Source organism: Dipteris shenzhenensis, chromosome 20, assembly GCF_047967505.1.
Source record: "Dipteris shenzhenensis isolate YYH24624 ecotype China chromosome 20, Dip_SZ_1.0, whole genome shotgun sequence".
NCBI classification, from domain to species: domain Eukaryota; kingdom Viridiplantae; phylum Streptophyta; class Polypodiopsida; order Gleicheniales; family Dipteridaceae; genus Dipteris; species Dipteris shenzhenensis.
Genome location: NC_141615.1, coordinates 8443918 through 8516006, shown reverse-complemented (window position 1 = coordinate 8516006; position 72089 = coordinate 8443918). Strand labels below are relative to the sequence as shown.

General features: G+C 40.5%; 2 protein-coding genes across 4 annotated transcripts; both read right to left on the bottom strand.

The window, feature by feature from the left end:
* Positions 1 to 528: 528 nt before the first annotated feature.
* On the bottom strand, positions 529 to 1728 carry LOC147889227 (uncharacterized). The gene is made up of 2 exons (XM_087391917.1): positions 1339 to 1728; positions 529 to 1264 (listed from the first exon to the last, which is right to left on the bottom strand). Exons 1-2 carry the CDS (start codon positions 1649 to 1651, stop codon positions 1086 to 1088), a joined length of 492 nt encoding a protein of 163 aa, XP_087248043.1. The 5' UTR covers positions 1652 to 1728; the 3' UTR covers positions 529 to 1085.
* Positions 1729 to 41935: 40207 nt separating this feature from the next.
* On the bottom strand, positions 41936 to 57532 carry LOC147889226 (uncharacterized). 3 transcript variants are annotated; one of them, XM_087391745.1, is made up of 6 exons: positions 57254 to 57532; positions 56730 to 56927; positions 56462 to 56593; positions 56115 to 56282; positions 55753 to 55917; positions 41936 to 42404 (listed from the first exon to the last, which is right to left on the bottom strand). In XM_087391745.1, exons 1-6 carry the CDS (start codon positions 57296 to 57298, stop codon positions 42183 to 42185), a joined length of 930 nt encoding a protein of 309 aa, XP_087247871.1. In that variant the 5' UTR covers positions 57299 to 57532; the 3' UTR covers positions 41936 to 42182. The 3 variants fall into 3 exon arrangements, with proteins under 3 accessions (XP_087247871.1, XP_087247872.1, XP_087247870.1); XM_087391746.1 differs by having other exon boundaries at positions 56115 to 56207; XM_087391744.1 differs by having other exon boundaries at positions 41938 to 42404; positions 56115 to 56285.
* Positions 57533 to 72089: the final 14557 nt, after the last annotated feature.

Below are 72089 nucleotides of genomic sequence, written 5' to 3'. Positions count from 1 at the left end.
CTATGATACCTAAACTCACTCGTGCAGACTCGTGCATTGCTATGTACAGACATATGTAGATGCTTCCTAAGCACGAGGCCAAGAAGATCATTACTTTGACTGGAAGCTCCACAGTTTATAAATCACAATTCTCCTCTTTTTTTGTACTGCAAAGAGATAAATTTTTAGTTTTGAAGGGACTCACATGGGAGTAGCTCAAACTAAAGGGAATCCAAATGACAAGATGCACTTTCCCCTTGGAGACCTCCCTAAGTTCATGATAGAATATGGAGACTAAGTGGGGAAAGGCTCTAGGGTGAGAGGCAAGAACAGAGATAATGACCAACAAGTTTTTCACTATATTGCAGGAACATAAGAATATGGGATCTCCTCTTGTTTTCAATAGTAATGCACTTGGAGTCTTAGCAAATATCAAATTATAAGTTATTGGTGGAGAGGGAATTTTGGACACACATAATAGATGCTAGTGGATGTATGAGGTCGAAACTCTCCAAACAATCGAAAGCCCTTTCCACTACAAATAATATATGTGAACGAAATTGTTAGCAATCAAAGGATGCAAACTGATTTTGCAAAGCCCTACCCATTGGGCACATAGGTAGTAATGAGAACGACACCTTTTTCATTTGGTTCCCTAACGCCATTGCACAACTTTTGCACTTGTATTCAGGCAGGCACCTTCATGACTCGACCCATGTGTCGTCTCCAATATGGCAGCTGCGCCGCTGCTGCATCTTTCCTCACAGTAATGTTTCCAAGAGAACCTCTCGACCCTAAAACATTCTATGCTTCTAATCCCATTGCGGAAGTAGTTCGCTGGGTACGATTTCCTTACTGGTACAAGCCCACAAATGCTATTGTGATCGCTTCTTGTTGGATGAACTAGCCTGTTGTTCGTCAACTTGACGTTTTACCCAATAACATTGTGTAATTGCCTCTCTAATAAGAGGAGCTTAGGACATCGAACAACGGTTTTTGAAGGCAAAGATTACAGACTACGCCTTCGAGTCGCTAATCTCCAGAGACATGTCCTCCGGCCTTACTTCGCTATGAGAGTCCAGGATCAAGCTTTCACAAATGAACACTCACTGATGGTCTCCAGCTTTGGCACCCATGACCTGGACCTCACTAACATCATGTGTAGCGACGTGCCGGCATTCTGCACTTGTGGGATGTGATCTCTGACTTGCCAAGAGTAACTTCTGGTGATACGGGGTAACGTTTCGTATGTTTCGTCGGCATCTGCTTCTTTGTCGTCGATTCCCTGTACATTTGAACGCAAAGGTGTTACCTTCCTCCTACCATGCTTTTGGGCCTTACCATTCCCACTAGACTTACACAGAACCGCGGTAATGAAAGCGAATTCTTCCGCTGAGAGACGCCTGTGCAGTTTGTGGATAGGTAGAAGAACGTAGGAATGGGAGAGCCTCGTTTCATCATCGGCGGACATTGGGAAAATGCGTTTCCCACTGAGTAGGGAGCTGGACTCGACAACAAAATGACTGGGGAACTCAAGCATGAGCTCTGCCGCTTTCATTGGGTGGTCAAACTCCGAGACCCGACCGTCCACAGCGTGCACGACTTTGATCACGGTAGAGAGACGACGGTTGTTGGAAATGAAGGGATAGCTGTAGGACAGGCGGTTGCCCATACTACGATGTGGGTTGGATGCTTGAGAAGCTATGACAAACGCAACACTGAGACAGAGAGATGGGAAGGTAAAGGAGAGTGAGGAAGCCAAGTGCGGATGAGGGAAGCTGCGAAGGTGGGAGAAGGTTTTTAGAGAAGGATGAGCTATGATTGGAGGTGGGTTTGGGGGGATGCGGAGTGTGGAAGTTGCGGAGTTTGCACGCTCGAAGGGAGGAGTGTCAATATCCGATAGTTCAGTCCACGAAGAAACAGCTGCAGCTGACTATGCCATTTCACCTGTCTCGTCGTCGGCTGTGTCTCTCCAAGGTGGTTTGGCCGTATGCTCCATAAATTTGAGAGAGAGAAAGAGATAGAAAGAAAGACATGGTTTAGAGACTCAGTGCACACGAAGCAGAATATGCACGGCTGGGGAGCACCAGCTTTGCACTCACTCGACCCTTGGAATGGCTACCTTTTGTTCCCGCCTGCGGTGCATGATGCCATGAAAATATCACACGGCTCCTTTTGGCCCCACCTTAGAGTAAATCTTGAAAGACTATCGACAACAACTCGTTCGAAGGAAGTGGTGCACCTATGCTTGAATCTACACCTTGCAAATAGGAGATGCATAAATGCCCTCTTTCAATTAATGTGTGAATAATGATGAATAACAATGCAGCACCTCCAGTCGCGAATACTTAGCTGCGTGTGCCGTGAGCCTTAGACCAAGCAGCTATAATGTGTAGGTATGTATGTGCTGGTCCTAACCTGGAGCCAACAAAGATAGAGAACTTGCCAACAAAGTTTAGGCTAAGCGGCTATAACATGTGGGTATATATGTGCCGATCTTAACTTCAAGCCCCAAGGGCACGCTCACGACTTTATCTTGATCACTCCATGTGGGGGCGCTATTGGCACTTTCAATATTAGTACAATGCAAAAAAAAAAAAGGATAGATAGATAGAGATAGGGAATTGATCCACATCCTATTGGCACTTTCATTTTCAATACAATGCAAATTTTAAAAAAAAGTAAGGAAACTCCACATCGTAATATGGACTTATAAATTCATCTCCGAAAGTCTTTTTGGTAGCTTTGGTTGAGTGTGAACCCCTTCTCTTCAGGAAAGAATTCCTCCCCAAATTTTGGATTGGTTAAGAAAGTCACTCTATCTTTTAAAACAAGGTAGCAAAACCATTATGGCCTTTGCTTGTTTAAACACAGTGGCAACATGACTATGGACTTCTTTAATAAAAGAAGAGTACTTGAGGTAGTAAAGAAAGACAACCTTTAATGTCCATTAACCAGAACAAAGTTATACATCAACCTGCTTTCTAACATGTTAAGCTTGACTAGAAATAAAGGAAAACAAACATTGGCCTAGATTAGGGAAAGTAATCCCCAACTTTCCATGGACTCTTAGCAGGGCCAAAAAGAAGGCTCAAGTAAAAAGCTAAGCATAAAGTGTGCAGAAGGGCATGCATTGAAGAAACCAATAAGAAAAAACCTTAAGGAAGACCTTAAGGTGAAGTCAAAATATTTTCTTTTCCAATGGAGGTCCAATGCCTCCATGAAAATAGCTAATAAGGAAAAGTGCTAAGGGAGACTTTTTCATATTGCAAGTCCCCTTTCCTTCTGAAAATACTTACTTATCAATTTTCATGTACATCAATGGTAGAGGTAGCAACTACCCACTAACTAATCATAGAGTTCCAAGTATGATGGGGAAAAGCAATTCAATTTCTACATGTTTGTGCCATTGAAAGTTGAACGTATCAACATGGGACCCAATGACTTTTACAATCACAAAGACAACTCATAAGATTAGTTCTTTATAGTTACAATAACACATCAACACAAGACCCGATGACCTTGAAGCCCTCGATGTTTACAATTGGCAAGTGTTTAGGTGAGTACTACTTGCATAAAAATTTGCACTTCTGTTAAAATGAGAATGAATGTTTCTTGAAAGCATCGAGGTCATCTTGCCCCGCTAGTAACAAAGGCCAAATTCTCATTCCTCTCGACTAGTACTAGTGGGACTTGCTATTGCAAGAATGGTAAGTAAGATATCCTTTCCTCACACAACCATGGGACGCCCTTGAAAGCATCAATAAAAATGGAAAAGGTGAATTGAGGAATGCTAGTGTTTAGGAGTTTAATCAATGGATAAAAGCTTAAAAACCTCTATCCAGGTTAAATCTCAAAGAAGGATATCCTTTCATAAGTTTGCGTTATCTCATTTGAAGCATTTACAAGATCATGATGATGCTAGCACCACAAGGTATTTGTCGGTTTTTGACAGAAATTACACTTTTTTTTTGTGAGCACAAAGCATCAGTAAATGTGGCAATATCAGTGTTGGCTGCAAACATCCAATAGCATCAGTATATACAGACACTCATAAAGGGTTGGCATCTAATGATATTGGTAAACTGTTGATCTATACCAACACAATCCAAGAGCTAAAAAGAATTTTTGTGGGGAAGAATAGGGCTTGTTTCTGACCCATTCTTTCCCACTATTATATGTGCTTTATTAGAATGTAAGAATTACAACATGCCATCCGAGATAGGAACGTGTGAGATTGCCTAAAACTCTGAATCACATCTTATTACAAAATTTTCCTTATGAAGCAGGTAGTACAAAATTTGGATATGAGATACAAAATGACAAAATTCATGAAGCTATGCTAAATACAAGGTAAACTACTACGTATCCTACCCCGAACTACTTTACCCATCCTTTGAATGATGTGACTCATCACTGCCTCTTCTCGATTCCTTGGCCTCTCCGCCTCTGCCTGATCCCTCACCCTCCTTGTTTTCCCCCATGTCCCCTCCTGCAAGCTCCTCCTCTTCTCTGTCGCCTAGGGTTTTGGTGGGGTTCAATTGACCACCCTAAGAATGAAACAATTAAAAAAATGAGATAGTATGATCTCGTTATGATCAAACATGTTTGAGAACAACGATGATTAGAGAAGACTTATATGACGAGCAACCACTGCAAACCAATCGATGTTGTGTCCCTGACTCTGCATCTCTTTGAAAAATACTCTCGCTACTACTTTTCATACATATCCAATCACATATTTCTATGGATCCAAATTAAGAGAGTTAGATGAAGTGCCATATATCGGTAATTAAACAAATAAAACAATAAATTATAAGAGGAATAGACTTATCACCCATGCCTCTTCCCTTCTACCACTCTCAAAGTGCACAGCACCTACAGTGTCGAGACGTCTTCTCACCTCCCTCTTTTGATTCATCTTTTTTTTTTGGCATTTCTTTGAGCTCTTTCATACATAAGGGGTACTTTAATCATCTCAAAATTTACTAGAAGGGGTATATGTAGTTATGAAAATCCGTAGGTAGGGGTTTTGATGACACATGCTATATGGGGTTTTTACATAGTGCCCCCCCCCCTCGGGCCCCCCCCGTGAGTCTCCTGCATTTGATTGACCTAGCATGAAAGGTCCTTGGGTGCGAGAAAATCTCCTTGCCTAAAGCATGAGCCACTAGTGGGAGTGGCGGTAGAGCGAGGGGTGGTGGATCGACCTTGGGAGGAGCGACTTGTGGTAGAGCCTGGGGTGGTGGAGCGGGTGGGCATGGGCATAGTAGCAAGCTGTGTCTCATCATAGGTGGGGAGGCCGAAATGTGCACGTCCTCATCTACATCTGCACTCACACCTCCTCCACAACAAGAGCTCCTCCTAATCTTCCTACGGAGAGGGGTAGTGAAGCGAGGGGTGGTGGAGCAAGAGTGAAGGGAGATAAGGGTTTCCTACACCCATCACATTGCAAGCATGTAAGGTACTAGCAAATAGCCATTGCAACATAAAAATAAAAAAAGAAGAGATAAAACTAGAAGTTCCTTACCTAGAGCTAAAGAACGAGAGATGGCCAAGATTGCGGTTTTGACCAGCTCCCCTATAAAACAAAGCAAACACATCATCTTTATAAAAAAACGTCAAATGAAGCAAGAACTAGTGGGAGAAACAAAGCAAGGGAACGTAGCAACATTGCAAGGGAAATCCCTACTATAAGCAAGAAACTAGAGCAAAAGAGAAAGCAAACAACCAAAACAGAGGTATGGCTCTTTAGCACATCTTGGTATTCCTTATGGTTCTTCTATAGGAAAAAGAGAGGGAAACTAGAGAGAAAGTAGATAAGAACTTGAGGGAAAGTAGAGGGAAGACATAGCAAAATAATAATTTAGAAAGCATGAACTTAGAAATGAAATAAAGAGAAGAGAAACACGTACCTTAAAGGAAAATGAGGAATAAGTTTGCCGAAAGACCTGGAAGTGGAGAGGGAGATTGGTGGAGAGGATGGAGAAATGGGAGGTGGGGAGGGAGCTTTGTTTGTAGGGATTGCAAGGGGGATGGACAATGAAGGGAAACCTATTTGAATGGAGGGCAAAGTGACAGAAATTGAGTGAGGTGTCATAGGAATGAAAGTGTGTGATTTTTTTTTGCTTTTTTTGCCAAGGTTATGTCGGTAAATACCGATGGTTTTAAAAACACAAGGGTGGTATATGCTGACGCTTATCCATCATTAACACTTATTTCATTAATTTTGGACTTGTCAATGTACAAATTCATTTTTACATATACTTTTGGACTAGTTTTCAGATAAAATTTAAGAAAAACCCAATCTTCAAAGCACATATAAAAACATAAAAACAAGCATTTTTATATATTTTTTTAAAGGAGATGAAACTAAAATTATAAAATTTAACACAGCCTAGATAAGTTACATGAAAAAATAAGATTCAGCAGTTGTAAACTCTCTTAATATTTAATGGTGTTAATAGACACCTTCAAAAGTTACAGTATTAAGGAAACTCTCACCATATTTATAAAGGTGTTGACAAACACCAAAAGTTACAATAAGCGTGAGATAAGTTACACAAAAAAATAAGATTTAGCAATTGTAAATTCTCTTAATATTTATAATAGTGTTTAGGAAACACTTTCAAAAGTTAAAGTGGAAGTAGAAAACTCTCACAATATTTATAAAGGTGTTGAAAAACACCACAAGTTACAATGAGCCTCTCACTGGAAGGCAAATCTATCTTCTCTCTCTAGCCTAAATTCAACCCATTCAAGAGCTGAGCTCATCTCATCCTCATCGATGTAGTTAAAATTACAGAAGAGAAGTAAGGATTGATGAATTTTCTCCTACATAACACTTTGTTTATTCCAAATGGCTTGCGCTTCTTGGGGTGGAAATCTTCCATAACGAGCCACATGCGAAGATATCTCACTTTGAAAGTCTGTCAGCTCTCTCCTCTATAACTGTAATTTATCTATTTCACTAGTAGCCATACTTATTTTTCTTTTCTCCTTCTTCTCTAAGCCCTTCTGACAAGCAAATTCATCCTTCTCATACTGGGTTAACGGAGTTGGATTTCGCTTTCTCTCCTCTCTTTCCCTAGTTCTTGGTAATCCATAGTTTGGTGCTGCTAATGGCTTGCTCGACGGAATCGATGGAAGGTAACTAGAGGAGGTAAGGCAAGATGGAAGGAGTATGCTTGAGGAGAGGAGGTAAGGCTACGGGTAAGATGGAAGGAGTAAGCTTGAGGAGAGGAGTAAGGTAAGAAGAGCAAAGTGGAAGAAGTGTTTGGTTGCTGCGGGCGAGATATAGAAGTGTTTGGTTGCTGCGGGCGAGATATAGCAGACGAACAACTACTAAGGGATTTATAGAACTATGGACTCATAATGTGAGATGAAAGATTTAGAATAAAGAATTGGTAGAGGCTGAGATGACTAGATTGTCTGAAGTAACAAATGCAAGAATGTAATGCAAGATATGTGAGACATGTAAGATAGTGAGTACATTGAAATCTATAAAATAAAATGATGGGATGCAAGACCGTAATGCGAGACATGTGAGACATGTAAGACAGTGAGTACATTGAAATCTATAAAATAAAATGATGGAACACAAGAATGATATAATTATTAGAATCTCATCATGATATATTTTTTTAATATAATAAGTTAGACTTGCTGATGCAAGACCGTAATGCAAGACATGTGAGATGATAGATTTTGAGTACATTGATATAAAATAAAGTGATGGAACACAAGAATGATATAATTATTAGATTCTCATCATAAGATATTTATTGTATATAATATGTTAGACTTCAAAAAAAGTAAAACCGATTTAATAAATTTAGAGAGGTGAGTTGTCCATTGAGTGAAGTAAAAAATAAAACACTGTAAATCTGAGAGACACATGAGATGATCAATTTTGAATCAGTTTAAATCTATGAAATAAAGTTATTGAAGACAAGAATAATATAATTAGACTCCCTTCTTCATCCATCCTAGTCCTTCTTCAAGCACATTCTTCGTTTATCACTCTTAATTTATCATCTCTCCACCCATCATGGATGTCCTTGGCATCATCAGAGATGTGGAGTCTGGAATCGATAGTCTTAAACAATGGGTTGCTCACCAAGGAGCAAGGAGAGATGCAAGAATTCGACAAGGCTCTCCACTTACACGGATGGAGAGAGAGGAATTCGATGCATAGAGACAGACAAAGAGGGAGGAGACTCAGAAGATAGCAGAGAGTGAAAGACTTTTACAATGTATTATAAAAGCACTACAAGATCTCTTGGACTTCTTAAGCAACCTACGTTATCGAAGCACTCGGTATGGCTGATTTGATCGAGATGTTGAAAGAACAATAAAGGCCTCCCAAAGAGATTATAAAGAAACAATCTATGACTCCTTGAATTTCTTCCTTCATTGTAATTATGTTGAGGATACAGAAGTGGAGTCTGTGGAAGATTGGATGGTTGAGAAGATAAGAGATACTAATGATGAGCTCTTCTAGTGTGATCTTGGCCTCTATGGCCTATCCATCATGACTGCTTGAATTTCTTCCTTCATTGTAATTATGTTGAGGATATGGACGTGGAGTCTGTCGAAGATTGGATTGTTGAGAAGATAAGAGATACTAATGATGAGATCTTCTAGTGTGATCTTGGCCTCTGTGGCTTGTAATAGTTTTGTATTCTCTGCAACAAGCCTGGTAGGGCTGAGCAAATCATATTAGGTAAGTATCTAAGGGAGGACCATACATTTGAGGTGGAGGTGGTGGATACATCCCTGATGAGGCGTGGGGGTATGCCCCTGAGTTAGACCCCCAGGTTGTTGTTGTAGGAATTGAGGGGGTTGCGGAGGGACAATCGTCATCTTTGAAGCAGGGTCAGACTGAACTTTATCAAACTTTTGAGCAATCTCATGTGCTAGCACCATAGTTTCTGGATTCTCCCATTTAAGCTTGAGGCGGAATTCATCACTTGCTCTTGCTACAAGGTAGCCCAGCACATGCTGAGTCATTCCAACTCAAAATTCGACATTGTCCTCCTATGTGGCAATTAAATGGTCCAGGAGCACGGTGGCTTGATCCACATATCGACGTGCTGTCTCACCTTCTGACTGCTTCAAGTTTGCCAGCTGCAGGTACACATTCTCTGGCTCCTCTTCTTTGTCGAAATACTCAATCATCTTTGCTGTCAACCTTGGCCAGCTTTGGCGAACGTCTTTGGCCTGCTTCTCATACCATACTTGAGCCAAACCCTCTAGAAATGTGGGAAGAACTAACAGCCATTTGTCTTCAGTAAGAAAGTTGAGAGAAACACAACAACGCTTGAAGGCCACAAGATACTCTTTTGGATTTTCTTCCACCCATCCACAAAACACGGGAATGTCAGCCATGCTTGGAAGATGGAAAAGAGAGAGGTAAGATGAGGCTTATCTATGGACAAACAATCGAAAGAGGAAGCTTGAACTGAAAATCAGGTGAAGATACATCCACAAAGCACACATAGGCAGGGTAGAGTGTGACTGGTGTATTGTGAAATACTACACGAGAAGAATCTTCAGCATTGCACATAGACAATCTTAAAAGGACCAACCCTCATGATATCACATCCATCTTTACAAGCGAGGGTTAGAGACACGGCGCTGCATAAGGTTGTTCATCAAGGCAAACAAGAATGCCATGACAAATGTCAACAGTTAGAGAGCTTGCACATCACCTTCAGCTTCTTCCAGTTCTTGTAGTCGCCATGCTATTTCTTCAAGGGGTGTGTGGTCTGGCATCCTTCTTTTGAGCAATGTCCTTGAGCCTTTCTGATGATGTTCCGAAGTCGGTGAACTCATATCAAGTATGCCCAACACTTAGTTTCATGATGACCACAACCTTTGCATTCCTTACAAATGATTACCCTCCTTCGTGGCTTGCGGCATTGTTGGAGTGGTGCTTCCACTCGCGTCATGTGTGATTGAAGTACAAGCTTCACATGCCAAGAAATCAGCAACTAGATTTCGAGCTCGAGGGATATGCTGAATTTTAACCTCTTCAAATTGGTTGCAAAGTTCCAATGCTTGTTGATGTCATGGAACCAAGCCTTTGCTCCGCACCTTCCACCTTCCACTAACTTGTTCACACAGTAGTTGAGAATCTTCTTGCACTTCAAGTTTCTTAACGTGATGGTCTTGTGCCTTTTGTAGCCCAAAAATGAGTGTCGAGTACTCAGCTTGATTGCAAGTACTCGCAGGTGCAGACTTGCTGTAACTATACTCCTCACCACTCGGCGAAGTGAGCTTCACACCCACGCTAGCAGCCTTGGTTGAAGGTTTGTAAGCTCCATCAAATTGAAGGATCCAAGACGTCATCATACTAAGAATAAAATTCAGACATCCCAAGTTTCTCGGTAGTCTAGGATAGGTAGAAGGAGAGGGTGGGGAGAATTCAACACTTGAGCCAAACATTCAGTACCAAATAAACTTGCAATCCTTTGTTGATAGTTTATCTTTAGACCAAAAAGAATTACAACTTGAAGCTCGAAATGAGGCACAAAAGGTTGATTAGGTACAAATGGATTCCTTGGTCGAAACATTACCAACCATAGCCGAGGCCTAGAAACCTTTGTAGTGAGATTGAGAATAAACCATTCAGGATGAGCTTATCCACAGGAATTAACATGCAGATGCGCCAAATCTCCCCCCAAGCTTGGGGAGCATCCCACCCTTCGATGAAGGACACCGTTTTAATTACCTCTGAAGTAGCAAGTAGTTTGATCACCGCACAATGAGTAGAATTAAAATCAAAGTTCTCCCAGCGTATCAGTAGTTCTTCACCATGAGTCATCCATGGTGTATCATCCCACCCATCATCTCCTTGAACAATGCACTAGACAATCAGCTGTTGAAGGTTGACATGAAGATCCAAGAAGAGATCTCGTGCATTGGTAGCCATAAGGTGCGGAGGACCAGGCACCAAATCCTTAAACACGTTGAGAAGTGACATAAATATCCACCCTCCTCGTATGGCGTGCATCCATGAAGTGGACTTGGAAAAGTTCCAAATCGACGATCTAGTAGGAGATGTGAATAGAGCACATGAAATGAAGTATTTTGCATTTTACAACAAGAGTAACCTCCCCACGGTTAGAGAGTTATAGTTCCCGAGATTTCAATATATAAACAAAAATCATTACATTTTCATCACTTCCAACTTGTTGGCCCAATGATAAGTCTCCCTTTTGTGAAGGGGGAGGTCTTGGTTTCAAATCCTACTCTTTAATAAAAAGAGAGGAGAGGAGAAGGAGAAGAGAAAGAGAAAGAGAAGAGAAGAAGGGGGCATGGGATTTGCTGTTACAGTTTTGCAGAAACTCAAAAGAACTATCTGTGACCAGAAGACGTAGCAGCCCAAAAAACTGTCGCACCACAGATGAACACAGTAGACGTGCGAAGCGAGAAAACTGTCTGCGACCAGAAGATGTAGGAGCCCAAAAAACTATCACATGGGTGAACACAGTAGACGCATGAATCGAATGCGTGCGTAGGAGCTTAGAAGGAGCACAGATGGTGCAGTTCTGCAGATGTGACTGATATGAGCAGAAGATTTGCCACTAGCCATGGAGATTTTGATCCCAGCAGCCACACCATTTCTATTAGCCGGAAAAGAAATCAGGACTAGATGCTAGAGGCTAAGCGTGGTGACACTCGAGGGCCATAGAGGAAAGGAGAACATGAGGGTGAAGCGTTATCATGGGAGGGGAAAAGGAATTAGAAGGGGAGGGAATGAAGAGGGAGACTATGACACAAGGGAGAGGGGGAAGAGAAGCATGTACATGAAGGGAGGAGGAATGTAAAGATCGAGACATCAAGGGAAGAGCTTTATTTTGAAAGGAAGGGAAGGGAGAAATCAAAGTACTAGCTAGGTGGCTTTACAAGAATGAGCGCGCCTCATCAAGGAATAGCCCCCTCCTTTTATAGCCAAGAGAGGGGATCTCTCCCAATAAATGGATCCTCCCATATGCATGGTGTGTGTGGGAAAGTCTCTCATGTGGGCTAGGTGGTTATGCACTCTCAATTGTGCGCGACAACCCTTTGCCTCATTTTTCCACATAAATCAAGCCTCATATCTCAAGTCTATGATACTCCCTTGGTCTCTTCCCAATTTTATAATATGTTCAAACCTTTGGAAGGACAAGTGGAGGGTTGGCACAAGAAATCTTGCCACCTCATCCTACTTCCCCATTATTTAACTTGCTCTCTTGGACCTTCTATACCTCCCCCACATGGGCCTATCCCATATGGAGGGAATAACCCAATATAATATCCATGTCCACCTATTTTATATTACTTCTCCCATGGACTTTGAGCCATATCTCACTAAATGTAGCCTACGTGGAGGGGTGGCACATGGAGGAGCCATGCCACCTTACATTTTATAATATTACCACCATGGATTATGTACAACACACCTTATGGATCCTCTTACATGGAAGGGTGGCACATGGTCATGCCCTGCCACCTCAACCCTGGGCCCTATGCACACCATATTTTATTATACTATTGCCACACATACAAACACACACTCATATTTATGCCTTTTTCCTTAGACAAATTTATCCATAATAGTATTCCTTTTATTGTTACACCTTGAGTAAGGAAGACAAAGGATGTTTTGAGGGCACCTTGTAGTGAGCCTATTTTGCGCAGGTCTACTAGAGCTATGCATCTTGTGGATAGGCTGAAATATGATAAATTTATGGCCATTCACTATGCCTATATGGTCAAAGTGATACATGAAACAAAAGGGAGCTATGATCAATGAGGGATATTAGAGGAGAGATATTGAAGGAGAATGTAAACGTGTGGAAACTTGCAAACAAAACTATCTACCTTGGTGTGTGATTTTAGTCGAAACTTAAACAAACAAAACTATAAACCTTGGTGTTTGAAAAGAGAAACATGTGGAAACTTGAATTTCAAATTTCCTGCCTTTTTTTAAACTATGAACCCTTGTGTTTGAAAAGACAAACGTGTGGAAACTTGAAAATTGTGTGAAAAGACGACCTTGTGTTTGAAAAGACAAATGTGTGGAAACTTGCAAAGTGTGAAAAGACAAACGTGTGTGAAAAGGTAAACTTGTGGAAACTTGAATTTTAAAATTTTCTTTTTTTTATAAATTTAAAATGAGTTTCACTTTCATTTTCAATTTACTAGTTTAATTTTTCAATTAAAAATTTTAGAATATAGTGGAAAAAAATGCATTTTGTGTTGGAATATAGAAAGTATAATTTTAAATTTATCAAAATTTTGAAAATTTTAAAAGTAGTTTAACTTACATTCATATATTATTAGTTTAATTTATTTCTTTTTAGGAAGAATTAATATATTCTTCTATGTAAATATTGAATTTTTTATTTGAAGTCTTATTTTCTTAATTTTATGCTTAAATTTTTATATTTTTTCATAAATTTTAAGTTAAATTAAATTTATTTATATTTCAAATTTTGTGATTCAAACTAATCAGAATTTACTTTGTCAAAATTTAAACTTCTTATGAATGTGAATTTTTAATTCTTATTAGTTTTAAGTTAAATTAATGTGAATTAAAAAAGGGTTTGGGTTTAAGGTTTGAGGATTGGGGGTTTAGGGTTTGGGAGTTAGGGCTTAGGGTTTGGGGTTAGGGGTTTACAGTTTAGGGTTTGGGTTTGGGGTTAGTGTTTAGGACGTTAGTATTTGGGGGTTAGGGTTTAGGGTTTAGGGCTTAGGTTTTAGGGTTCAGGGTTTACCGATTAGGGTTTAGGGTTTGGGTTTGGGGTTTAGGGTTTGGGGATTTGGGTTTAGGGTTTGGGAGTTTAAGGGTTTGGGGGTTACGGTTTAGGGTTTGCAAGTTTGGGTTTAGGGTTTAGGGTTTGGGGGTTTAGGTTTAGGGTTTAGGGTTTGGAGGTTTGGGTTTCGGGTTTAGGGTTTGGAAGTTAGGTTTTAGGATTTTAGGGTTTGGGTTTATGGTTTGAGGGTTAGGGTTTAGGGTTTGGGAGTTTGACTTTAGGGTTTAGGGTTTGGAGTTTAGGGTTTAGGATTTAGGGTTAAGGGGTTTGGGTTTAGGGTTTGGGGGTTAGGTTTTAGGATTTGAGGGTTTGGGTTTCGAGTTTGGGGGTTAGGGTTTAGGGTTTAGGATTTAGGGTTCGGAGTCAATTTAAATTTTTAGTTTTTATTATTTTTAATAAAGTCAAATTTAAATTTATTAAGATCTTAACTTCTTATTAATGTGAATGTTAGGGTTTAGGGTTTGGGAGTTTGGGTTTAGGGTTTAGGGTTTAGGGCTTAGGGTTAAGGGGTTTGGGTTTAGGGTTTAGGGTTTGGGGGTTAGGTTTTAGGATTTGAGGGTTTGGGTTTCGAGTTTGGGGGTTAGGGTTTAGGGTTTAGGATTTAGGGTTTGGAGTCAATTTAAATTTTTAGTTTTTATTATTTTTAATAAAGTCAAATTTAAATTTATTAAGATTTTAACTTCTTATTAATGTGAATGTTAAATTCTAATGAGTTGTAACTAAATTAGTTTTTGTAGATAAAAATTTTATCTTTTTTAAACCCGCAACCTGAGTATTTTAAAAAGAACAATGGAAAATAGATTATTTCTTGCTTTTAACTTGCAACCTAAGCATATTAAAAAGAACAAAGAAATTATTTCTTGCTTTTCTTCGCTTCGATGGTTGGTGTAGTCTAGATTAGCATAGACTAGTTTGTCCTTAGAGGAGAGAACTCCAAAAAAACCAATCAAAGCCATGCTCAAAATTTCCCAACTAGTTCCTAATCGGAGTCAGTCCATTCGTTCACATTCGGTTTCACACTCACAATAACCCTACCATTTAAGCAACGATCAAGGTTTTAAAACTTTCAAGATGATTGAAAGTTGTATCAGTGGACAGGATAGATTACAATTGAATCAATTATGGGACTGGACAAAGCAGATTATATTTGTACCAGTTGTGGGAGTTGATAGAGCATATTGCACTTATATCAGATAGACTTCAGATTTGTATTTGATCACACTTTATTTCATTTTACACTATCCACAAGTTCATTGTAAATCCTTATTTTTTTCACATTTATGCATGTATCTAAGCCTTGTAAAGCCTTTTAGGCTATTCCCAAAGCATGAAATTGACACTTATATGATTGGGAAGAATGAAAACTTGAGGCATATCAATGGAACTCATTATACTTTTGATTTATTAAAGTAATTGTAGTTTTCATGCAAAAGCATTATATTTTTTGTACCTAAAATTTTTGTTGTGCTTTAGTATAGGATGGATCTTGAGGCTACAGCATTTGTCAATGGTATGACACTGAAATACAATGGAAGAATTTATGCCCCAAAGGACTTCACAAACTGGACCGTTGTTGACACAACAAAGAAAGCATGGTTCTTGGTACTGAGCAAAGGAAATCTCATTCTAGTGATGACAAAGAGAGAGTTGGAGAAAGATGAGCGGGCATCAGATGTATCTTTCTCAAAGAGCAATTTGATTCAAGGGGGCACCTTACTAGGAATAAAAATTAAAAAATATAGTAATACAATGATGATTTACACAAAGTTAAGAATGAGCAATAGATTGTTTCTTCTTTCAAACAAAGATGCAATGCACTTTGTGATGCCGTTGCCAAAAGCACCTAGATTTCCTGAATTGGTTCCTACATTGGAGATCCTCCAACATGTGTGGGAGGAATTTCCCATTGAGGAAGCAAGAAAAATTCAAAGATAATCCTTGAATACTTTCAGGGTATCATTGAACAAGTTTCAACTTCATTGGAGGGACCTAAGGTGCAAGAATCCACACATGAGAAAGGAAGTGATGAGACACGCCATGTAGACCTGGTTCATGGTAATACAAATGAGAGAGGAACTGGAGTGGATGAGACAGAACACATTGTAGCGTTGGATGAGGGTCTTGTACACGTGGATACTTACAAGGGATCTACATCTAAGACAGGACTTTAATTGGCTGAGACACGACATGCATCAGATGATACAGGACATGCACATGCATCTCAGATAGGAATTGAATTGGCTAAGATACGACATGCATCAGATGAGACAGGACATGCACATGCATCTCTCATTCATGGTATTACTCACTTAGATGGTGTAACTCATGAAGTTGATGGAATAACAGAACAAGTGTAGCCCTTGAGTATACTTGAAGTTGAGGCAATAGAAGAAGAAGTAGGGTGATCTAAAGCGGTTCACATAGAGCCCCTAAAAAATAAACCCTGATGTCAAATGCAAAAGGTGAGTACTTCACGAGCTATAGTTCCTAGTCCTATAGCTCAAAAAAGAGGTCGTTCATACACAAAGAAAGGGCGAAGAAGAGAAGAGGAAGAATATGAAGAGGATGCGGAGGGTCTTGAAATGGAGTCAAATTCAAAAGCAAAAATGTTATCAACAATGAAGAACCTAAATCTTCACTTGAATGAGGCTTTGACAAATGAGGATCCAGGATATATATGGGGCTAGAAGACTCAAGTTATACATGCTTCAATGGTGGTCAAAGCAAGCGTCTTCACCACTAGCAGGACCTTAGATATTGTTTATGCTCAAAAGATTTTTCAGGCTTTGATTGATGGAAAAAAACCAATTGTTTCTAATTTGGTACTCCGTCCAAGGGCATTTTGGCCAGTCAGAGGAGATTCTAGTCAATCCATCAATTTCTCTCAGCCTATAGATTTTGAGATGCAATTCACTAAGTTCCTCGAAAAACAAGTTCCCTCACTTCAAGGACAAAGTTAAGTGAATGATCCAGAATGAGATATAAAGGATGCCAAGAGAAATTTCTTAGCTCATTGCACATTTGAGGCAATAGATGGTCAGCACTATGCCTATGCTTGTAATGAGCATTCTAAAGAGGCATACAACAAAGAAGAAATTACTTATCAAACCTTCGCGAGTGTGCCTCAATTCCACTACTATTATGAATGCATTTATATCTTCAAGAATGAGAAAAAATATTTGATTGAGTCGAAAAGACTTAATCATGACATTCATGCACTACGAAAGATCACCTCCACTTCAGAGATGTTGCTCAAAGCTAAGACCATATGGAGAACTTTTCATTGTCCTGTGACCACTCTCAAAAGAACTACAGCTAAAGTGGAAGCGGATAATCTTGTTGACTTCTACACATGCTTGAGTGCCATTGTACCAAGGGGAAAGTAAGAAAGAATAGAGGTGATTACAAGCTTTAAGACAGTGAGGGATAGGTATCAAGACTACACAAGCATACTTTTCCGTAGTGATGAAGTTTTTCATTAGATAAAAGACGTGTGTCTTGCATGTGAGAAGGGAGATGTCACATATGAGGCTCTATCATTGATTAAAGACAAGGCAAAGAAGATTGAGAAAAAAGAGATGATAGCTCGGATGTGAAGGCCTTAAGAAACTTGCCAGACAAATATGCAAGTCTTGCTGCAGAGAAATTAATGTCCAAAGAATGGTTTTTTGGCAAAAAGGATAAAGATCATTGCATGGAAGATTGCATCATCCAACAGGTCAAGCGTGATGTAGTAAAGAGTGCAATTGAATATTTGCTAGCAGAAAAAAATATTCCAATTAGCCAATGTAAAATTGATCATAGCATTGTGAGGCAGATGGCATCAGCGTTACCGTTGGCTAAACAAAATGCTTGGGCGCATAAATGGGTGAAGGTAGAAGATGATGGATCTGAAATTACTCCTTCTATGGCAAGTGACATTCCGAAAAACGTATATGCATATGCACAAAAAGTCATCAATAAGCACACTCTCAGAAGAGCAAAAACTTTGAACGAGGGCTTTTTTTTCATACATGAGATCATTTCAGAGTCTGAAAAGAGTGTTGAGTCCAAGGAAGTTTCATTGAATGATTTTTTGTCTGATGACACTGCTTGGGAGAGGCCTCAGCTTTTCTTTGTCTATGAAATATCACCAGATGACATTCGTCAACTCCTTGACAGAATATTACATACCACCATTGGTAGAGTGGGACGATGTAACATAGTCATATTTGCTGATAAATATAACAACAAAAAATGTCTGCTACCCTAGAAAAATAATATGGCAATGAGCTTAAGATTTACAATGGTATATACTCAAGAAAGAGGGACAAGAGAGAACGCGGTCTCAAGATACAGAGTCTTGAAACCTTTTTCTTGTGCATGAAGAGCCCTTACAATGATCACTCCTTACAGAACAACATAAGAGGGAATGCAAAGAGATTGCAACTAGTGCTGGAAGAGCATGAAGCTCCAAGTCCCCTCCATCGCAATGCAAATCACTATGAAAGGCCATCAAAAAGTGCTGATCTTTTAATTAGTATGATGGAATTTTTGCTGTCGTTTGGATGGGAAGTCACATTGTGTCGAATGGGACATTTGTTTGAAGCTCTTATCAGAAAAGGACACCATGTAAATATTATTGAGAGCCCTGCTTGCTTGGAATACCTTGATACCGTGGCTTCTCTCACAATAAAGTATGATAAGAAAGGTCCGATCTCACATGAAGAGGATGCTGACATAGAGATGGCCATGTATGTATGATGAGAGCAAGAAAGATGATGAAAATGCTGAAAGCTCTGGATATGATAGTGAGTACACCAGGGATAGTAATGAAGCTGAAGGAGATGGATATGACACTGACCTTGCCTCAAAAGGTTACATAAAAAGACCACGAAGATATCTAGAGGTATGAAAACTTATCTTTAATTTTCTTTATTTATTTAAAAGCCTTTTTTAAATTATAATTAATTTAAATATTTGAATCTCATAATTAGCCTTTTATAGGAGGAGGAAAAGGAGGAGGATGATGAGGACATAGCTAGAGTAGAGAATATAGGAAGCTCATCTCAAGAAAGCAAAGCTACTCGGGCTATCCATTGGATGAGTCTAGAAAATAATCATACCTTGTAGCAGATGGAGAAGCCATTTCAAGTTAGGTTTCAAGTTCGAGAACAACCTCTTACTTTTCTATTCGATAAAGAGGACATTTCAATCCTTTTAAACTTCAAGAAAGAGGTTAATGACAAGGTCATAATAGCCATCCTCAGGTTTGACACAAAATTTTTCTTGACTTTATGCTTTTGTATTTCCATTGGATCAAAAGAGCTAATATTCTTTTCTTTTTATTGCAGTATGGTTTTAGAACAGCTTCCCCTATATATAGAGAGATGTGCATATATGTCAATCCTCTTGTTTCTAATGTACTTAGCAATAAGAAAAAGACCATAGATGATGTTTTTAAGTGGTTGCAACCTGTTGATTTGACTGCAACGCAAGTTATCTTTACTTCATATCATGAGGAGTGAGTATTAATCCCTCATTAATCCCTACTTAGCTTATCTCTTACATTGTGGAGGATTCTATCAAATAATAATTATTCTTAATTGATAATGCAGCTCGCATTGGAGCTTGGTGACTGTGGACATCTTAGCCAAGCAATGTTTCTTTGTCAATTCAATAGCATCTATCCATGGCAGTGTGTCAGAGTAAGTATAACCTACCTGTGTCACAATTACGTCAATGAGATGCATCCTATGCAATGCACACATTCATTTATCTTATCTATTTTGATGTGTAGATCGGTGGCTCAGAGGTTGGTAGGTGCTATAGATGTGCACTTATGCAAATGGAATGTGACTTAGAAGATCAAATACAGTATGTAACATGCCCCGTAATGAAGCAAAATGATGACCACATTTATGGGTGGAGAGTCAGATATAACTGCTTTTTGCTCCTTATCGACATATACAGACTTGCATCTATATTCATTTATGTCATCTATCATTAAGGCATTTATTGATAACATGGTGGAGCATCCAAAGGAAACATTGGTTGCTACGCCCATAAGTTGTCCTAATGTAACCGCTATATTGGACAAAATGGGGAGCTCTTTTGAGGTCAGGGTTATCATTAGCAAGCGACCTCATGTTCTGACATTTGGTAGCAAGGAAGTTACAGTCCTCTCTAACCCTTTGAAAGAGGCTAATTACAAAGTCATGATGGCCATCCTCAGGTTTGATATGAACATCTCTTGGCTTGATACTTCAATCAATTTGCTTCTAACATTTGTTTATTTATTGCTGTAGTACGGTTATATCTCACTTTCCTGGATCAGTACAGAATCGCGTGTCTATGCTCGATTCTCTCCTTTCAACTGTACTTAGTGATACCAAGAAGACGGTAGACGATGTTTGTTCAATGCTACAACCTTTAGACTTGGATGGCATGCTAGTCATCTTTATGCCATATTATGAGAAGTTAGTATTATCTCAATCTTTCTTTTACTCTTTTAAAAATGAGACAAAGGGTTGTCGCACACAATTGATAGTGCATAACCGCCTAGCCCACATGAGAGACTTTTCCACACACACCATGCATGTGGGAGGATCCATTTATTGGGAGAGACCCCCTCTATTGGCTATAAAAGGAGGGGGCTATTCCTTGATGAGACACGCTCATTCTTATAAAGCCACCTAGCTAGTACTTTGATTTCTCCCTTCCCTTCCTTTCGAAATAAAGCATGGTCCTCTTCCCTTGATGTCTCGATCTTTACATTCCTCCTCCCTTCATGTACATGCTTCTCTTCCCCCTCTCCCTTGTGTCATAGTCTCCCTCTTCATTCCCTCCCCTTCTAATTCCTTTTTCCCTCCCATGATAACGCTTCGCCGTCACGTTCTCCTTTCCTCTATGGCCCTTGAGCATCGCCATGCTTAGCCTCTAGCATCTAGTCCTGATTTCTTTTCCGAATAATAATACCCAACTCATCATCAAGGCTCTGTTCTAAGCCACTAGATTCACCATCCACATAAGAGTGACCTGCATTCACATCAACCATGGGCTGATCTACTTTCTCTTTTCCTTTTTGTGATACTTGCATACCACTATCTACATTTCTTTGAAAAGATCCTCCTGATCTCAATCTACCTATCCATGGCAAAGTATGTGAACCACTGCTAGAGGACATTACAGGTCCATTAATATTTTGTGATTGCTGGTGTGAATTCTGTGAAGCATTACCATTTTATGCATCTACATCATTAATCACATTTATTGGTTTATACCAGCTGCTCATCTCATCAAAAACAACAACTCTGCTCACTGTAAACTTACGAGTAGAAGGGTTATAGCATTAGGGAAAAAGGGAACTCATTTTGGGGCCCTGTAAGAAATTCACTATTTTTTGATTTATTTCTCTCCTAAAAGACCTCACAAATAGTAAAATACGGAAACGTGGCTCAGAACTGTCAGTAAGGACTACAGAACTGTCAATTCAAAAAGGAATAAGATAATCTTTTGTCTGACTAACACGATTTTGCATTAAATATCTCCTTAGATTTTTTTTTCTTTACCAAAGATTCCGCATCTCTTTGGCCGACGTATGCAGGCCTTTCATAAAGAGTCCATCACTGAACTTGGTGATTGCAAGTTTTCAAAATATTCACATGGATACCGGCACACTTCCACGATTCATGTTACAAAACGACTATGAGATTGAAAAACAAACTTCGCAACCTGAGAAGCACAAAAAATGGCCGATACTAGTGAGTCACTATCTCAGAAGAAGCGATTACACCATCTTCACATCGACTTAGAAGAACAATATGCTCCAGCACAAAAAAGACAAAAGGATATGGTGCTGAATGCTCAACAGTGGGAAAATATGAGAAGAGAAGGGCTTCAACATATTGACTTATGGTGCGATGGAAGCATATATCCAAAATGTCAAGTAAAAAAACTCTACACCTCCATTTGTCAATCCCACCACATTACTAAGGTTTGTCGGCGATGGACAAAATGGACTTCTTGGTTATATTTCAGCGCAGTCTACATTTGCGGAAACGTATAAAATGATGTACCTACAAGAAAAGGGGGCCAAGATGCAAGAGATAGCCATTCGTGCAAAATTGGAGCAGCAGTTGCAGAATGAAATTGAGGAGCATTCAAAGAGTAAAAAAGAGTTGACAAGAGCAAGAAAGAAGAGAACCGTGGTTGGAGACAGACTACGTAGCAGGAAGATTAAAAACATTGCAAATTTGAAGGCTGGGACTGGTGGATGCAAGCGACGAATTCAGGAAGCAAGGTTAGATTGAAATTTATCATTTTGTATACTCAAAAAGGCTCTCTTCCAAACTATATCTATTTCGTCGATTGTCGCAAAATAAGAATGGAGGTGCTGAATGATATAGTCATATTGTGTTGTTACTACAGGAAATTATTGGAGCCTGCAAAAGAAAATATGGACCCGAACCTTCTTCCTGTTAAACAAATGAAAGGATTGCTTTCTTGCGGTGTAGCAAAAGGTTTGATTGAGGAAAAAAAAACAAAACAGTCAAACGCAATGTTGTAGAGGACTTTGTATCCAATAATCAAGTTGATGGCACTATAATCCAAGAGGCTCTTAATGTTAGTGGAGTTAACAGGAAGGGATATAGTTCGATTTTCCATGCGATATCCTCAACTTTGAAAGATCAAAGGATTAAACGAGTTTTACTGCCAAATCCAGCAACCGTGTGGAGGATAAGAGGTCATTTGAATGAAAGTATAGATGAATTTATTGGGCAATATATCCATATTGAAGAAATATTTCGAGAATATTTCATGGTGTTAAAGGAACCACTGTGTATGATCCTTGGAACAATATATTTTTAGATCTGCAACAACTTCAAAAAAGAATGGTCGAGATTTATGGAATAACATTTGAGGAGTGCAAAGGCATTTTGAAATTTGTTATCAAACTGGATGAGTGTGAGGTTGTAAAGGAAAAGAAAATGGAAAGAGTTACTATTACATTGATGAATGGAGCAATTGATACATCATTGACTTAAGCGAGTTCAAAGTATTTTAGTGTGCAGTCAGAGAAACACATATGGTGGTTAGGCTCGTTCCAGGTATGATCATGGAAATGCATAGACTCAAGTCAAGACAGAGAAATCACTGTAGGAATGCAGATCTTCAAGTGTGATATTTGCAGGTGAGGGTAAAACTGTACTTATGGGTTCTCCCTTCAGTCTGTGCACACTTCTTGCCTTCCATAGACTCAATCCATCCTGTATAGTTATGCAAACACCTTGCTTCATCAACCCCTGTCATTCTGGTTTTGTGACTTCCATAGCTATCCATAGCTGTAATCTTCTTGCATAAACTCCATTCATACTGTATTTAGTTGGAGAGACAGAGAAATCACTGTAGGAATGCACCAGCATGTCATTTCAAAAATTTGCAGCAAAATGCGATGTGGACCTGTTTGAAATTCCAAACTGCTCATATCGCATTTTATTGCAAATTTCTCTATATGGCTTCATCCACCCCTGTGATTGCCTTTTCTTTGTTAGAACATGTTCTCCATGTCTGTGATCTCTTTCCAATCCTTTGTATGCAATTTTTCAGAGTGATGGCAAGAACCAAGTCAACTGCAAGGAAAGTTGGCAAAGGGCCAGGGCTTGCAGCAACAACAGCAGCTGGGGCAGGTACCAAGAAATTTAGTGTGCCTCCAAAGGGAAGAGCTGCACATGGCAGGAAGGGTAAGCTAATGAGCCTGCTCAAGCAAAAGGCCAAAAGATTGAATCATGGTGCAGGTGTGCTAAGGGAGATCAGGAGGCAACAGAAAGCTATAGGCTTTGCAATACCCAAAGCACCCTTTCAAAGACTGGTGAGAGAAATTTGTGACAGTTGGAACCTTGGGTTGAGGTGGAATAGAACTGCCATTCTTTCCTTACAGGAAATGGCAGAGGATTACTTGGAGAAATATTTTGAAGATGCAATGCTTGTAGCAGCCTATGCTCACAGGGTGACTTTGATGGCCAAAGACTTCAACACTTTGTCCAGAGTGAGATGGAGGTATGACAAGCTTGTTCATCCTGTGGAATGGTAGGACATCAAAATGAGAGACATATTGCTAATTCCACCTACAAGGAAGTTGAAGGTTGATGAGGTAAAGTTTGTTGAGGTAACACACTCAAAGAACACCAGAGGGAAGGCTACTTATGAGGACTCACTAAAGCAGCAAATAAAAGAAACAAAATCTGTTATAGATGTGGAGACTGGAAAGAAGGAGCTACAGATACATAGAAGGTTGAAGGAGCTGGGCCCTGATGTAGTTGTTCATATTGAGGATGAAGTTTCAGTGAATGATTTTGACTTGACAAAACAATGCTTAGCAGCATTGGCTCATAAGAATGAGTATTGCTCAGATACTATCATTCTTGCAATGCTCTAGTAAGTGTCTATTATTTTACATTTTTTGCAAATCAATCCTCCTTGTACCTCCTTTATAACCTACCCTAATTATTTTCTGATCCTATGCAGCATGATGAGAAGCTGGCTTCACCCCTCTGTACAGCATACAGTCCATATTATTGATCCTGCCATTTCTTCTAAATTAAGAGATGCAAAGGAGACTCCCATGAGTATTTCTAGCTGGTTCAAACACTGCAATTTTGAAGTAATTGATGTTTTGCTACTTCCATACCATAGCAGGTATGTGGGTGACTACTTCTTTTAAGATTCTTCTTTAAGATTGGGAAATCTTGTAGCCTTTGATTTCCTTATGCTTTTTTCCTTATGCAGTGACCACTAGAGTTTTGTTTCTATTGACATCCAGCAGAAGCAATGCTTTCTATTCAACTCTCTAAAAAACACACACACAGAGCTGAAATTGTAAGTGTTGTGTGTGATTTTTGAACTTAAAACTTCATTATTTTGATATCATACTAACTAAATTATACATATTGCAGTTGTATTAGAAGGCTTTTAGATGCATTGGATCACTGTCCTCCAAATGTCTCTCTTTTGGATTCAATAGAGCCAATAAGTCTAGAGGTAAAAAGTCTATTAAATGCTATGTCTTTGAACTTATTGAATAATTTTGTTTTGTGCTGATGCTAACAGTTTCTAACATATCTTTCTAACTGTACAGACACCACAACAAAATGATTCAAGTAGCTGTGGATGGAGAGTGCTGATCAATGCAAAATATATACTTTTAAGCTACTTTGAGAAGGAACAGCCAGACCTTGTAAGGGAAAATACTTTTCATTTAGCTTGAAGATAATTCATAATGATACAAAGTGTTCTAAATTATCCTCTGCCATTGCAGATGAAAGAGGATAGCTTCAGCTCCAACTATGTACATAATTTTGGAGCTCATACAATTTGGAGGTTTTTGAGCTATGCCTCCCCCAAACCTATTGTACCAGCTACTGTGGAGCTGGGTGAAAGCTCTAAAGTACAAGAAGGTGTCATACACCTTGATGCCATAGATGAAGCACCTAATGCTGAGGACCAGAAGCCACAGGAGCAATCACATAGTGCTGAGGAGGAGCAGACACAGGAGCAAAGACCTGTGCTGATGTTGTTGAGGAGAAGGTGGAGAAGCAGCAAAGAGATGCTCCTGGGGCAGTGGAGGAGACAGGATGGAGCACGGACAGGATGGAGCAGCAGAGAAAAGATTCTCCAAAAAATGTAGAGCAGCCTCTAGATCAAACTGTACATAAATAGAAAATGGATGTCAGAAATATGTTCTACCTATTTAACTAAACAGTTCTGTACAAAATCTTACTTGATTGAATACAAAACCTTTGTTTATGGAGTCGGTGTTATCTCAATTTTTAAATTTTCGATGTCTTTGCATTTTTTTGAGCTCTCTCTTCTTTTGAGTAACTGCAAAAAAGCAATATGAATCAGAGTGGTAAATTAAACTAATAGCAATGCTTAATGAGACTAGGATAAATCAGATGGTGTAACTTTTTGTTATTGTAGATAAATAAAAAGTCAATGGGAATTGGTGCCTTTGCCTAAAGACAAGAATGCAATTGGCTGTAAGTGGGTTTATAAGGTGAAGCACAATGCAGATGGTTCTGTGAACAGATATAAGGCAAGATTAGTGAATGCATAGATATATGGCATTGATTATGAAGAAACATTTAGTCTGGTTGCAAGGATGGCAACCGTAAGAGTAGTCATTGCTATGGCTGCATCAAAGGGATGGTTTTTACATCAGATGGATGTAAAGAATGCTTTCTTGCATGGTGATTTGCAAGAAGAGGTCGACATGGAGCAACCATCTGATTATGTTCATGCTGTTCATCTTGAGTTTGTTTGCAGGTTGAAGCAAGCACCCAGAGCATGGTCTGACAAGATATGATAGTATCTTGTCACTATTGGCTTTCATATTTCCAAGGCAGATTTCTCACTTTATGTGAGAAAAATAGAGAAAGGCATTATGCTGCTTGTCATGTATGTTGATGATTTGATCATCACAGGTGATAGTGATGAAGATATCCTTCATGTGAAAATGCTATTTAAGTAGAAGTTTGAGATGAAGGATTTGGAAGAGCTGCGTTACTTCTTGGGCATTGAGGTGATTAGATCCACAAGTGGGATATGGCTCTTGCAGAGGCAGTATGGATTGGACATGCTGTCCAAATATGGGATGACAAGCTGTAATCCTATTTCAGTTCCTTTGCAGTAGAAGTTGAGCATAGATGTAGGTGAGCTTCTAGAAGACCCTATCCGAAATTTTCATTCTTAAGAATACGTGGAAAGACCTTATGTTTGGCCCACTTATGGCGAAAAAATTTCATTCTAAAGAATAGGTCGAGTGAAATTGTGTTTGAGAAATACAAATTAATGCTCAAGTTTGGACATAAATAAAGGTATTCTTTTGAAGATATTGGAACACATGAGAGAAATAATATTGAAGATACATGAATTTTTAGACATACTATTAAAGATAACTGAACATATAATGGATAAAATCCTATTGATGATACATGAATTTTCAATAGAACTGTCATTCAAAAGATTTGATGGATTGAATTTAGCTTTAATACATTATCCTTTTTACAAGGGTGTTTGAGTTTGAGGCTTAAAACATAAGAATGAATCTATGTTGAAGCCTAGTGGTTTGCTAGGTTTGCTAAGGCACACTACCACATCTCCCACCACGTGTCGAGTTGTTTCCACCTTTAGAACTTCTGGGTTTCCTTTCATCCAAGAGACCTGACCAAAAAGTTAATCTCTTTTCCATTAAGCCCCTAAAATTGATCAATGTTTGGATCACTTACTGTGGCTCTGACACCTTCATTGACTAAATCCCAGTAGTAAGAAAAAATCATGGCTTGCTTAACTAAGAATTGAAGAAAAGAAGAGCACCATTGTATGAAGGCATACATTTTGACTGTAAGGGTGTTGGCATGCATAAATTGGTGTACATGATTGAGTATGTAATACATAGCATGGTCAAACCACATTACCTTGTTGGGGCATTGTAACCCTACATTGTTATAGTTCCATTTTAAGTAGGGTTGCATATAATTCCAAACATTCATCACTTTTTTTGTAGGTAATAAAGTTTTGTGGCTGCAAAAAATTCATTGTTTTGATGTGCAAAAAGACTCTTCTAAATCATTTAGTGCAAAGAGTTCCGGCAATATAATGTTGTTCTAAATCATTTAGTGCAAAGAGTTCCGGCAATATAATGTTGTCCGTATGTGCTATCTTCCCTTGAATAGCCATGTTCTTGTATTCTTTGTTAACAGCACCAATATTCTCAGTAATTCCAGCCAAAACTGCCCACATTTCAAATGTGATGGGTGCTGCAATGCTTAAGTCATTGAGTGACCACAATTTATGGTCCACTTGATGTGCAAATGTCCCTTCTAATATCCTTCTTGGGATAAGGGGATTAACTGAAATATCCTTGATATTAAGAGCCAAAATGTCTGGTGCAGGGAAAACGTGCGTAAGGACATTTCTCTCTTCTTGAGATAAAGTGTCAAAAGGAATCAGAGAGTGTTTGTGGAAAAAGGTGTAACCGTGGTGTTATGTTTCCTTCCTCCATTATTATCGAAAAGATACTCCGCATTGTGGTAGCGGTAAAAAGATTTAATCACCCCATCAAATTTTCTCTTATATTCCTCGTACTGTGACTCATCATTGGAAATGATCTTACTAATAACCTTTGATAGCTTTTGTGTAATGGAAAGGGCATTGTGAAAGACTTTGCAGAAAGTTCCTAGATGCGACACCAATCTGAAATACTTAACTGGATCAATAGTATTTGTTGGTTCTCTGGATCAACAGAAAGCAAACTATTGTCATATTGTTGGATGAATTTCTCGATTTCCTTGCTAGAAATAATAGATAAAAATCCTTGGACCCCAATGGAAGGAGCCAGAAGGGGATCAATATAACCCATTTTGTGTAGATCACCATGCCAAGTATAGTCCTGTGAAACTACATATGGACAAAGAAAGAAAAAGAAAAAGATATGATAATGTTATGGATGGCAATAGACAAGGGTTATCCTCCCTTCTCCATCCCCCAAGTGTGTGTGTGCAATTTTAAGACAAACATTATCCATCTTAAACTTATCAGTCAAGACAATCTGTGATAAGATAATCTCTACAAAGAAAGTTAATGAAAAATCATGTAATTTTGCTCAATTATAAATACCGAATGATATTGAAGGAGCTCCACTCACCTGCATCCATCCACAACAAGGACAAGTTAGAACAAGGACCTTAACTTGTGGGACTACATGCTTCAAAGCACAGCTCTACTTGTTATCGATGTCACAACATTATAAGATATTTATAATAGCAAATCTTATCAACCTTGGATGGTGGTGCATCGTGTGGCACCCCAATGTTTGAGTCATAGGTATCCAGATGCTCCATGTGTTACACTCTCTTGAATTGCCATTATGCAAATTCCCCAGTATGGGGTCATGAGAGAATTCTCATCATAGTTTGTAAGGTACCCTCATTCACGACAAAAATGTTCCATTGGTCAATACACCAAATATTACTATGATCATCATAATATAGGGTTATACCCCTATGTGAAAACCATAGTTTCCCATTCCAAAATGACTCTTTATACTAAGGTATTTGTTGCCCTACCTTCCCATATAACCAAGGTAATCAATTCCCTATCAGATGTATATCATGAGGAAAAAACATTGTAGTCTAGCGAAGATAAGCTTGCCAATCCAAATCATGTATACACTAGTGTAAGTGTGTGTGTGTGTGTGTGTGTGTGTGTGTGTGTGTGTGTGTGTGTGTGTGTGTGTGTGTGTGTGTGTGTGTGTGTATGCGTGTGCATATGCGTATGTGTCGGCATCCACGTGTGTATGTGTATGTGTCTGCGTGCACGTGCATGTGTGTGTGTGTGTGTTTAGATTTAAAAGTCCCATCAATAAATGGGCCATATAATTAAGTACAAAAATAATTAAGATATCTAAGTTGGGACTTGGAAAATTTTTAGAGATTGCAAAAATTCTAACAAAATTGAGAATTTATAATCATATTGAGTTTGAAATAGGAACACAAGATTGGAAAAGGGCATCAAATCCATCAGGTAGTCCAAGTTCCAAGGTCAAGGTCCACTTACCTGCCACCATCCAAAAAAAACAAGGTGTTAGAACATCATCTTTCAAATATATCCCCTGGCATGTTATTGCTTTACCTAGGAACATAGACAACCGTCTAGATTCACAAATAAATTTAAAAAATACCATAAGCGAATAATGAGGTTGAACCACTCCCTTAAGTGATTGACTATTTAAAGCAATTTAACTAAAGTAATTGAAAATAATTAATTAGAATAAAGCAATTGATTTAATTGGGGAAATAAATCAAAGAAATACATAATGATCAATGAATGCTTAAATTGAGTAAGGCAATTGGGATAAGGGCCCAGGGAACAAAAAATATTATTGTGAGCACTTAAATGAATAGGTGCATTTGTAAAGAATATCTAATTTAAAGAAGTAATTACTTTCATGAGTGAATTGTCATAATTATAAGCAATAGATTAAATAAAAGACTTTTTAGAGAGAGTACAGAACAAATAAACTAAATAATGCAATTGAAAAAGGTTAGGTTAACAATTTATTTTTCAATAATAATAAATGGGGGGTATACCACACCCATGGGCCTACTTTGTAAATCGAAGTTAAAAGAAAAGAATGAAATGAACGAAGGGGGGTAATCCACTCCCTTGTGTAGAAAAAGCATTAATAACTTTGTAAATCAAGCAATTACATGAATAAATTAATTTGACTCGGGAAAAAATAAATTAAATAAAGAAATTGAATGAGCGATTAGGTTTTTTTTTAAACATAAATTTAGATTAGTCAATTCAACTTACCCCCTAACTTATTCTACAAGGAATGCAAAGAAAATAATGACTATACGAAACTATTAAAGCCAAGGGAATCAATAAAACTGTAGAAGAGCCAAAGTCAGCCATATGGTTGACTTGGTAAAATATCAGCGCAAGCAAATCAAGAACTGGCAAGTGAAGGTGGTAAGATTTGAATAGCGAAGGGAGAAATTTTATGAAGGTAAATAACCACAATGTGCAGGATTGTCCCTACAGATCGTAGTCACGTAACTACATCAAAAGAGGCAGACCAAGCAGACAGTCGACCACTACGGAACAAGAAGCCAGTCCATGGGACAACTTAGCGGAAGTAGTAAAGGTCACCACGAAGAAAAGAGCCCCTACACGACCAACACCTCAAGTGCGAAGCTGAGGCAAGAACGTCAAGATCAACAAGAAGGTGTCAACGGGAAACCAGCTTGCACCTGAGCGAAGAGAGTGGTCATAAGGTCATCAAGCAAAGTGGAGAGAACAAAGGCAGGAAATAAAGCTCAAAGTAAGGTGGGCACAAAGAAACAAATTAGAGGCGAAGGGAAGACAGTAGCCACGCATCTGGGGGGCGTACGCTTTGTGAGGGAGGAAAAACACCACAAAAGGCTCAAATAATGAAGGGAAGCGAGGGCGGTAAGAGCTACCAGTAGAACTGTGTAACGGGTCGGCACTTTACAAAGTAAAAAGCACAGGAGGCAACTACCTGCAGCGTAGAAGCACCCAGTAGTTGGTAGCTAAGGGTAGGGCCTATAAAGAAGACTTGGGCATCTAAGGGCATCTAAGGGCGTCGCCTAGAGAAGGAGAGGACGCTTGCGACATAAAGTGGAGAGAAGGGTTATGGCAAAGGTTTGCACTAGTAAAAGCAAACGGTCTGCGCTTTAAAAATAAGTCGCCATGCACTAAGTCGCCACTTAGGAGCTCTTGCAAGAAGGGAAGCGGCTGGCAGAGAACACAAAAGTTAAGGTGGTTGTGAGTAACCTCGGTTGGCAGAGACGCCTTGATGCAGGTTCGCGCAAGAGAGAAGGAAGTACGTAAGAGAGGTAGACTTAGAGAAGGTGAGTTATGAAAGGGGAGCGCAACCAAAAAGTTACATGAGGACATCTTGAAGCAATCCTGCCAAGGAATAGCGAGAAGTAGGGGAGTCAATTTTATAAGGGCTGGCCGTGAAGCTCGAGAGGAAAAGAAGCAGGGCGACTTGAAGAGAAATAAAAAAAGTAGTACATAACGGTGGCCGTTATAACGGCCAAAGGGAGGGGTGGGGTAAAGTAGGGAAGAGAGTTAAGTAGGTAAGGGGGTAGTTGAAGGGTTGGGTTAGGGTGGAGTAGTTCAATGGTTAGGTTAGATTATAAGCGTACACGTCCTATTTTTAGAAGGTGGAGCTTACGAAGGACTTTTAAATTATAAGCGGGGATAGGGGGGGAAATTTATAGATACGCATATATATATAGTATGAATAGGTAGGGCAAGGTGCAAATAGGAAAGTGTAAAGGGTCAAAGGCCCAATAAATAAAGTGTGAATTAAAAATAGGAAGGAGGACTAATTAGAAATTAAAGAGTGCCCATAGATAATTAGAAAGAAAATCAATAATAATCTACTAAGGAGGTGAAAATGGCAAATGTTTTTTAATCTAAGAACGAGGTTGTAATTGTGTCAATAAATATATAGTAGCATTGACTATTAAAAAGGGTTTGTCAAATGGAAACATAAATAAAAGGAGAGGAAATATAAAATTATTAAAATAATTATCCAGTTTATGAGGAGAAGGTTGGGGGTTTGTGGGGTTTTGTGTAAGTGTGTGTGTGCATAAGTGTGTTTGTCAAGTAAAGAAAATGTGTGTGTGTGTGTGTGTGTGTGTGTGTGTGTGTGTACATGGGTAGGGGTTGTGGATGAGTGGGAGAATTGGAAGTAAAGGAAAAGGGGAAAATTTTTGAGGCACTAACCTAATGCTTAATCTAAGAATTCATTTCTCTCTTTCAATCTGTTTTGGGAAACATCCAATCAACTGTTTTTTAAAAGAATGGTCATCTCGTCCTATACAAATAGTAATTGTCCCAATTTTTTTAATTTGGATTATTGTACTATTGATCAACTTTTCGCCTACACATGCTATTTGGCATCAAATGGCCAATTTTTTTGGGGTAGTGGTTGTCCATGGCCCCAAGTAGCCATTGTTCCAAAAAAAATAATAGTTGCCATGACAAAAAGCTTTTTTTTTTTTGAAATGACCTCCCATGGTGTTGAATAGCCAATTACCAAAAAACAATTTTGCAAAAAAGGCCATCTTGGCTCTATGTGCATGAGGGCCTACATATGGACCAGGTGGTGATGCCCATATGCACGCTCACACACACATAGGGTGAAGATGGCCTTTTTTCAACAAAAAAAATTGGCATTGGCCTTATATGGTGCCAAAAACGCCCTCCCCAAAATAATTTTGAGAAAACCTAGCTAGAAAGCCCCAAGTGCGTGCAAGCACGCATTTGGCCAATCTAAAAATGTAGTTTGCCCAAATTTGCACCCGCATGCACTTGGGGCCTCCGAGCCTTTTTTTTTCAAAAACATTTTGGGACAATGGCTCTTCTTGGCCCCATGAGCCATTGCCTCAAAAACAATTTGAAAAAAATGGCTCAGAGGCCCCAGTGCGTGCATTTGGGCCAAACAATGATGCCGTTTGGCCCAATTACGCACCTGCACACAGTTGGGGCCTTCGCGTTCATTTTTTTTTTTGAAATGGCTCTCCATCACCCTACTTAGTCAATTCCCTTGTCGTTTGGCCCAAATGTACACCCGCATGCACTTCAGGCCTCCGAGCCTTTTTTTTTCAAAAAATTTTTGGGACAATGGCTCTTCTTGGCCCCATGAGCCATTCCCCCAAAAACAATTTGAAAAAAATGGCTCAGAGGCCCCAGTGCGTGCATTTGGGCCAAACAATGACACTGTCTAGCCCAATTATGCACCTGCACACAGTTGGGGCCTTCGCGTTCTTTTTTTTTTAAGAAATGGCTCTCCGTGGCCCCTTAGCCAATTCGCTTTTTTAACCCTAGAAAAAAAGAGCCCTATTTGGAGGCGTGTAGCTCCCAAACGGTGTGGAATTCGAAAGAAATCAACAGTACAATTTTTAACCATCTTTTGATTGCCTACAACTTTGATCACCATCACTTTCTATCAAAATCTGCCATCTTAGGTCTCAAATTTGCATTTTAGAATCAAGCACAAAATTCCATGCAAATAAAACAATCCAAAATGCCCTTTCCTAATCTTTGGGCCATTATTTTTCCGTCTAAATAGTTGAATCATGTAAATTACAAAGTATCAAAGTTTGCATCTCCATTTTCGCATTTCCATTTTTGGTAGCCTACTAAAAAACCTACAACTCTCATACAATCCTTTCCCAAAATAAATCATCTTCCCATACATATTTGCCTTTTAAAAATGGTCACTAGCAATATTTTGATGACATATATCAAAATTGTGAACACAAAACATAGAACCAAAATTGGATTGGTCTTGCTACATTACATCTGTTATGTTGATTTTTCCAGCTCATTTCTTTGGAGAAAATTTTGTATGACGTGGACATAATTGTACAAATATTATGAATATAATATAAAAACACTCTTTTTCTACAAACATACAATGCAGTGATCTACTGTAGCCTCACAACGGGTGTTCAAAAAATGTCCACATATTATACTCTTTAAAGTTTATCTATGAATTCAATTCATAGTTTATGTATATCCCATGTCCATCCCTTTTACTTTTGCATGCATAGGTATTCACAAAATATACACATATTATACTCCAAGATTGATCTATTACAACCAAAAAAAAATTTATTTCTTATCTATTATGTCCTTTTCTAGTGAGCTTTTTAGCTTCTACATTAAAACCAATAAGAACAAATGTCACTCTTAAAATTTTAGAGACATTTTGTCAATACATGTGTTATCCTTAAACAAGAATTATATACATAACATAATCCTTAGGCAAATGACATGTATGCCCCTAATTATGTCCTTGTACCTCAACTCATAATAACATGGGTATGCATGCACATGTCCTATGCTTTTGGTACAATTGATCTACACGTGTCACTTCTTTAGAATGCTCAAAATTGCTTGGTATATCAAATCAAACCACGTCTAGCCAATGTACATGGATGATCAATGCTTCCATTCAATGAGAATTGCTATTACATCCATGTTCTTCTATAAGAACTTTTTGATATATAGAAGAAATGCTCCATTGTAGCCCTGCATTCACTTCTCATAGATATTGACTCCACTTGTGAGAAGTCCCTCTACAATTTCTCCACTTGAAGGTAAATTGGTAAGAAAAAATGTTAACACAATGGCATATCCATTACAAGAGCATTGTGGCACCCAAATCTCACATCCCTGAATGATCAATTTCGATGCATCCTAATAATTGCAATAAGAAAACCATTAATATTTCTATAAACCATTATGAATATTAAATCCAAAGAAGTACAAAATAACTTCAAAATCAAATCAAAGCATATGAATCCAAATTACATCATAATCCATAGGAATCCATGTGCCTCTCTCTCTCTCTCTCTCTCTCTCTCTCTCTCTCTCTCTCTCTCTCTATTTTCAACACACTCCTCCTACCCTCTCTCCCTTACATTCCTTTTGAGCAATTTAGACATCAATGTTGTCCTTTAGAATGTGTCCTACACAAGATGTGTAGGGGAAGGGGAGTGATTCACCAACATAGAAAGAATGGGAGAAAGCAAAGAGAAAGATGTTGGGAGGAGGCTGAGAAGAGGAAGAGGTTGAGAGGAGTTGAGAGGAGGTTGAGAGGAGGAAGAGATTGAGACGAGGTTGACATGAGGAGGCTAAGGGGAGATTGAGAGGGGGAAGAGCTTGGGAGGTGGAAGTTGAGGTTGAGGAGAGGAGGTTGAGGAGAGGAGGTTGAGAGGAAGCTCATGAGTGAATCGGATTAGTTGGGGAGGACTCCTAGGAGTAGATTGGGGAGGTGGGGATGCTTTTCAAAAAAAATGGAGAGAAAAAAATTCACAATTTTGAGGGCCCACCAAGAGAGGGAGGAGGGTAGGGGGGACCAGGAAAAAATCAATGGAGGGAGAAATGCCCCAAGTAGTTGTAGGGAAAAGAGGGAGGCAAGTGGGAGCCTAGTGGGGACCAAGGAAGGTCTCTCCACCAATGACAGGCCAATATGGAATCCTCTATTCTTTTAATGCCCAATCCCTCCCATTGGGCTAATCATGAATCTCAAGGGCCTAATCCAAGAGGCCCTTTTTGAATCCAAAATTCCCCTAATCAGATTCTTGTTCTTAAAAATGACCAAAAGGGAACCCTATTACATCTTTCGATAGAAAATCAACCCTAAAGAACAAATTGGTGCTAAATCCTGGCACTCCTTAAAGGCAGCATGTAGCTTGAACCAGGCCCTTCTAACCATTAGATAGGACCAAAAGAGATGTTTACTCGTATGGCATGATCTACATACATTCCACCCATAATAGCATTCCAAGGGTTGGCATGAAACCTTTGTCGTTCATCCTCTCTAACCCATAGAAACTTTATGGAACTCTTTTTGTATCCTCTCCAATAAGCAGTACTAAAACATCAAAAAGACAATATAAATACTAGGTATGCAAAGAATACATGTGTAAGGATGACAATCCTCGCATTCCACTTGAGGATATGCAATTTCCAAGGAGCTAGATCCTCCATAACATTGGATAACATCCAATCAGATCTCTATTTCAAGGTCATTACCACACTTAACAAACACCCTAGATGTCTCCAAAGGCCACCTAGATTCTGCAAGGTGAATCAATAGTTATTGACTTATCACTATGGTCTTTCATGCCACTCTATCCAAAAAGAAAATATTCTCTTGATTAAAAACCAAGGTCATTACCACTCTTAAAAAACACCCTAGATGTCTCCAAAGACCACCTACATTCTGCTAGGTGAATCAATAGTTGTTAACTTGCCACTATGGTCTTTCATGCCACCCCCTTGATTGAAAACCAAGTCCAAAAATCTCTAGAATCCATCACCTACTGGTAAGAGGTGATTCATTTCCTCTTTTCAAGCTTCCAAGAAGGAGATAAGCCCCTATGTCAACAAGGATGTAAGATTGAGTAAATTGTGGCAACTCTTTGTGTGGAGTAGAGGCAAACCTCCATTTGTAATCACGTGTCTGAGAGCATATTAGAAAGATCCTACTGGAGATTCCCAGTCAAAAATCTCTATCGGAAATATCTAGGCATATTTGTAAAAATCTGATTCTAGAGATAGAGACTAGGCCTAGTGTCACATTAATCAAAGATGTGATTCCGACATATAGTGAGAGAGAGGTCACGCGAATCCTACATGCTATTTCTACATGTAGAGAGAGAAAATGATGCAAATCCTACATGCAATTCCTACATACAGTGAGAGAAATTCCTACATGCAAAGAGAGAACATCTCAAACTTGTATAAATATCTCACAATGGAATGGAGTCCACACTCTTTGGGGCATAGTGTTCAGCTTAGCTTTGTTATTCATGTGTAATTTTTTTCAAGTGTCAATGCCCCTCAAGGTCTCAAATCATTCCCAAAAAATAGAGGTCTACCCATTAATTTTAACAAAACTGCAAGGGTGGAGTGTGAAGGGAGAGCCTTGGAGGATTGTGGGTAGGAAGGGGAAGAAACTGGTGGGGCTCTATGATGGATGTGAGTTATTGGGTTCACAACAGTATCTCATCCCTCCCAAAGGTCTGGATGACACCAATGAATCACTTCCAAATGAGCATGTGGTTGAAGATTGCAAGGAGGACTAGGAAGAGGATACAAAGATAAAGTCGATGGTGGTAGCAAGAGGAAAAGCCTAAAGTGAATCATAGGAAGCACATGCATGAGAAGAGTATACAAAAAAGAAATTTGTTTAGCAAAGCAATGTCGAATGCTAACCCATAGTAGTTAGTCCGTGGAGTGCCAAAAAATAAGGATGGTACAAGGCAGTCGAGTCGATGTAAAGAAAATAGATTCCATTTCCATAGAGATGCATACAAGGTGTTTGCCCAACAATAATGTAAAAACAACGCTGGGGGAGGTAACATCACTCACATTTTCATACTATCTTAGAATCTATGTGAAAGTTGTGATAAGACTAAACAAAAGAATTGTGTCACTATTGTAAGGTAGAAGAACCCGAATGGAGTGTTGCTTCAAGAGCTCAAATGTGAGGATGAGGATAGTCACTAGATTTCCTTTCGTGAAATTGGATTTGAGGTGTTGATGAATTGCCCTAGTTAGGGGAAGGGGGGCTTTGTCATCGTAGACAGAAGTCCCATGGACATTAAGGAGTTTTTTTTGTGACGATGAAGGTTGGTTCATTGCTGCTAGTATTTTGATTAATGGGTTTGAGTTCAATGTAGCTAGTTTTGATGCCCCAAATAGTTCTCAGGATAGGGGGCGTTTTGGAGATAAACGAATTCCAATCTGATTGGCAACAAGTGGATTTCAATAGGTTTGATTCTTGGAAAGAGCTAATCCTAGATCGGCAATTAATTGATGCAATGCTTGTGTGTGTTGATGATAGGGTGATAGGGTGTCATATGCGTAAAGACTTGGTCTAGCTGTTTCTTTCTTTGAGCAAAGAGCTTTGGAATGCAATGAGTGTCATGAAAAAGGATAGCTATGTCTTGATGGACTGACAATAGAGTTCTTTGTGGCATTTCGGAATGTCCTTGATCCAAGTTAGTGACAATGGCTAATGCAACAGTACACAAGGGGTAAATGTTAAAAGATGTGAATGCAGGGTTGGTTAAGTTTGTTTCTAAAGCATTAGAATAGGTTGAAAGTGGGTGATTGGAGGCTCATTACTATGCTTAACACTTCCCACAAGATCATTGTGAAATCCTTTGCATTCAAGAGTCAAGAGATATGCATGTTCATGTTGATCGTGCATATAATGGGTTTATTAAGGAACGAGATACCTTTGAAAATTCACTCAATGTATCTAGCATGCTTGATTACGCATGCTCCACTAGCTAGAGATGCCTCCTTTTGGGTTCGATCCAGATAAAGCGTACGATAGGATTAGGTGGGATTTTATATTGGCAGTTCTAGATAAGGCTAGGGTTCAGTGATGGGTTTATTAGAGTGGTATCGACCCTTTTTGGTAATGCGTCTATAATTTTGTGTTTAATCGATGGAGTAGTTGGTAGATTTGAGTTGAGGCATTCAATTAGCCAGGGCTATCCTATTGCCTCATTGCTATTTGCCTTATGTGGCCCTGATCACCTTTTGAAAAAGGGTGTCAATGAGGGGCAGATTAAGGGAGTTATTCAAAAGCAGGGAAGCATGTTTCCCAACTCTTTGCCGATGATATTGTCACCTTTTGAAGGATAGTCACGCCAATGTGAAGAATCTGTTTGAGGAGCTACATAATTTTCTATGTAACCTTAGACTTTGAATGCAATTGGTTGAAGACGTTTGTCCTCACGGTGGACCAAATCCCACTCCTTAAGTGAGCCGAGGCACGTCCTGTGTAGTGGATTCAAAGAAGTGAGATAGTTCAATATTTAGGGGCACTCCTTGGGTTGGGGCTGTCTCATAGGCAGTGTTCTGATTGGTTCAAAGACAAAATGAAGCAAAAGATGATGAACTAAGTTTGGGATGGAATGCCCTAGTTTGGGTCATCAGCATGTGTTGAAGGTGGCAACAACCTACATTGCCTCAGTGTGGAGTTTCAAGAGGTGTCACTCGCCGAAAATAGGGATGCTCCAAGCCTTTCTATTGGCTGAGCAGGGAGGTGAATATCGGATGCAATGAAGGGAGGTTTGGGGCTCTCAAATATTGGGCTAAGAAATGCATCTTTGCTAGGCAAACAATTACCACCCTAACTGAATGCCAGGTATCTTGGCTTGCTATATGTAAATGGTTCATTGAAAAAGGCAAAGGTAAAGAGGTATGGTTGTGGAAAGGCCTCTCCTAGTATGACCAACTGGGTTCTAGGTCCCCACTCAAGATTGTAGGCTCCGATTTGATTGCTGGCTTGGTGGAGGCTTGGACGTCCTTCTATCAATAGTTTGCGTAGAAGAGGCATTGGGGCCTAAGAGGGGGTGCTAGCTTATGTGAATATTTGGTGGAGCCGGGCCATGACTACTAATAGAGAACCTTTTGCTCACTTGGATTTGTCTCGTGCACAGTCTGCAAAGGGAGTGTGCTCATGGTCACATGTCTGGGATGCTTGCAAAGACAATTGGAAGCCTCTAGTAGCAATCGCGTCAACTCTCCCTAAATCATCGAGAGGTGTCTTTGGTTGGTGCAATGTGTTGGAGCGTATCTCAGAAGATTGGCCGTCTAATCGTATTAATCACCTAGTGGCGAGTGAACCAATGGAATCTAGAGAACACCTGCTTGCAAACGATCTCTGCAAGGTTAGTTGTAGGGTTTTCACTACCTAGAAAATAGTGTTGCTGCTTGTGGCATAATCCAAGGGCAGATAGCCATTTTTGTTGGCCAAGTTTTGTATCTAGGTTTAGTTCTGGGGACTGACCTCCGAGTCTAAGTGACCATTCATCGTATTTGCCATAAAAACCTTATCAGTTATTCTTGCTATTGTGTCAAAATTTAATTCAAGATTTCATATCCCTCATTTGAATGATATCACTTGCACCCATGTGTTTAAGTCCTTAAGATTCTTTAGTCTTAAGCCAATTCTTATGCAAGGTTATGGTAGATGTCACATTTGAAAATTTGTTAAGTATATCTAAATTGAGATTCGTACTTGTCATGTCAATTTTACAAACTAGACTTCAACGTTTAAAACTGAAGGGAATCAATATACATTTCCAATGTGAATATTTCAAAAGATCATATGTAGTATTTCCTTCTACTTTGACTCTTTAAGTTTGAAATTCATTAAATGCTTAAGATTCTCAAGTTCGCTTTCCAAAATATTTTAAGATTCTCAATTCTAATATTTGAATTGAAAAGGATTCTTCAGCAAGGCCCTAATTCTTAATTTTAAAAGTTCCTTTCATTCCGACCATGTTAAGGCATGTGTAGTCTATGTACAAGTAAAAGGACCATTCTTTTTGTTTTCCAAGAACGCACTAGAGGCAATGGTGAAGTGGTGAAGGATATGAAGTCTATTTTAATTAATTTATTCAATCGATGCACACTCTCTTTCTTTTGCACCCTTGTGAAATGATAAAAAAGCATCATTGGTAGGTTTTTGGTTACTACTATATTTCCAGATTCTTGATTTTAAGGATCTTGTTACCCATCAGAGCGGCAAATGGCAAGATGATCTCGCCTATGGTATGCATAGCCATGCCTACTCACAGAGAGGCCTCTCAATCATAGAAGGTTTTGTCCAAGGACTTTTAAGGTAGAATGAATTGCCCACCATACATCCTTGCACCAAAAACACTCGCATGAAGCTAGCATAAGTTGGCAAAATTATGCGCCAGCCTATCGTCCTCCTTGAAAACCTGAGAGTTGCCCTCATCTTTTTAGTTTTTTCCATTCATCACCTGTTGTCTCATGTCAATGTGATGGGTCTAGCTGATACGTTGTAGAAATTTTTCCTGGCTCACTTGCTAGAGGGGTAAAACCCTCGTAAAATAAGGACGACTTCTAGGGAGAAGCCTGATCCGTTGAATATCCCACTTACCTTTTGCAGGTATGTCTGGGAAAGGAGTAAACAAAGGAGCTTCCACCAAACCAAACAGCTAACCCCCTAAGAAATGGCACAGAACACTAACTCTTAATAGACTTAGGTACCTAGCACACCATCGAGGTTTAAAGTCAACCTAAACAGATAACAGGTGCTTAGCTTTGCTGACTTGATTACTTACCTACACAACAGTTCATTATCCTGGTAACATCATGCCACATAAAAGTTTTCATGTAGACCAATGTTGGAGGCTGCTTGTGTAGAGTGAATAGCTGTCTTTGTGGTTGTTAAATAGACTGCCTTTGTGCTAGTGTAGTACAATGAGTAACTGCCTTGGTGGTAGTCACAAAGACTTCTTTCCGTCACACGCAAACCCACAAAGCATTGTAATGCTCCTGATGTGGCATAGGCAAGCAAGGCAGCTGATGCTATTGTCCACTTCTGGGCAGCGGCATCCATTGTTTGAAGCAGCACAGGCTGCCTTGACAGCTTGAGCTGCTCTTGGCTGCACAGACATATCAGCTAGCCAGTGAGCTGGTGAAAACGTCAACAGTAGGCCAGTGCAGCTCATAAGTCACTGTAGAAGAAAAACTACATGTTATAAAAAAGGAAGCAATGCCAATATTGTCTGTATACTGTGCCAACATTGCATAGTTGAAAGCACAGCTGGCGAGGGATTTCAAGAGTGAGGATGGAGGGAAAGTGGAGATGCAGGCCCCAGCAGGAGTTCTGATAGACATTTAAAAATTTCTTAGAGGGACTTACCAAGCACGAAAGCAGAACAGCAACAAAGGCAATAGAAGGATAAGTAGGCCCCGCATCTCCCAAAAGATGTGAATGGGGAGCCACGTAGGGATAAACCTTCCAGGGTGCCCATGGAAGTGACTTAAGCAAGTCAAATTTTGTCCAAATATGAAGAAAAAAGCTTTCAAAAGGTCAGAATCCATCCGAACGATGCAAAACGATCCCCAACACAAGATGTCTCATTGCATCATGCCCACGTGCAACATCAAGACAAATAAGGAAATATGTAACAATAGAGTTAGCTTTCCATGCTTTGAGAATAACAGGTCTCTACAAAAACTAAAATTAACCTCTGTAATAAACAATTAATGTCTTTGAAAACAAGAAGCACTGCAAACAAAGGACGTAAATTGCCCCATAGTCTGCAAAGAATCATACAAAGGCCCAATTCTTTTGGGCCTAGAAAAAGCTTTTTTGAAAAAGAAAGCATTTTTATACATAAGAAGACCACGTAGTATATGATTTTCAAGAAATAATGAGCATTCCTGTAACCTTACCATGATCTTACCAAATAATACATGGGTTGGAACTGAAAGCCCTTGCCAAAACCACCATAGCAATTTTTAACATTATCCTGTAACAGTGGAGATAACAGGCTCTAGCAGATGCTCCTCTGCCTCTTCCAACTCTGCAGCTTCCATAATGCTCTCGTCTAGAGAAACTACATCCTGCATTGACAACTGATGATACTCCAGCACTTCTCGCAAATACTGATTTTCCCTAGCATAGTATGCATTCTCTTGAGCTAGCCGAGCCTTTTCTGCAAGTAAAGTTTCTAGCTGAATTCTCACCTGCAAAAAATAATCCCATTAAGAACACACTCTATAAAAGCAGAAGATTAAGAACTGATGCAGTAGGAATGCCTTTTACACCATTGGAAATAAGCTCTATACATTGATGCTATTTCAAATAATACAAAAACAAAAATTTCCACTTGTCTGGATGAGTAGTGAATCTGTTTATGTAGTAGCTGATAAAAGTTCTGACGTAATGATACACGATTGCCAAAAATTGGCATGCCTTGAAGACAATAGCATAGAAATCCAATGTAGCTTTTTTGGTTCCATAACTATGGCTTGGCTACGAGTATCCCCCTTGTTTAATTTTCCACTGCTAGTAGCAGAATATAGAGTTCACATCACACGCATATATCTAGATGAGTCCAGGAAAACACAACACAGTATGTACTTTCAATCTCATAACGATCATTGACAAGATTAATAACCATAAACTCCATCATGCATAGCAGGGACTAGCTACTACAACATCCCCATCGACATCATCAGTGCCCTATGGAGTGTATAGACCATAATATAATCATATGCTCTCACGCATACATATCCACATACTTAAGCATCTATTTATACAAAGCATCTTCGTAGTAAGTCTCTGTCAACACTCACAAGGTGAAGGGCAAACTCAGCTGCGACAAAGGCTAGCACTAAAGGAGAAGGCTAATAACAAAGTAGTCAACATTGTCTTCATTCAGGCTACAAGTGCTTGTGAAGACTACACAATTCGTTTTATTCTCTCCCAAACAAGCATTTCTAAGCAATAAATGCTTGGACAATCTAGCTGATAGGGCAACGCACCACTTAGAAAGATTTTAGCATAATATCAGCAAGCTGATGTGAGAAGTGCAGCGGATCTGGACAGAAAGCCTGCACCACACATGAACTGAACAAGAGAGGAGAGAGAGAGTGAAACCAGCCTTCAGATAAGCTGAAAGGCAGTATATAAATATTAACCAGCAAGTACCAATATTTCAGCAACACAAACAGAACACAAAATCCACTCAGAAACCGGACACCCGATTGGTCCCAAACTTGGCGCCCCTTTCGGTATTTCTTTATTTTTTGATTCAAAAGGCAAAATTACAGCAAGGCTAAATGTCCTTGCACCTGTCCAAACACAACCCCAACTGAATATCAAAGTTGGCAAGCACAAGCAACCTGCTACTCAGCCTGTTACGTCCATGATTGGACTAACTAGGGTGTAGGCTTATCAAAGCCTAGGCCTGACTAACTCGGGATCTAGGAATACATCTAAGGTTAGAGCGTGGTCTAACCCGGGGTTAGGAATAACCTAGGGTTGAGATTAGAGCTAGCAAAGGTGAGCTCTAGATCATGTGGATCGAGCTAGCCCGCTAAAGGAAAGGCATGGGTGAGCTATACTTGGCAAAGAGTGGCCACAAAGTAAAGTTACTTATGCATGCATGCTAAAGAATTGGCTCACAGCGAAAGATCGCTGGGAGCTGGTCTATAAGTATAGGCCAAGGGCTCATTATCAGGGATCCCAAGAGTGCGCTCCTCCGGACATAGACCTGCTGGCCTGGGAGAAGCAGCTATAGGAAACGGCATGTGGTATGGGATGCATGTCTGGACTTCGAGGCTGGCTGGCTCTCTGCGGTGGTCTAGACCTCTAGCTTGGGGGTGGCTCAACATACTGAGCCTATGGCTGGGACTCGAACCCTTATGGGTTATATGCGGGTGTGTTCCATTGTTTGATAGGACTGTGGCTTGAATTTGTACCTTACCAGGGTCTAGGGCTTACCAGACCTGGTTACAGGATGTCTCATTTGGTATCAGAGCCAGCTTCGAGCTCGATAGAGTCTTAACAATGTGAGGAAAAGCGTAAATTCCCTTGGGGGTGCTTATCTTGGTAAAGGATGCACATGTCCCTGGTAGAGAAGGAGAAGAGAAATCGTTGTGCTTGAGATTCGTGTTTTTTGCATATGCTTTGCTGAGGTATGCTACAAGATAGAATACGAGCTGTTTGAAATTTTGTTTTTGATGTTTGAAACTTCGTTTTTGCTCCCTCAGGCTGTGCATGCAAGTTGTTACACATTGCAAGGGTTGCAGCAAGTTGAGAAACAAACAAGGAGAGAAATTGAAACAAGTAGAGGGACGTCTGGCTTGAAATCAAATTTCTGAAATGGTGTTTTGCCAGAAAACGAATTCAGGAAGGCAAGACGAATTGCCAGAATAAATTGCACGGAGATGCTGGTTTCAGGCTCGTATGTGTCCTTACAACAGCCTGGAACAGGCACGCTGCTGTCCCAGGGCTGGCTGGGCTTTACATGGCTGGTTGTGTCTGGTTTTGAAGGTCTGGAGCAGCCTGAAACAGTCGCTCACTTTTCACTTATATGACCAATAGATGTTGGCTCTGCTCCATGCCACTGAAAACTGGCATCATTACGTGTATGGCAGCCATTTCAAGGTGAGGACTAACCATAGAACTCAAGTATTTTCTGTCCCAGACTAATCTCTCTCCCAAGCAAAGGAGGTGTCTGTCTATCATTCAAAACTATGATTTTGGCATCGAATATAAAGCAGGGAAGGAAAATATTCTCTATCTAGGATGTGGTATCTAGGATGTGCCTAAGCTCTATCACTGAGATATACAAGAAGTGGATTCACAGAATCCAAGAGGAATACCTTTTAGACCATGAGGCCGCTGCCATTTTCCAGGACCTGCAAAACCCTCTTGTGAAGACCATACCAATTAGAAGCTGTACATGGCCTATTATGGTACAAAGGGAGGATCTTTCTTGTGGAGAACTCCACCTACAGGGGAAGAGTACCCAAGGCATTTCTGTTTTGACACCCAGACCACATGGGACAGACGGCTACACCTGGCTGAGTTATGCTACAAGAATGCTAAGCACACCTCCATAGGTATGAGCCCCTTTGAGGCCATGTTGGGTACAAGGTACATGTTCCATCTACTGTTTTGGATGGAGCCATGCCTAACCAGCAAACCATTGATGATTTGACAGATATGGCAGCCCTACTCCAGCAATGCAAGGACTATATGGTGAAAGCCCAAGCACGCATGAAGGTACATGCTGATGAGCATAGAACGGAGCTTGCTTTTGAAGAAGGGGATTATGTCTTCCTCAGGCTCCATAAGTCCAAATACGCTTCATTGAAAGGGAACACTAACACTAAGCTGGCCCACAAATACTATGGACCCTACAAGGTGTCGCAGAGAATTGGTGAGGTGGCTTATAGGCGGCAAGGGCTGAGGAGAGCAAGGAGGAGAGGAGAGGAGAGCAAGGAGGAGAGGTTGGAGAGGAGAGCAAGGAGGACAGGAGAGGGCAAGGGCTGAGGAGAGCAAGGAGGAGATGCTGGAGAGGAGAGTAAGGAGGGGGAGCAGGCTGAGAGGGGGGCTGTAGGATGAGAGGAGAGCAAGAGGAGATGTTGCAGAGGGAGAGCAAAAACTGCCCTACCCGCTAATGGGGTTCTTACTTGGTGGGCGGGTGTGTCTCTAGTGTGTGTGTGCTGGTACTTTTGCTTCTATAGCTGAGCATTGGTGTCTACAAGCAGTTACATTGCTGCTCTATATATACGTTTCCCTGGCTTGGCTCCAGAGGCACTTCGCCCCAAAAAAAAAAACTGCACCGTCCGAAACGTCATTTTTGGTTTCGAAAACAGCGCCGAAACAGCTAGCCGTTTTGGGTGCGCGGAGCCGCCGTTTTTGGGCACTATGCTTGAAAGGGGGTGGCTCTTCTAGATACTACAAGATCAAAAGGCCCCAACAGAAGGCCGTCTGCAACCCTGTAGATTTGGAGGCAAGAGGTTTGTGGTCCTTGCAAACCCTAAATTTTGGAGTCCCTGAGGTACGGGGTTTCTCTGAAAATTTTGGTCTTGGACAAGGAACGGGGTATCCTAACAAGGTGACTCCCCCGTGCAAATAGACCCTTCCAACCCTTGAACCGTGAGGAAAAGAAACCCCCCCGTTCTCCCCAACAGAAAGTCGGATTGGAACAAGATTTTAAGAGGGTGATCCACCCACCCCTTCATTTCTAAAGGAAAACTTCCTATCAAGAGGTTCTTGAAGGAAAGATAAAGGTAATTCTATACGTGGGTTATCATACTCAATATGTGTGTTAACTCTCATCTAAATTATCCTCTTAAGGAGGAGGTGATGGTTCTGGTAGAGGAGGAAAAAGAACAAGTTCATTATTAACTATCCCTTCCCCTTCCATTCTTACCTTTTAGTAATACAAGAGAGAAAATGACTTGCTGTAATTTCAGAAAAAGGGTACCAGCGACCACAAAGCCAGCCATCGGTCACTTTGTCGGATGCTCATACCCGATAGACCATCAACCTTGTTGGCGAATTAGTTGCTCATCCATGATCCACCCACTTCTTTGTCGCCTAGACCAATTGCTTGACCCACCTATAGCAGGGAAGCTTTGTCACTCAAGATCCACCATCATCTGTGACCTGCAAGATCCGTCACGATGCCACACCAAATCTCAGCTACTTTGCCGCCCTCGCCAAGAATTCCTCCATAATGACATATTTCTTCATGATACATGCTCATTTTGAGCTGCAGTGGCCCAAAAGGAAGGCTCAACAAACCACCTGACCATTCCACCTGAGGAGCCTCGCCTGAGCATAAAGGGAAGACACCAACCTCATAAAGAAAGCGAAAATCCTATGGACGCACCAACAAAACATTCTTCAAGTATGAGTATGGCAATTTTTATTGATGGCGAGTTTAATGGATTCCGTGGATTGATTCAAGATGCATGCGCTTCCTACCAGGAACCCAATCTCCTTCCTCAGTTATAGAGACTATGTATTAGAACCAACTAGATACGCAAAGGGATAAACATGGTCAATGTTAGATTTCTCAAGAAAGTTTACCTCTTTTTTTGTTTGTAAATATACCTAGATGAATCCAGGAACATTCCCAAACTCATCCTCTAAAAACACAACATAGTGCAGTTTCAATCTCATGAGAGTCACTCACAAGGTTGAAAACCATAAACTCCATCATGCATAGCAGAGACTAGCTACTATGACAGAGATAAAAGTTTACCTCTTTTCTTGTTCGTAAAATCTGAGATGGCAAAAAGAGCTTTGGATCATGGCCTATGGACTATTAGGAGTTAGCCTCTTTATCTAAAATGGTGGTCAACTACTTCTCCTGATAATCAGAGATCTACTAAGATTCTTGCAATATGGGTGGAATTGCATGACTAACCTTTATCTCCTTGTAATCTACTGCCAACTCTTTGTAGTAGGTTTCGCAAGGTATTGAAAAGCAGAATTTTAGTAACCCTATGTGTAACTCCTAAGTGTGTATCTTGATGGACATGGATGAGGACTTGAATTCCTTGTGGATAGAGGCCTTTTACAAGCCTGCAGGGAGGGCTGCTTGGCCAGGCCACTTTTGGCCACAAAATTGGTCAAGTCAAACCAACCTGCACGGGTCCATAATCACAAGAAACGTTTCATATGTTTCGTCGTTTCAACATGTTTTGGTTCGTTTCGTTTCATCTTTTCGGATGAAACGGATAGGTTTCGAATTGATAATCTATACAACGATAGGGCAAAGAAGATCTGTTATGTTAAAGTTTAGAGTGAACAAAGAGAAATCCAAGTCAAGACACCTAAAAAGTAAATTCAAAACACAAACATATTCTCCTTAAATTCAAGCTTTTAATCTCCTTTCTCACATTTCAGATAGGCTTCGAAATGATACTAAATATATACAAGGATATGCGCAATGAAGATATGTTATATTCAAGTTTAGAGTGAACAAACAGAAATACAAGTCAAGACACCTAAAAATGGAAATTCAAAACACAAACACATTCTTCAAATTTATTTCTATGTCCTCTCTCAAGTTTCGCCTTTAGACCATTTAATATTTGTGGAGTCAAAACTTGAAAAGCATATGGATTCTAGAAAAAACGGGGGAAAAGAGTGCATTTTGATTTGGGCAAAACAAAGGTTTCGTCGAGAGCATTTCCTCCTGTTTCAAAATGTTTTGTCTATTTCGTTGTTTCAAGGTCTTGACAAGGCAAAACGGATTGTCATGTCACTATGGTCAGGTCAAACGACCAGGCTGGTCAGGTTAACCGACCAAGATGGTCAGTTGACTGGTCCTATGTCTGCCTATTTGCTGGCCCTATGTCCACCACTAGGCAAGGCTGTTTCGAAATGTTTCGTCTATTTCGTCGTTTCAAGGTCTTGATAGGGAGATGGGTTTTCATGTCACTATCATCATGTCAGTTGACTCGCCCTACATCCACCTATCTGCTGGCCCTACATCCACCACTAGGCAAGGCTTATAAAAGGCCCTGTCCTCTTAATTGTTTGATAGATCTTCTGGAGCATTTCTCTCTTCCTTGTTTGGTGTATTCCCTTGTTGTATATACAATTGCCATTCTCTCTCTCTCTCTCTCTCTCTCTCTCTCTCAGATGTATGCTTCCGCACTGCACCACGTTCACAGAAGCTGGTCAAGATTATCACCACCAACTGAAGAGATGTGAGGGCAGCACCCATTGCCTGCAGCTGATCATGGAGGACCTTAGCCTGCATCAAGAATGACTCCCTGACCAATCTCCCATAAGCCCTTGTGAGGACCTTAGCCCTGCCCTTGTGAATGAACCATATCTTCATATTCAACTTCTAGTGGGCATAGTTCGTGCCACTGAGCTTATCCTCCTTGCTCGTACACGAGGGTCCCATGGAACTATACCGAACTTCAAACCCTACTCCTAATCCTGAAAAACTTCAACTTCTAGTGGGCAGAGTTTGTGCCATCGAGCTTATCCTCCTTGCAGGTACACGAGGGTCCCATGGAGCTACACCAAACTTCAAACCCTACTCCTGATCCTGACCAAAAACAGCCCACTAGGCAGAGAAGAAGACAGGCAAAGGTGGGAAACAAGAAGAGGCAACCTCGCAGCCTGCTCCAGCAGAAGTCCGACCCCTATGCTGTCCACACCTTGGAAAAAACTGCTGCAAACAGCCACCTGTCTTTCAAATCATCTTGTAAGTTGTAAGAACTCTACAATCAACACACAACCAAGTCCGCATCAACATTGTTGCTGACCTCTTTGCTGTCCAATTCTTGGGCAAGCTGAGCACGTAACAGCCTCTTACGGCCTCTGCTGTCTGCAAGTCGCCTTGAACCGCCCTGAAAACACTTATCAGATCATCGTAGCAATCCATTAGATTTGTGTCAACTCATCATGCTCCCTCAGGTCCCTCAAAATCCTGCACACCCTGCAATCCCTGCTCAACCTTATATGGCGAATAGGCATCCAATCACTAGGCAATCTTGCAATCTCCCTGCCGACCAAGTGTGCAGCAAAACCCCAAAGGCATCAACTAATTGTGCGCTTCCTGTACCTACACGCCCAGTGCCTAACCAGCCAGAGACGGCTGAACAACTGCAAAAAAACCCAAAACAGCCAAACTCTGGTGCAATCAATCCACTAAGCACTTCCAAACAAGTCGCCCTTATCTGTAGCCCTCCTCGCCACTGCCCAACAGCAAAAACCAAGCCTTCTTGGCGAGGAATCAATCTCAAACGCAATAACCAACCAGCAACCAGTCTAGGAATGGAATGGCAAAAGCATAGCCTTCCTCTGCCCAGAGTCCATAGAAATCAGGTCACCTGGGCTAGAAAACCCTAGATCCTGCAAAGAATAGTTGATTGTGCCTTGGCGCAGCCCAAAAGCAACTTAGAAGAGGTCGCCCAAGCCTAGAAAACTCCAAAACCAGCACCAACAGCCCAAAAGCAACCAAAAACAGGTCAAAATCCTTGTAGAAGCTCCTGCTCAGCCAGACAAAACATCTTGCAGCACCTACAGCAGCCCCTAGACAGCCTGGAAGCAGCAAAAATGAACTGATCTGGATGCTCTTGGCACAAAAAAGAACTTTGAGCTTCTGGCAGTCTTGGCAGCCCACAGACTGCCCTGGTATCAAAAATCAGCGAGGCGATGTGAAAGAAAACCCCTGGAGCACTTTCCCAGCCTGTGACTTGCCTCTCCCAGTTCTTCTATGATCCTCTTGCATGCCAAAAAGGTGGCTTGTGCTGATTTTAGAGTCCCATGCCCAAAATAGCAATTTTTAATTGCACACTTTGGTCCAAGGAATTAATTGCCTAGTAACTGGGCGCACATTCACAATTCCAAGGGCCCACTAGGAATTTTAATTCCCCAAGTCTCGCATACGTGGCCATAATTCACGTCCTCATGACAATAAGCTAAAGCATGAGCAGCCACTTGCTCATCGGCCAGGGCACAGACCAAGTCAGTTGGGTCTGGATAGGGTGGCCTGGGACTTGGCCACTCAGCCTACAGACTGCTGGCCGCGCACATGCAATACTGCATGCATTTAGACAACCTTACATCTAACTATGTGATAACTTCTGCATTCCATGCTTGCCTTGGAGAGGACCTTCCCATGCAAGCATGATCATGTGTTATTGCAACAACATGAGTCTGGAGATTTGTGCCTCAGCTTCACACTTCCAAAGCTTCATCAATGTTCCATCCCCTAAAGTCAATATCTTGGATCTGGGTCTATCAAGCTGTCTCGCGTTGTGGCAGAGGATGTGGTCTCCTCGATCTCTCGATCTAATGGGCTATATCAAGAGTGACACCTCATCTCTGGCAATCCCCTCTGAGGAGGGCTGAGATAGGCCGGACCTCGATCATATGTGCTCTGGTCCCTCTCCATGTCGAGAGTTGTCTCTATGCCCCTCGCTCGAGAGCGTCCTGTAGGCTCTCTCTACTGATCATGCTGCCTTCATACCAACTAGCTCCTCCTCCTTCACCCCCCTATGTCCTGGAGCTAACTCAAATGCATAGTTATCTATGGCATGCCTATGTGCAATGGTTTCCACTCAATGCTACCGGAGCATCTTAAGCTCCATACTTCTCAACAAGGCAATAGGTTGGCATTGACATACAAGCCTATTGAGCTGCTCCGTACTCAATATGTGACAAGTCATAAAAGTCAATCGCCACAATGTCAAGACTTCATATACTAAATAGGCTCAAGACTTGCAAGTTGCTTGCTTGTTTCTTTTCTTAATATGTGTGTCTGCATAGATTCATATCTTCTCAGTGTTGGGATATCTCAAGGTGTATGCCTCAGGCACACCTTGGTTTCTATGTGTGTGTGCTAGAGGCACAGTTAGGTGCCCATAAGCACAGTTAGGTGGTGATAGAAGCCACATAGGATGATTGAGAGAATCTAGGAGCAGATTGAGGAGATGATTGTGGAGCTCAGAGGTCATCAGTGATGTCAGTGATCATGTAAGAGGTGCCTACTTAAGGACCTCACCTTTCTTCATTCCATAAGCAAGAATTCTGAGTTTGTGTTCACTCTATGCTTTCTTTTCAATTTACCAACATGGTATCAGAGCCCTTTGATCCCCCTTGAGCCCATTTGTGCCACATCATCTTCTTCTTCTTCATCTTCACCATTTCTTCCCAAATCTTGCTAAAGCTTGTTCTCCTCCGTTTCTCCTCCATTCTCCAAGCCCTTCCTGCTGGAGATACCTCTCAAAGGGGCGAACCTTCACCTGCAAGGAATTGAAGTATCATCATCTCTCCTGGTCGCCATTTCGCGCAAATCGTCGAATCTCTGTTCTACGTTTTGTCTGTGCCTGCTCCACCTTTCTCTAATTCCTTTCAGGGGAAGCTTCTTCATACCTTGGGCTATCTTGTGTTGAAATCTGAGCAGCAATGGCTGCATATTCAAGGAGAAAACAAAGAAAAACCAGTCGACTTTGAAGAAGCTAGCTATGGCGACGTGACGCGGATTTGCGCCTCTCCTCCTCAGTGGATCTTCTCTGGTATATGAGCTTTCTTTTGCTTCAGAAAGCCCCTTTTTCTTTGCTTTGGAGAGTGAGATACAAGCCCTCCAAGTTCAGGCCTCTATTTTGGACAGTTTTGACAAGGTTGTGAGTTTGATGCTACATTAGATGCTACTTTAGCATTTCTAATGTTTTAAAGTCTTAAATAGCATCAGTACAACTGTGGCTACAGCTTTGCTTTGAGTTGTTACACCTGGATTTGCTTGGAAAACTTTCATTTAGCCACCTCTGTGAAGCATGTAAGTGAAAGCATCATTGATTGAAATTTGGTCACAAGTCTTTGCTACATTAAATGCTTTTATACTTTGAAGCTTTTCAGTTGTTTTTCTAGCCTTGTAAGAAAGAAGACACTGCCCAATTCCTAGGTTAGACCCTCTCATGGCTACCATATTGAATATAGATAAGTTCAATGGTAAGGGCTTGTCAAACCGGCTTCAACTTCTTCTTAAACAGCCTCCAATGCTGGAGAATCCTCAGCTCCGACACACCCGGCAAGAGATCCTGCTAAAGAGGAGAAAGCATATGGCATCATTGCTCTTGCTTTAGGAGATGACTATATTCATCACATCTCTGACTTAGAGTCTCCTTCAGAAGCTTGGCAGAAGCTTGACATTATTTTTGGTACTAGCTCTCACATCTCAAAATTATCACTTAAGATTGCTTTCTTTGAATTGAAGATGGTTAGTAGCACTCCTTTGGCTGCCCATGTCAATTACATGCGAAGTATCATGACTCAACTTGCTTCTATCAACTCTCCTATCACTACACATGATGCTATGGCAGTATTGCTCAAGAGTATGCCTGAAGATTATGATCATGTTGTTACCACTTTGAAAAATCTTCCTAATCCTAATCTTAAAGGTCTTATCTCTGCTCTTCAAGAAGAAGAAAGGCACATGGAACTCCGGAGAGGCAATGACACAGCCTATGCCATAAAAATCCAGAAGGGCAAGTTTTCACCTTGCAATCATTGTGGGAAGACTAATCACCTCTCAAAAGACTGCTTCAAGATCAATCCATGCAAACACTGTGGCAAAAACAATCATCATGAAAAGTTTTGTAGAGCCAAAAAGGAAGCAACTTCAAAGTCAGAAAATGCCAATCTACTTTCAGTTGATGTGCCTCCACAAGATGAGGCATCCTTTGAAGATTATGCTTTTTGAATCATCTCCATGTATGCTCCAGATCTCTCTTTTTGTTGAGTCAAGGTACTCAGCCTGGATAGTCCTCCAAAATGAATGAAATAAACTATTGTGTTTTGTAAACACCTCTGGTCACCATATGATGTAGGCCATGTGTATGTGTTTTTGCTCCATGGTACCTCTTGCAGACATTGTGCGCATGTACATGCAGGGGAGATAACCATTGGAAGGTCTTTTGTATCCCTTTGTTTACCTTACACCCATGGAACCCTTGCTAGCTTGAGATCCTAGCCATTGATAGATCCATGACCACTATGAGATGGCATGTGACACCTTGTGCTAGCTGTATCCTTGACATAGCTTGCGGCATTCCCTTGAGGGGGGGTTTTGTTGGAATATCTCAAGGTGTATGCCTCGGGCACACCTTGGTTTCTATGTGTGTGTGCTAGAGGCACAGTTAGGTGCCCATAAGCACACTTAGGTGGTGATAGAAGCCACATAGGATGATTGAGAGAATCTAGGAGCAGATTGAGGAGATGATTATGGAGCTCAAAGGTCATCAGTGATGTCAGTGATCATGTAAGAGGTGCCTACTTAAGGACCTCACCTTTCTTCATTCCATAAGCAAGAATTCTGAGTTTGTGTTCACTCCATGCTTTCTTTTCAGTTTACCAACACTCAGCTAGGCCCGAGGTGCAATCTTGTGAGAGGATTCGAATAGCTAGCTTCTACAAGGAGGGGTTGAGAATCCCAAATTTCTCCCACCAAGTGGCATATACCTTCATCCAATCTTACAAATTAAATTTTTTTATAGAACGAGCAAAAGAACACAGGAAAGAAGAGAGTTTGTAAGCAACTTTAGGCAAAATTAAGAGTAAAAGATTAAAAAACAATAATAACTTAGCAAAGCTACGCTTATGTTCTCGTCAGTACCGAAGCGTAAGCTGCCATTTGGGTTTCGAGAATCTCTTGGGTAAACCTAGTGATTACTAAGCTTTGAAATCCCAACCAAAACAACAAAAATTTTGATAGCAAAAAGGAAGAAACAAAGCAGAAATAAGAATAAGAAATGCTAAGAGTAGTGTCTCTTTCCTTGGCAATGGCTCAAGAGAAATGCCCCTTGTCATGCTCAATGATGTCCTCCAAAGAGGACCAAAGGACAGGGGTGAGTGTTGGAGTGGGTCAAAAGCAAGGAACGGGCTAGGAGAGAGTCAAGATGACCACGGCGCTAGCAGTATGGTGCCCATAAGGGGGGTTATGGGGGGCAATTCAAAAAATAGTGCAATGTTTCATCCGAATCTAAGAGACATTTCAGGCCAAAACGTTCTAAAAGGTCAATGTAATCTTTTTCAATACACTCTACAGGCAACAACTCTACGAATGGATATAGAAGCTGTCCCATGCAGTGTGGATATTCGACCTACAAGTAGCCTAGAACATATACCTAGATGAATCCAGGAACATTCCCAAAGTCATCCTCTAAACACACAACAAAGTGCAGTTTCAATCTCATGATAGTCACTCATAAGGTTGAAACCCATAAACTCCATCACGCATAGCAAGGACTAGCTACTATGACATCCCCACTGACGTCATCAGCACCCAACAGTGAATATAGACCATAGTATAAAAGTATGCTCTCACACATACAAATCCACACGCCCACACATACTTGAGCATCCATTTATACATAGTCTTCGTACAAGTAGCCTAGAGCATATTTGATAGTAGATATTGAGCATTTTCAGCTCCAGGACAACTGTCAAGATTCCATTTGTCTCAAGTGTCGCTAAGCTATAATCACAAATCTTTAATCCTTGTTGATTAGAAACTTGAACCAGAATTTCAAGTCCATCAATAGAGACCTTCCAAAAGCCATCTCAGATGCTGCATGTCAGCTTGCAAGATTGCCGATCAGACCTAATAGTCTCAACATTATATGTAGGCCATCAAGGGAGACCTTTTCTCTTTCACGCTCTATAAACCCTGCTCTTTATGGATGTCATGTGTGATTCTTTTTATTGTGTTAAATTGACTCTAAATTAATCTCAGTTTGTGGCTATTTAACTCAAGTATAACACGCTTCTGCCATTAAATCATGACTATATATGCCTCCAGTGCTTGATAAAAACTTTTGCTCCTTATGAATAATATTCTGCTGGATCTTACAAAACACTGCTTACAGGCTCGCCAAATTAATTCACGATAGGCGGCAATTCCCAGATTAGTTCTCATACAATATACATAAAATAGGAGATATTCTGAGACTAGCAAAAGTAGACTAGAAATCGAACAATCCAAATCAATATTAAGGAAACTAAAACCTGTATTTCAGCCTTATCAAATAGCTTGTAACATACCAAGTCTTCCTCATCAAGCTTCAAGCCATTGGTGAGACTCTCCCGAGTCCTTTTATTTTCTTCCTCCAACTGCATGCAACGTTCCTTCGCAATCACCAAATCTGCTTTTGCTGCTTTCAATTCCCGCAAAAGAAGCTTTGCCTTGGCAGCCATTGCCATTGCCACCTGCCAAATATGTGATAATGAAACTCGCTACTTCAGTGGCAAAAGTAGTACAAATACAATATCCCTATGACTCAGGCAAACACAATAAATTGAAAACCCATATATTGTCATTTAATACAACACCCAATATATTAAATCTATTACAGATTTATTATGCACACGATTCTTTACAAAAACAAGACATCTTGCCACCTTACGTCGCGAGATGCCTTGAGCTGTGTTTCTTTATCTTCAGCTGACTCTTCCAGACTGCCTGGATCCAGCTGTTGACTAGACCTTGCAGAGTCCACCTTTTTCTTTGTGAAAAGGAGAGGAGAATCAGATGAGATAAAGTCCGTCGCTTTTGCTTCAACAATATTCAAACCCTCCTATGTGAAAGCACAAATAGAACAAAACTATTAGAGATTTGCTGACGCATAATACTCACTAGACATCTCACACATATATGAACCCCCACAGTGAGATATACTTCCTACCAGACACGTAGGATGTATTGCACTGGCTGCTATTTGACCTAAAATTGCAAATCTCATCCAGTCAATACCTCGATTGCATTTCCGATAGTGCCACCGAGAACAGATAGCGAAGATGTAATCGCTTCAAACCCCTTCTGTAAGACTGGAGCATCTGTTCGCCTTGGCTTGCTTTCAGCAGCGGTCGTCTTCGATTGTGTATGCTGCAAAAGTCGTAACGAACTGAACTCCATGCGTGCAGCTTACACTCTGTTTTTTTGTAAAAAGCATGCAGCTTACACTCACAAAAGCCAGCGCAGAATCACCCCATCTAAAAGAAACATGGGAAAGAACACAGACCTGTGGTTTCGGTGTTTGAAAATTTTGTCTTTGAACCAGCTGTGGATCAGAGGTCGGGCAGGGAGGATTGACATCATCAAGGAGTGCTGCCTTTGCTCTTTTCGCTAAAATGCTCCAAAAACTCCTTTGCTGTTTAGACTCGGATGTGGGACTCTTAAAAGACTGTTTACCTGCTCCTGTAAATGCTTTGTAGCGAGCCTGGCACGTGAAAAAAGGGACGAATGCATAATGAACACCTTGACAAAACAACTGTTGATGGATAAATAGTGCGCAAAACATACAAAGGCCACAGTCAATACAAACTACTGGCAGCTTGCCAATCGACAACGAGAGAACAGGCGGAATTGGTGCAGCAATAGTTCCGCATGAATAATCATCTAAGTTATTGCAAAAATTCGGCAATGACCATGTTCCGCAAAATTGGATACCAAATGAGAACACTCGTTTTATGAAAGAGCAGAAGCGACCGATTCTACATTTCCACTGAATTTGCGAAGAAGGCATGAGCGGATCAGGAAAGTCACCTGATCATCAAGACCCGGGGCGGTGCTTGTAGAAGTGTCCGCCATGGCTGGAAGCCAGGGCCGGAGGCAGAAGCGGAAGCAAAGCGAGATGCTTCAGGGATCTGATACAAGGCGAAGGAAGCAATTTCCCAAAGCGGCGCCAAGGGAGGACAAGATCAAAAGATAAGAAAGAAGGAAAAAGGATCGAAGGGGGAGGAAGAGGTCCCTAGAGAGCTCATGAGCTAAGGGAGGTGGCGACGATGAAGAAGAAGAAGAAAGAACACGGCAAAGTGAGAGTGAGGTTGGTTTGGTTGGTTGATGGGAAAGACGGCCACCAATGTATTTATTTAAGTCTCTTTTCTACACAGTGAGGCCCCGGGCACCTTTCTTGCCTTCAAAACACTCGACTTGCTCGTACAAGCAATTCTCTCTCTCTCCCCTCTCTCTCTTCACACCATGGATGGCCGCTTTTGGGTACCTTTTAGGTTCCCTCTCTTGCCAGCGGGTGCTCCTTGCAACCTCCAGATCTCCGTCTCATGGCTTGACTACAGGTTCTTCCTTGGGGACCTGCAAAGGCCATGGCAACCAATCCTTGGGGACCCTCTCTCTCTCTCTCTCTCTCTCTCTCTCTCTCTCTCCCCCCCCCTTCCCGCAATCATAAGAGCCTTTACAAAACCACCCAATGTGTGCCCATGGTGTAGAGGGTATCCACATCGCCCAAGCACAAATCTTTCACCACACTAGTATTCAATGCCTTGTTGATAGAAGAGTACAACTGTACTTGAACTTGATTGGTGGGATAAGTCGATGCAAAAGTTTACGCAACCAATTTTGGCTACCCTCATGAAATTGCTTATCATGGGCACCAATCAACTATGACCTCACTGTTTGAGTCAACTACCACCTCACCTTTTGAGTCCACCCAATTTTGGCTATGTGTAGTAAGGATGTGCCCATCCAATGCATCCAGTTGGCTCATAGCATTCAGCGTGAGCTAGCAAATGATGTAACAATAGCCTTAATGTTCTATCCAATCTTGCCATCTCCTTGGATGATGATTCTATCAGCTCACAAATCTTAACCATCACATTAGGGTGCACTTTTTAAACAAAACTCAAAACCGTACTTATAAAACCTCACAAAACATTTGACCTGAAAATGGGCACAATAGCCAAAACACGGCCACCTTGTTCCAAATAGTGCCCCCATGGGTTGGGGTTTTCTATTGAATTTGCAAACCACCCCCCCTCCCCTCCCCATCCCCCCGTTCCTCAACACTCCCCCCCCCCCCCTCTCTCTCTCTCTCTCTCTCTCTCTCTCTCTCGATGCACACATGCACACATAGACAAACACGCACACTCGTGCACGCACGCACATGCACACACTCACGCTCATATGTGCACGTGCACGCATGCATGCATGTATGTGCATGCACATACACACACATGCACGCGCATACATTCACACACACGTGTGTTTCCTACAATCCTACCTTGGAAGCCTTAACACTGTCCCCAAGTTTAACCCTATATATCAAATTGTAGGCTAATAAGCATCATCCTACAGAACAAATGCCTCACCAGATAGTTTTGTGACTAAATAAATAGAAGTGAATGTTCCCTAGAGACTCACAACAATTAAGGTTGTGATGGTTTAGGGACCCACCTTACATGTAGAACAAGTCAGATTCAAGGGCATCCACCTTACTAAAACACAACTATTGGTCCCACTTGGGAGACTTAGAAAATGGAATTAGGGGCTAGGTATGGTGTAAAGGATCATACCAATGTAACACTATTAGTCATCATCTTATGTATGCCTGGGATAGCCATAGCATTAGAGAATAAATAGCTAATTTAATCATCTCAATACTGGCTATCTGATCATAGCAATAGCAATAGACATCCAAAAGCATATACCACAATACAACACGTTAATCTCTTAAATTGACAGTTGCAGAGCTTGTAATAACAACAAGGTGTTGTAATATCTTTAAGCAAACTCCACTAAACAAAGAATCAAGAAAGATTTTCAAATTAATGAAAAATGGTCATGAAGAAAACCAACAGAATCAAACCTTGTTGAATCTATAATGACAACTAAATATATGAACAGTGTCGTGAAGCAAACCAAGAGAATCAGGCCTTACTAAAATCAAGTAGATCGTTGAAAAAAGCCATAAATGAAACAACCATGTGCAAAACAAGCCAACCAACCATTTGAGCAAAGATAATGCACATGGAAGGCTTGCAATGGTTTTGATGCATCTCAATTGTTATTTTTAGTAACAGTCATTATCGTGGGGTCGTGATTTTTGAGATATACCTTATGCAGACACTCTGGTTGCAGTCCGAGCCGTTGTGTAGCAGTGGATGATTTACAAGCCATTTGGATGCATTGTGATCCTTGTTGGATGCTCTGATAGGCCCTGATTGCCTTGTGGGATGCTTTATTGATGGACGTTTAGCACACATATGCTATTTTATGCTGAGGGACAGCTTTGACACGTTGCAGTTGATGCACTAATGGTGCTATGCTCTCTTGAATGAGACATTATTGATGCTTATGCCCATGGATGGTATTTATACTTGAGGCATTTGGCTCTTATTGGCATTGGGTTTGCCATTGTTTTGTCATTGCAAGTTGTCATTTTCTTTTGGGCTAGATTTGGTCATATGGATGCATAGTATATACACGTGAGTTAGATGCATTTTGATGCATTGAACTTTGAGTTTTTTGGTGCAAAGTTTGGATTCTGGTGCTTCATTCCATGTTACTCCCCATAGGGAATGGGTCTCCACTTATGACAGTGGAAAGACATGTTGTGTGCATCTTGAAAATAACTATGCATGTGATATAGTGGGAGTAGGTGACAAAGTTTTCTTTTGCAAATGGACTGCTTTTGTTTTGAAAAATGTGAGACATGTGCCTAAGCTGACCAAGAGTCTCATTTCAGCGGGTTAGCTAGATGATGCTGGTTTTTAGATCACCTTTGGCTTTCAGAGTTGGAAAATTCGGAAAGGCTCTATGGTTTTGGCAAGAGGTGCCAAGTGTGGGATATTGTATCCCTTACATGTATCAAGGGTGTCTGAACATGTTATTGTAGTAACCAAGAGGTACCCAAGTAGCCAAGTACTTCTTTATGGCAGTGACGGTTGGGGCACATGAGCTAGAATGGAATGAATGTACCAAGTTTTGAAGTTAAATCAAGGTCTAGGAAACTATAATTGATAATGGGCTTAAGCATGAGTTTTGCACACTATTATAGGTCGTTTTGCCTCTTCTATTCACTATGAAGTGGATTTCGGGCCCTATGGAGTAATAGATGACCCCAATATGCCAATTTTGCACTCAATTTTTGGATTTTCAAAAGTCTAGTCAAATGAAAGTCGAGATGTCACTTCTTTTGGACCCTTCACCTCCATAGCCATTCCTTGGCCTTATATTGTAGCTTCACCCAACCAGTGTTCAAAAATTGAAGATCTTTATCCAAGAGATATGTTGGAGTTTTTTTTTAATTCTCTTACTTGAATACTATTGCCTATTGGATACCTCTCTCCATAAGAGTCTTCGCCTTTGTTTCGTTTTCATTAGTTTAGCAAACACTCTCCTTGAGTTTTGATCACTTTTTAAGATATGACATTCTTGCAAAAATCAGCCTTTTTCCTCAAATTCTCTCATACATGCTTATTTCACTCAAAGATTTACGAGAACAATACTAAGGGGAAGGCTTATTTTTCGAGTTTCACTCAAAGACTTGTGAAAACAATACTAAGCTTAGGGAATGCTTATTTTTAAGTTTCACTCAAAGACTTGTGAAGAACAATACTAAGCTTAAGGAACACTTATTTTTCAAGTTTTACTCAAAGACTTGTGAAAACATACTAAGGGAAAGGTTTATCTCAATAAGGCTTCATTTTTGTAGAACATCTAATTCACTAAGCCTTTACAGCCTTCTTTAACATGTTTTTAATTTCAGTTTGTTTAAAACAAGAGAAAAGCTTTAAAAATTTGTGGCGACCTCGACGATCCAATGCATATTTTATGGGAACGATAACTTACACATGCCTCAACATAAGTTGGACTGATGTGTGTACAAAGTATTGTGCCCAACGGGTATGTGCACATTTGAAGAACACACCTTTGAAGATACTATTTTCTGATGGCTGTGCACAACACGGTACAAAACAGGATTTGTGGCAACTTCAACCATCCAAAACATATCTAATGCACATGTTACTTTGCACGCATCTCAAAAAAGGTGGTATTGATGCATGTACAAAGTATCATGCCCATCAGGCATGTATGCATTTGACTCATAGGCTTCAAAGTGTATTTTTTGATGCTGGTTATGCATAACACTTGAAAAACGGGGTTTATGGTGACTTTGACCATCCAAAGCATATCCGATGGGCACGATACTATCTTTTGCGCACTTCTCTTATCACTTTCTTATAGATCTAGGAGTGGACCCAACCATGGGCACTACCCCTATGTTAGTTATTAGCACTTCTCTTTACAAGGAATTTCAAGTTTGGTTAAGTTTGCGACCACCTTCCACACATTGTGAACTGCTAAGACATGTGATTTTGGAAATTGCATCAAAGTGCCTCCTTTACTTTGTAATATCATTGTTATGGTATCCAACCAAACCTTACCTAAACAATTTTAGTGTAATAAAGTACTACTTCAATACTTGACCTTTTTACTTTTATAAAATTTGGCAACTTCCATTGCCCCAATATATATGGTATTCAATACTTTCTCAACAATTTTTACTACTACTTCTGTGAAATTGGGCAACTTACAGTGCCTCAATCCATATCGTACTAAACACTTTCTCAAAAATTGCTAAATGATTTTTTTTGCAAAGTAATGGCTTATACATGTGAATTGTAAATGAATGAAGTCTTGCAAGAGGTCTAATCCCAGTAGGGATTTGAAGATATGATTCCATGGGAGTTTCGTGATAGAAGGAGGTTGCAAGGTTCAGAAATGAATTGAGATCCTGGGAGGGTTAGGCTAGAGAAACAATTCTCCATTGTCGACTTGAGGGCATACAGGATTTAGAAATGCAAGCCTAGAATTTTTGGGTTGAGAAAAGGTATAGAGCTTGTGGATTTAGGATTCCAAAATGAGTTTAGGATATGGGAGAAATAGATAAGGGTAGGAAGGGATGGGACTAGTGGGTTGGAGTGGAGAATTAGAAGGGAGAGTGGGAGACAAGGAGGCTATGCCTCTCACTAGGAAGTTGATACCAAGTATCTCCATGTAGTCCCAAAACTTGTCTTGGAATTTAAAAAAATCATATTGGAGGTCACAATATGAACATCATTGAATATCTTTGTGAAACTGTAGATGGAGTAAAGACCATCTTCTCTATAGACTTAGTATTCCTCTCTCTAGCCTCAAAATACACATGGTTTTTTTATTTTTAAAAAAATTCAAGACTTGATGTTCCACTCCAAGTCATACATAATAGGTGCTCCATTATGCAAGAGTGAAAATGGAGTGCAAATATGGAGTTCTTGTCTTTTTTTTTGTTGATCCCATAGTGAGAGATGTTCTCTTAGTGGACCTAGTCTTGCTTCCTATAAAAAAGTATAGAGTAGTCATTGTTTCTTTTGTTGAGCCCATTGTGAGAGATGTTCTCTCACTAAGTATTTCTTCTTCTAGAACATGGAATCAAAAATTTTGAAAAGTGCCCCAATGTCCTTTGTGAGTGTCTTGATCGTGCTATTGCTATCACATCTACAAAATATTTTCAGAGATTCTTTTTACAAGCAAAGTTTTGTTGCTACAAATGATTGCATTTCTCACATCATTATGCTTGTAATAGAGTAATACATTCAAGGTTGATAGCTTCCCCAATATGATTGAGTACTAGACCTTGGATATAAAGTATTTAATCTCAAAAAAGGATATCAATCATGAAGAAGGCGGCTAGTGTAGGGACCAAAGGCCCCTACGGGATAAGACAATGCACAAACTCTCAAAACAGCAAGAGATGAGAAGGAAGAAAGACTAATGGGTGTCTTTTGCTCTGACATTGCATGCATATATATATAGAGAGGTCTAGGCCCCTTCATTGTGCCCACACATGTGCCTCTTGGTATTCCCATGTGCACACACCTCTTGGCATCCCCACTTAGGGCTAAACCCATGTGGTTTTAGGCCCTAACACATGGCACTCACCATGGACTGTGCGAACCAAACAATGCACATCCCTTGACAGATGCCCATAAATATGTGCAAGTAGTACAATCGTTTTGGGCACAAGCTGAGGTAGAGAACCTATGCGTGCATAAGTGAGAAATTTTTAAATATAAGCTCATAACAAAAATGTTGGTCAATCGATTGAAAGGGGATCTTCATGCCAGATTGGATCTAGCTCAGTATGGTTTTATGCCATGAAGGTAGATTCATGACAATATTGCCAATGCATATATAGGGATTGAATATGTCAAATATACAAATCAAGATGTGCTAATTATGCAAGTTGATATTGCTAAGGCTTCTGATACTATGTAATGGGATTTCATTGCTCAGGTAATGCACATAATGGCTTTTGGTTCACGAATGTGCAATGCTATCTTTTGGTTATATCAAAATAGTACTTCTCGTTGCATGGTTGGTTGTGATCTCACTCCGCCCTTGGATGTTGGGTAGATCAGTTAGGCAAGGATGCCCTCTTAGTGCTTTACTTTATGCCATTTTTACCATCCTTTATTGTTATGCATGGATAAACCTACAGCGGAAGCCAACTTACACGGGCTTCAATTTTCGAGTGGCAAACACTTTGTGGCTCAAGGATATGCAAATGACTATTTCTTCTTCCTACGCAACACTCAGTTGGACACGCTTTATCGTGGAAACTTTGGAATTATATGGACTGGTGGTTGGGTTGCCTATCAATTTTCAAAAGTCTAAGCTCTTGCCTTTAAGTGCAAAAGATTGGCATGAAATACTCTGGCCAGCCAAATTTTAGAACCAAGATAGATAGCAAGGCACTTCGGGTACCTGATTGGATGGTGTCTTTCTTTGAAAGAGGAAAGTTCTTGGGTAATGCAACTGATACAACATAAGCTTGACTACTGGAAGCTCTCCACATGGCCACTATGTTGGGAATCAAGCTCTCGGTTATTGTTCATGTTGTGTGAGTAGGTGAATAAGGTGAGTCACACTGACTCAACCATAGTTAGTTCTTATCTACTATGTATGGGCGTGACCTTAGTAGTATTCAATTGTATTGTGTGGGTAGAATATGAGCTAATTGTGGAGGAGATTGTTGCTCCCTCCTAGTTGCTTCCTATATCTCTCTTCTTGTTTTTCTTAATATGGTATCAGAGCTACCGTTCCTTGCCTTCTGGTTACCCATTGCTTGTGGAAGCTTGCGGGAGTGCTTCTCCTACTCTGAAGCTTCGAAATGATGAGAAGAGATCTCGTTTTTTGGACTGAAGTAGCAATTTCCAACTTCTGTTTGGTTTGAGAGCTGTCCAATTGATGTCTTCTTGCTAAAGGGAGATCGCTATTACCCATAGGTTGCTCGTGGAAGATGTATTTTGATAAAACACAACTCGTTTTTACTGTTTGGGTGTGATAGAACGGAGCTGTTCTCTTTTTCTGGACAACTACTACTTGGTTTGAGCCAAGCAAGAGGTATATACAGCAGTAAGAAGCAAAAACGTCTCTCTAAACCTCATCGCCCAGCTCTCTGGAGGTTGTTTGTGAAATGTCTCTCCAAACCTCATCACCCAACTCTTTGGAGATTGTTTGTGAAACGTCTCTCCAAACCTCATCGCCCAACTCTCTGGAGGTTGTTTGTGGCTGAAAAAAACTCTCCTACATCTCCTATCAAGTGAGGAGAACCTTCAGCTTGTAGATCTCGTTTTTTTGCTCCTGGATAGCTTTTGGAGACTTCAAAAGTGATATACGACTTGCTTTCTTCCTTTTTCCAATACCCCAAAGGTTTGCTACATCCTCATACATCATTTTTGTGGAGTCTTAGTCTCTCTGTGAGCTACCAAGACTCCCATGTTCCTCCAAACACAAAGTGCTACTTCTGTTTTTTTGTTCAAAAGTAATCAAATTGTCCACGTGATCAGCTCGTAAGTATTGATGAGGAAATAGAAGACAAGAAGCTGATCTCTATTACTCTCAATAGCTTAAATGCATGGGATATCTTGACAAGATATTATGGCACAACTACAAGTGCCAAGAAAATTCAGCTGAAGTAAAAGTTCAACAATATGTCAAGGCGGGGTAGAACAATACAGGAGTATGTGATTAAAATCAAAACCATAGCTGATCAATTAGCTTCTATTGATGCTTCTGTGGATGATGATGACATGGTTGCAGTCACTTTGAATGGACTTGGTCCTGAACATAAGTCTTTTGACACTTCCATTTCAGTGAGATTAGATATGCCAAATTTCAATGAACTAGTTGCTCTTTTGATACATGAAGAAGTGAAGCTTGGGCTGAATACTGGTACTAGTAGCTCCAGAAATAGAGATGCTATTTTTTACTCTAATCAGAGAGGTAGAGGTGGTAGAGGCAAGAGTGCCTCTCATGGTAGAGGTGATGTCAGATATACATCACAAGCTCAAGCCCATAATTGGAGCAATCAAAATCAGCCTCATAGAGGAGGAGGATCTCTCCGAGGCAGGGGGAGATCTCGATCACGAGGTAGAGGGGCTTGGTAGCCACCTCACCATGTGGATCAGCCCAATCAAGATAAGGTATGCCATTACTGTGGGAAGATTGGCCATATTGCTAGGGATTCCTTCAAGAAACAAGTGAATCAAAGAGGAAGGGCAAATCGGCAAGGTCATTTCGCTTCTTCAAGTCATACACATGACACACCCGTAGACCAGTTGTTTGCTATGACATATGTACAAGATCATAAGCCTACTGATGGTGGCTTGGAGGATGTGTGGTACATAGATTCAGGAGCATCTAATCACATGACACCACATGGAGAATGGTTTGATGAGATGACTCCCGGTGTGCATGGTTATGTTTGCATAGGAAATGATACACAGCATGACATTACACACAAGGGTGTTGTGCCTCTGGTGATGCATGATGGTCAGATCAAGAAGCTGCATGAAGTGTTGCATGTGCCTTCGTTCACCAAGAACTTGCTGTTTGTTGGACAAATGGCTGAGCAAAACTTGCAAGTCCGGTTTAATAAAGATGGATGCTTCATTGAGGAGTTTAGTAATGGCTACAAGTTGATTGTGAAAGGGAAAAGGCAAGGAAGAATGTTTACTTTAGATGCAGGCATGCCGAAACTAAAGGCTGCCATGTTTACCCATGGTACGGGTGTTGTCTCTGATTTGGAAATTTGGCACAAACGCATTGGTCATATTAATATTCAGAAGCTAAAAAATATGCAGCATAAAAACATTGTTGTTGGCCTACCAAAGTTTAAGTATAATGCTTTGGAGCATGTTTGTCCTACATGCCAGTTTGGAAAACAATCAAGGTTGCCATTCACTAAGCATCTAGGGGAGAATAGTAGACCTTTGTAGTTGATTCACTTTGATGTCTGGGGTCCAGCTCAGACTACCTCGATGGGAGGTTCATCATATTATTGATGATTTTAGTCGGTATACATGGCTATATTTTTTGAAACATAAGGATGAGGTCCTACTTGCCTTCAAGCATTTCAAGAAACATGTTGAAAAGGAGTTTGGGTCATATATCACATGTTTGAGATCTGATAATGTAGGTGAATATCTGTTAAATAAATTTGATGACTTCTTGGCCTACATGGGATTAGATGGGAGCTTACATGTCCATATACACCATAGCAGAATGGAGTGGTTGAACGTAAGAATAGGGTGATTGGTTTGTCTGGTAGAGCCATGTTGAATGAAAAGAACTTACCTAATTATTATTGGGCAGAAGCACTTGCAACTATGGTGTATGTGTTGAATCTCACTCCTACTGCTGGCATTCATATGCTCACACCATATGAGAAATTGTATCGACAGAAGCCTGATGTCAGTCATTTAAAAGTGTTTGGCAGCTTGGCTTATGTGCATATACCAGATGAAAAGAGACGGAAGTTGGATGTCAAAGTTGAAAGATGTGTGTTTATTGGCTATGCACAGAACCGGAAGGGTTACAAATGCTACAACCCATCGACCAAGAAGACTATGGTGAGTCAGGATGTTGTTTTTGATGAGGTGGAATCTTGGTATAATAAGCCAAAAGTGGGTGTTCCAAATGATGCATCTGCAGGTCATGCATATGATAAAAATAAGCAAATTACTACATCCATATCTGGGCCTACATCTACTGGTTCTACTACAGTGAATCCTTGGTCTAGCAGGTTACGCAATTTCATTGACACTGCTATGTCAGTGAGGGGGAGAGATAAAGGGAAAGCCAAGGTTGTTGAGGTGCTTTCGCAAGCTGAAAATGATGTCCCTAGGCCATCAAATTGTGGCTATGATTCGTCATATAGTGATAGTTTGGATAGTGAGCTGGGTATACCATCTGTGTCTACACTTGGAGTCAAGGGAAGCAGGTACATACCTCCTCATGAATGAGGAGAGTCAGGCACTCTAGTGAGAAGGTCACAAAGAGTCAGGTATCCTATTGACAGGTTAACTAATAGTGGTTATGCTACTCACCATTATGCATATATGACAAAAGTTATGGGACATACTGAGCCAACTATCTTTGGTGAGGCTGTGCAACATGGTCGTTGGCAGAATGCCATGGATGAGGAGATGGATGCTCTTGCCACTAATCAGACTTGATATTTGGTGGAGTTGCTTGAAGGCAAGAATCCTATTAGTTGCAAATGGGTCCACAAAGTAAAATGCAAGTCTGATGGATCAATGGAAAGGTATAAAGCAATGCTGGTTGCCAAAGGGTATGCACAACAGTATGGGCTAGATTATGAGGAAACTTTCAGCCCTGTTGCCAAGATGGAAACTGTGATAACTATCATTGCATTGGCTGTCGCAAATGGCTGGAAATTGCAGCAGATGGATGTCAAGAATGCTTTCCTAAATGGTGACTTGTTGGAGGAAGTCTATATGGCTCAGCCCGAGGGTTATGTGCACCCTGACTATCCCAACTATGTTTGCAAGTTGAAGAAAGCTCTCTATGGGCTGAAGCAAGCACCTAGCGCATGGATTGAAAGGATCAGTAGATACCTGTAGGAGCTTGTTTTTGCAGTTGGGAAGGCTGATCATTCACTGTTCACAAAGAAGACAATTGCTGGATATGTTGTGATTGTGATTTATGTGGATGATCTAATTCTAACTGGTAGTGATGATGATGGCATTGCTGAAATTAAGAGCAAGCTGAAAATGGAGTTTGATATGAAGGATCTAGGGGACTTGAAGTTCTTTCTTGGCATAGAGGTGTTGAGAGCACCTGATGGCATTTGGCTTATGTAGAGGCAGTATGCCTTAAATATGCTGGAGAAGTTTGGCATAAAGGATTGCAAACCAATGGATATCCCCTTAGATCAAAACTTGAAGATGATGGCTGATTCTGGAGTTGAGTTTGATGAAATTACCATGTACAGGCGATGGTTGGAAGCTTGATTTATCTGACTATTACCAGGCCTGATTTAATATATGATGTGGGACTCATTAGTCACTTTATGCAAAAGCCACAAAAGCCTCACTTGGATGTAGTGAGGAGGATTATGTGCTATGTTAAGGCAACATACAAGTATGGACTCTTTTATGAGTATGGAAAGGATATAGAACTAGTTGGATACATAGATGCAGATTGGGCAGGATGTGCCTATGACAGGAAATCCACCAGTGGTTATGCGTTCAGCCTTGGAAGTGCTATGGTTAGATGGAGTAGCAAAAAGCAACCCACAATGGCATTGTCTAGTACAGAAGCCAAGTACAGAGGTGCATCATTGGCTGCATGTGAGATTGCTTGGCTTTAGAAGCTTTTGCAAGATTTGGGACTGCATGTGGAAAAACCAGTTACACTTTATTGTGATAACATGAGTAGTGTGTAGTTGGCCAAGTAATCCGGTTTATCATGGTAGAACTAAGCATATTGAGGTACACTACCATTTCATCAGAGAGATGGTATTATCAAAGAAGATTGATCTCATACATGTGAAGACTGAAGATCAGGTTGCAGATATCTTTACCAAGTCATTGGGTAGAGATAAGTTTACATACTTTAGAGAGCTACTTGGTGTTATGCACCCTACTTGAGCTTGAGGGGAGTGTTGGAAATCAAGCTCTCGGTTATTGTTCATGTTGTGTGAGTTGGTGAATAAGATGAGTCACACTGACTCAACCATAGTTAGTTCTTATCTACTATGTATGGGTGTGACCTTAGTAGTGTTCAATTGTATTGTGTGGGTAGAATATGAGCTGATTGTGGAGGAGATTGTTGCTCCCTCCTGGTTGCTTCCTACATCTCTCTTCTTGTTTTTCTTTATACACTACATGTGCACCTATGAATAGTACAAGCAATCATCATGGCCTACATATAGTTTCATTTGCCGCTTATAGCATGGGATAAAAAAACATTAGATGCCTTTATGTCACAAGCAATGAAATACCTTTAGAGAACAAAAAAAGACAAAAATGCATGGAGGGCTCCACATTCTAAACAAATAATATCATTCGATGACTAGAAAAGATATTATGCTACTCACTTTTGTAGCTCAGCAAGAGCCATGGATGTAAATGCTCGCTGGAATGTGCACTCATGTTTGTACACAAGCCTTTGGTAACTAGGAGACCAGTTTCTCGGATTTTGTTACATGCACTTTTCAAGGAAGTATCCTTGGTATTCCTTTCTCAAGCCGACTCAATGCTGATTGGCAAGTTATTCTACAATACCATTGCTGGTTTGGACATCCACCAGATATGGGACATAGTATGGCATTAGAGAGCATGCATTGGAGCAGACTCTTTTCCTCACCTGTTGCTATGGTTGAACCCCAAAAAACATATTTTCTTGCATGGAAAGGTGTCAAATACATGTGAGATGTCATTCAGGTAGATGATGGCACCTTCATGTCCGTTCCTACAACAAATAGGCATTATGATATGGGCATGCACTCCAGGCCTATATGGCACAAGCTAAGTGATTTGATACAGCCCTTTATCCCGATTCCACATCTTCAAGAGCAAGATCGCTTAGAGGATTGGAAACTTCAAAGAGTAGACACTAGTTGTCAAACTGTTCCCATGATGAAAGTGGCTGATGCAAGAGCTTACAAGCTTCTCATCCCTGTGCCATGGATATAAAATCATGCCAACAACCTCTAGCGGATCGATAAAACACTTAAATCATGGAAAATATGCTTGCGTATAATATGGAAGGCTGAACTTCCTCTAAAACAAAAGGTGTTCATTTGGCGGTGTTTGCTGGGGGTTTGGCTAATGGGGACCACGCTAGCCCGAGACCAATTGTTTGCATTGATGTTGTCCCAGAGAAACAAATTTGCATCTCTTATGGACCTGACCAACCTCCAAGGATCTCCTTGGGGCCCTATCTTAGCTAGCCTTTGCATTTACTTTCCTTCCCATACCTTCTCCAAGAATTTTTGGATATTTGGCAGATATCACTCATCCTTGATGACTATAGCCCATTGTTTCTATGGGTCTAATTTATGGCATCCTAGACCATTTTGGCATGACAAGAACCATCGCATGAAATGTGTGTGTTGGCTCTTCTTATGGCTTCCATAGGAAGAGTAGGGTATTCTTAGTATGCAGTGTTCCGAGGCTTTTTGTCACCTACAGATATATTGGGGTTGTCGTTTGTAGTATACGTGTAGCTTAGGACCTCGAGTCGTGTTTCAGTGAGAGACGTAGGCTTAAGTGTGGTAAGCAAATATAGTGCATGCATGTGTAAAAGGAACATGTATCATCATGGTTGAGGTAATAAAGACTTTCATCTTCATTGCGGGTTGCAGGCTTTAGGAGGAGTTTAAGGGTTAGGAGGAGGTTGCAAGGTTTAGAAGGAGGTTCCAGGGTTTATAAGAGGTTTCAGGGTTAGAAGGAGATTCCAAGGTTTAGAAGAGGTTCCAGGGTTAGAAGGAGTTTCGAGGTTTAGAAGAGGTTCCAGAGTTAGAAGGAGTTCCAAGGTTTAGAAGGAGGTTCCAGAGTTTAGAGTAAAGTACATGGTCGAGAACTCGTCTCCCTTGTAGATCATGGAGGTTAAGGATTGAGGAACAAAGGGTTTAGGGGGAGCATAGGAGTGGGAGAGGAAGAAAGTGTAAGAGCATGGGGGAAAGAAGAGAGAGGAGGGAGGAGGAGGAGAGGGAGGAGGAGGAGGAGGAGGAGAAGGGAGGAGGAGGGAGGAGGAGAAGGAGAGGGGAGGAGGAGAGGGAGAGGATGGGTTGCAAGGTTGGAGGAGAGGGGAGGAGGAGTTGCAAGGTAAGGACATGCTGTTGGATGTGGAGTGTAAGGAAGCATGGACACTTGAGATAGTTGCTTGGAATACCAAAGTAGAACTCAACACAAAGCCCCAAAGAGTCTGGGCTTCATTTCATTATGGGGTATTTATACAAGTTGGAGAGCTTCTCTCTGCATGTAGGAATTGTAACACATTCTCTCTCTACATGTAGAACTTGCATATAGAAGTCGTATGTAGAACTCGCATGTAGGAGTTGCATGTAGAACTTGCATGTAGGACTCGTATGTAGGAGTTGCATGTAGGAGTCGTATGTAGAACTTGCATGTAGAACTCGCATGTAGAACTTGCATGTAGGACTCGTATGTAGGAGTTGCATGTAGGAGTTGTGTGTAGAACTCGTATGTAGGAGTTATATGTAGAACTTGCATGTAGAACTCGCATGTAGGAGTTGCATGTAGAAATCATATGTAGAACTCGCATGTAG

Bases quoted from the DNA above. Each gene is read 5' to 3' on its own strand.
- LOC147889226 (XM_087391744.1), bottom strand. From the start codon at position 57,298: ATGGCGGACACTTCTACAAGCACCGCCCCGGGTCTTGATGATCAG. The intron at 56,286-56,461 runs GTATTGACTGGA...GCTTTCACATAG, and splicing joins CTATCGGAAATGCAATCGAG to GAGGGTTTGAATATTGTTGA. The intron at 42,405-55,752 runs GTATGTTACAAG...TATTTTTTGCAG, and splicing joins AGCTTGATGAGGAAGACTTG to GTGAGAATTCAGCTAGAAAC.
- LOC147889227 (XM_087391917.1), bottom strand. From the start codon at position 1,651: ATGGGCAACCGCCTGTCCTACAGCTATCCCTTCATTTCCAACAACCGT. The intron at 1,265-1,338 runs GTAAGTCTAGTG...TCAAATGTACAG, and splicing joins TTTCATTACCGCGGTTCTGT to GGAATCGACGACAAAGAAGC.